Genomic DNA, 72,089 nt, shown 5'->3' with positions numbered 1-72,089 from the left:
AATGGGTGATCGGGCAGATTTTTGAGTTTGAGACGGATAGTCGGGGGGTTATGACCTACCGTGGGTAGATATGGGTGCCATATACGGGTGGAGCTCGACGTATTTTGATGGAGGAGGCGCATAGGTCGAGATTTTTGATCCATCCGGGGGCCACCAAGATGTATTTGGAATTCAAAAGGGATTATTGGTGGCCCTGCATGAAGAAATATGTTTTACCTGTCGTCAGGTCAAGGCGGAGCACCTATGTCCTCACGGTTGCAACCTTTGGAGATTCCCCTGTGTGTGAGTCTTTAATGTTATGTGTGTGAGTCAATATACCGAGGGTAATCCAATCCAATGGATGTGGACCCGAGGGTATGCCAATCCGATGACTAATTGGGCCCGTTACATATTGGCATTCCAATCCAATGACTGATTGGGCCGGGGGTAATCCAACCCGATGGTTTGTAGACCTAGCATGCAATGATTGTATGTGTTATGGTTGTGTGTGGTAGTTATGGGGGGGGGGGGAACTCATTAAGCTCTGGCTTATGGTTTTTAGTTTTATGTTTCATGTACTTCAGATGATCTGGGGAAAGCTAAGGCGTGATCGTGCGCATGTTTTCGGTTTTATGATTTTGGATTTTGGTATACTCTGATTCGTGATTATTACTTGTGAGAACAATGTTTTGTAAACAATTACAATTTTTGTTTGGAATTTATAAATGATATTTTTACCTTGATTTTTGGGATGTTACAGATTCAGTATGTGAATATTTGACTAGCATGTTATATTAGTGCTAAGGATCTGCTCAAAATTATATATTATGAGAGATGCCTTTATATGCCCAATGTGTGAGCTTCTAGAATTGTATGTTAGTATGGATTTCAAATGATAGGATAGGATGACCTGATTAGGCTGTGCACTAGTTAGAACTTTGTGATCAAATGTTGATTGCTTTATGCTTTTAGGAATCACTGTTAATACTAATTAAATATCAAACAGATATCTTAGGTTACATGTTACAAAAATTAAATGATTTTAGAAGGTTAGGTTGAACCCTATTGTGCAACTCTTGTTTCACTACAACCATTGTAGTGCGAGACCTTGCAGTCAAATAATTATCTAATGTATGTTGCATGTAATTATATTCGTAAGGTAGTTAACGGGTGTTAGTGGGAGTTCCTTTTAAAGGTAATGGCAGAGAGTGGCGGGAAGGGAATCCTAGGAGAACCTAGGAAGTATGTTAGCATTAGCAAATGCGTTATTTAGTGGGAATGTAGAATGTTACGAATCAAGGGAGTTACTTAGGGGAATCAGGATGGCTCTTGAGGAAAGTACAAATAAGTGTGGAAGGTAGTATTGGATCCGCGCTACTGAAAGCACATGATTTGTACTCGAATCGAGGGAAGTCATGATGACACTAAGGAACTTGCTAAGTGTGGAAATTCTTCAAGTTTTATTTGATGGTTGTTTTGTTTATTTCAGTATGATGGTCACTCGAGGTGGTTTAGATCCTAGTGAGGGATCAGGTTCGGGCTCTGGAGTTGGACCTTTGGACGAGCAGATGCGAGAGTTCATTTTGTTAGAGATCACCCGCGGTATTCTGGATCATACTCCTGTGATCTTTGGTTCAGTAAAGGAGGACATTATGGAGTTATTGGATGAGCGTCTGGGTGCATTCCATACTGAGATGGTGGCTATGGTAGGTACATACTCTATGACTTTTTTGAGAGTTTCGTGCATGTGGGGATTCTGAGTTCCTCGGAATGAAGGACCTATTGATAGTAGACCGTGATTGGTGGACATTGGGGAACGCCTTATGGACTAGCTTCTGCCCCAAGGGGTCGAATGTCAGATTTGCATCATGTCTTTTAAAAAATAGAGCCCGTGATTGGTTGGAGGAGGTGGACTATGCTTTGGGAGGCGATGTTATTGAGACGATGTCTTGGAATGACTTTGTTATGAGATTCAAGGTCGAGTTTATGCCCGTGATTGAGGTTCAACTGCTGGCGAGAGAGTTTCAGGACCTTTGCCGGACTACTGAGACTGTGATAGAGATCACCTCTATGTTTCGTGATAGGGCCTTGTTGATTTCGTAGTATGTGGTCAACAAGGAGATTAAGAAGGCCATGTACCATGACATGTTGAAGGATGAGATACGAGAGTTTGTGAGCATGTCCAACTACAAGACATTGGAGGACATGATAGCTCGGGCTTGCGAACGGGAGATTGATCTGGAGGCAGCGAGGAAGAGGAAGTCGGTTCAGGCACATGTATTAGAGGGCTCACATAAGAAGCCCAAGGTTGTAAATTCGAGATCGAGGGGGTAGCACGATCGAGGCCAATGAGGTCGGACGCACGAGGGATCTTGTATGACGGGTGGTTCTGACTGCTACAAGTGTGCCAAGACTAGTCGCTTCATCAGGGGTTGTACTGTCACCACCACACCCCATGAATCGAGTCAAATTTGCTTCCATTGCAATCAAAAGTGACCGCAAGAAGTTCGAATGTCTGAGTTTAGCAGTAGGAGGAACGGTTGCAACACCCGCTCCGGCTACATTGAGGATTACCGACGGCCTCCATGGCAAGGCGGAGACGTCAGTCGTGAGGAGTCAAGCTTTTCAACTGACAGTCGAGGATGTTCTTTCTCTCTCTCTCTCTCTCTCTCTCTCTATATATATATATATATATATATATATATATATATATATATATATATATATATATATATATATATATATATATATATATATATATATAATGCATTTAAATATTTAATAGTAGAATACGAATAAAATCGCCTAAAATAAAATTCATTTGAATGAGAATCATTTAAACACGTGAGCTTAAAGAAAAATAAAATAAGCTCTAGAGACAAAGGCGTCCCTTTCTAAGAAAATAATTGGTGATTAGTGGACATTAAATATATGCGGTTATCAATTATTGTCATTATCTTGCCTTTTAATATGTTTTCTTTTTGTTGTTTTATAAAAGTTGTGGTTGTGAGATTTTATTGGCAAAATGAAGTTAATACTTTATTTCGGCTGTTGGTAGAGAATGATAGAAGATGTAAGACAAAATAGAGACCACAATTTGCAAAACAACTCGTGTTTTTAAAAGATAGGTTTTTATGTTATTATTTTCTAAGTCGAGAATCATTGCATTAAGACTATATTTAAGTTACTTTTTTTTTTAAAATTAGGTTATTATATTTTGCAAATTAAAAACATTATAAGCTAAGAAAATAAAAACATACTTACACTAACGTGAAATATAGAGTTATTTTTCATTATTTTTCAAATATAGTTTTTATTATTATATAAAAAATAATCAATCTTTTGCTCATTTTACATATTTTAATTAGCTTATCAAATGTCATATTTTATCTGCTGCAAAAAATAATATTGAAGATTCGATTTCAAGCAGCTCATTTTATTTATTGTTTTTCTTTGATAAAAATGCAAAAATGGTCTTGTGGTATGTTGAAAATTGCCATTTTTGGTCAAATATGGTTGGACTAGAACAATTGGTCAAAAAGTTTTTATATTGTTGCGGTTTTAGTCCAAAACAACTTAATAAATCTAAACATGACGGATTCGCCCATTTCCATTTGTTTTTTCCGTTTATTTGTTTTTCTTTTGTTATTTAATTATTTTCTAACTAAAAAAATAAAAGAATCTCTCTCTCTCTCTCTCTATATATATATATATATATATATATATATATATATATATATATATATATATATATATATATATATCACCCCTTTTCCATCTCTCTATCTACAATTAAAAGAGCGCCACCACCTTTACTCCCTTCCCCAACCCTCACTCTCGCGGGAAAGCTTGAACACCACCATCACCACTAGAGAAGACGGACCCTTTGTTGGCAATGATAACCCACCATCGAAGCCCTTCATTGGAACATAAAACCAACTGCCGAAGTTGGCTGTTATAGCAAACCCTAGCGTCGCTGCTTCATCTTGGTCCTTCTCCAACGATGCTGACGACCCGCCGTCCTCCCTCCCAAATGACTTTGTAACAGGTTAGGGTTTGTAATGGTGGCGAGCTGAAACCCTAGTAGTGGCGGCGTTGAAACACCTGCTTCGATCGTTGCTACCCTCCCTTTAAACCTCGACAACCGACAACGAGAGTGTAACGACCCAACTTTCACGTCCAAAAATTTCGTTTAAAACATTACTTTAGGAGACATTAATAATTAAAACATTGTTTGATCAAACCATGATACAACGTAAACCGTGTCTAAAAGTCAAATCATACAACCAATCAAAATATCAGAGTATAAATCCCAGAGAATCTCGTAAATGCGGAAACCAGAGAGTGTGTGTGTGGCATGCTACTACCGCGCCGACTCCTTTCCCCTAGCTGAGGAGGTACCTGAAACCAAAACTAAAAATTGTAAGCACAAAGCTTAGTGAGTTCCCCCACCGTACCACATACCAAATAATCTCATAACATACATATATCGTCAGACATATCTGGGTGCCCGACCTTCCCCTTCGGCCCTCTCGACCGGACATTGCCTAGCATATCTGGGTGCTGGCCTCCCCTTCGGTCCTTTCGACCGGATACTGCCTAGCATATCTGGGTGCTGGCCTCCCCTTCGGTCCTACTGACCGGATACTGCCTAGCATATCTGGGTGCTGGCCTCCCCTTCGGTCCTACCGACCGGATACTTCGGGGACTATCTCCCCTCTACTGTCACTAGCACATAACATCATAACATACTAGCACATAACATAACGCAGGCAATACCTAGATGAATATCACAGAGACAAACATCTACGAATAACTCCTACTGGTGGGCCGGCATTGTGGCCGTAGACCCACCGCTACTGGAAGGTAACTCACCTCGAAGTAGCTGCTGATCTGATCGGGAACTGACTGCCTACTGCTGCTGTTGCTGCTCCGGAAATCCTCCGGCTGCAATTCCCACAACATACTCAATCAAACACTGCTCACTGACCTTTGGGTAAAATGACCATTTTACCCCTGACCACGCCCTAAGTCAAAGTCATAGTCAACTTTCAGTTGACCCGACTCGCCGAGTTGGCTTTCCAACTTGCCGAGTCCCTACCCAAACGACTTCCCTGAATCCCGATCCTACCCGTCGAGTTAGGCGACGACTCGATGAGTTCACCTTCTTAACCAATATTCAAGTCCTTCATCCTACTCGCCGAGTTGTATGAACAACTCGTCGAGTTCATCTTCATCCGACGGACACTCATGCTAAGACTCGCCGAGTTGTATGAACAACTCGCCGAGTCCATCTTCATCCGAAGAACACTTATGCTGAGACTCGCCGAGTTGTATGAACAACTCGCCGAGTCTGTTCTTGATCTAAGGAGATTGCCTTGAACTCGCCGAGTCAGGGCATTGACTCGCCGAGTACCTCCATAGATGAGTTTAGCTTCCGACTCACTGAGTCACACCCCGTGACTCACTGCTCACTCGACACTACGAAAATGGGACAAACTCGGAGACTCGCGAACAGACTCGCCGAGTCATATGAACGACTCGCCGAGTCGTTGCCATGCACCCACTAAATACACATATTTGCTCGATTCCAGTCCATGCCATTCACAGATCTGGACTTCTAGGACACGAATCACACGTAAAGTTTCCAACTTTACGTGTGGATATTCACCAATATGGATTTTAGGGCTCAAAATGTCTCAAAAGGGTAGATCTAGGGTGAACAAGCAATATGGGGCTATAAAGCTAACAGATCTGAGCTCCTGGAGCTCAATCTTGCCTAGATCCAGAGGCCAAACATCTTATTACGACATATAATGCACATACAAGCTTGGGGATTTGTCCAAGAAAGACCTAAATGAAGTACTAAGCAAAGAATCATGGGGAAAACGGGTTATACCTCAAAGGAACTGCAACAAAATGAGAGAGAGGGGGAGGGAGGGAGGGAGAGAGAGTGAGAGAGAGAGAGAGAGATTCTCTTATTGTATTTTATTTTATTTTTTAGTTAGGAAAACAATTAAATAAAAAAAAGCAAAAAACAAATAGGAAGGGGTAAAACCGTCATTCTATAAAAAAAAACAAACCAAAATGGACCAAACTCGCAACAAAATGAAACGTTCTGGACCATTAGTGCTAGTCCAACCTGTTTGGCCCAAAGTGGCAATTTTCGATATACCACAGGGACCATTCTTGCAATTTGTCTTTTATTTATTTTTTCTATTTAATTTAAATGAAAATAAATAATTAATTAATTTGGGCCTCTCTCTCTCTCTCTCTCTCTTTCTCTTTCTCTCTCTCCAACCCATCTACAAATCCTCTTATTCCTTCTAACTAAACCTTCTTTCAAATACACACACATCACTCATACATACACACATTGAAATGGATTATACATAAATTGGTAAGAGCAAAACACCTCGATGAATTATAGTACATATATGGGAAAAAATGATTTTCTTGAAGAAATACAAATTTGAGTTTGTGCGTTTGTTTGTTTGTTTGTCTAAATTCATACACACACATACACAGAAAATAACTTTGTGTTTCTAGATTTTTTACACAAACTCATCGAGTTTCTAGACAAATATCAGGGCAAGTCATTTTCGATTTCGTGTATGGGCACACACAATTTCAATTTCAATTTTGGACACACACTAACACCAATAGGTGATCTTTCCCACAACCTGAAACGTCTCAAAAACTAAGACCAAAAAATTCATTTAATTATAATAAAACTATCAACCCCAAAACATGTTTATAAAACCATACAAGAAAATCAGAGTATGTCAATCAACTAATCCAATACATCAAAGTTTATAAAACAGAAATCATGGTATGTGTGCGATGCAATCACCCCGAGCTCTTTCATTTTGATCCGAAAGTGTCTGAAACATAAACTGAAAACCGTAAGCACGAAGGTTAGTGGGTTCCCCAAAACACCACATACCATACATATCAAACATACAATGGGCCATGTCTGTCACACCCCCGAACCAGACGACGGAAACGTCAGAGGGCTGTTGTGACTCAATTGAATACCATCACAGTGAATATACATGAAACATAACACCATTCATCACCATGCATTGAAATAGTACAACTGGTAGTGTTTACATTTAGTACATTGTTTCATAACATTACATTCCCAAAAAGTAGATTGTTCGATACTAGTTAAACAAACAACAAGACATTACTGAGTACATTTTCCCTTCGATTTACCTGTTACCTAAGAATACAAGTATTTTGAAAAACGTCAACATATGAAATGTTGGTGAGTTCATAAGTAATGTTTGAAATATAATGTTTTGTATTGTTTTGAAAACCACCAGAAAATCCGATATTTTCTGAAAAGAGTATCGTGTAAAAAGTGTGAAGATCCGTAAGTATGCTTGTTTGTATCTATAAAAAAATTGCTAGACTTGGTATGCATCTTGTAGGTGTATGAATTGGAAACCCTAGGAAAACCCGATGTTTTCCTAATACTTTGAAATACACGTTTTATATTTTGTTATACCGTTGTGACGTGTGTATTCGATAATTCCAAGTGACATTGGATTAATTATGGATTGTGAATTGTTATAAACACGCATTACTGAAAACGACTAGTTTACAACTATACAAACAATCCCTTAGGCCTCGTCCGTACTATTCACTTAATCCAACCACCCAAACTTCTCATAACCTCACAACCGAGGAGAAAAGAGGGTGCGAAGCCCCCGCTATTTCCATAAGTCGTTCAAGGCTATCGTGAATGCGAAAGGCCCTTGGCCCGACTCGCATTGGTGAATTCTCGACTTTGCTAGCAGTACCAAAGGACCCTTGGGGCCCAACAACACAAAAGCCATTGAAAGTCCTTTTACATGGAGCTAGGTCATGTAAGACCCAACAACATGTAAGCGAGTTTTCTTCGGGCCTAAAGATCATGTCATTGGGCTAGCTAGGCCCGACAAGCACGATTTGAAACTTTTGGGCCCAAAGATGGTGTATCGACGTCTGGTGAATTCCCGCGTGTGTATTGACTTCCCATAATTTCGGCGTGTGTATTGTAGTATCGTCGTGTATATATTTTTGATTCATTATTGATTCGAGACCGAATCAATTCGTTTGGTAACGATTTTTGGTGTTGAAGGTGTATTATGTTTCGTCGGTAGTCGTGGTACTAGTATTTCATCATGACGGATTTATTGTTTAAAACATTTGAATTTTACTTTTTGCAGCCCCTTTCTTTTGGATAAATTTACACTTTTGACCCTTTGTATAAAAGAATTTCCATTTTAGTCCTTAAACCATTTTTCTTGATACTTTAGTATCAAAACTTGTTGAAAAGGTATTTTTCAGCTCAAATTTATTTGAAAAACAGTTTTAGTCCCTCAAAATGAAGTTTTTTCGGCTGAAACCTCTATTTTCGCAATTTTTACACTTTTGGCCCAAAATAGAAATTTTTTGCATCTTTGGTCCCTTTTAAATATGAAAAGTATTTTTAACCCTTGAAATGGACTTGGAGCACTAATAGTCCCCTGTTTTACAGAAAAGTACAGTTCAGCCCCTCTAATTTGAAAATCTCGCAATTTGGGCTTTATTGGGCCGAAAAGTTCATTTTTGGCCCATTATGCTTAAAAATTCACATTTTAATCCTTCAAAATAGTAAATTTCCAGAAAATACATTTTTGAAACTGTTTTGACTCATCTCATCCCTCAGAATTTGTATTTTGACATTTTGGGCCCTTTAGTTTCATGTTTTTAGCATTTTGAGTCCAAAAATGGGTTTTAAGCCCAAAGAGGTTCATATTAACCAACTTGGTTATTTTTCTAGAAATGATTTGTGTGAAATAACATAATTTATACTTATTTCATACAACTTAATGTAGATCTCGGTTTTAAGGTCTTTTTGACTAGATCCAACACCACAATCACATAAGAACATATATACAAGCATAGAAATCACACAAAGCATACATATACTCATAGATCTACACATTTGCTTGTATCCCCCCCCCACCACAAAACTTATAAAAACCAAAAAATAGGGGGTATGAATCTCACCTTGAGTTGTGGTTTCGATTTGAAGAAGAAAAGAGAAAAGTTTGTTGCTATTTCGGCCCTAACAACCTTTCCTTGGAAGATCTCAAATTTAAGGGGTTCTAAGATACAAGATCATGATTTCATATGAGTTAAGAAGAGATTTTTGGATAGATCAGGGAGTCTAAAGTGTGGATCCAAACATCAACTTACCTAGATGATGATTTTTGTGAAGAACCCTGCTTGCAAAGCCCTTGAATCTCGAAATTTTTGAAGAAGGAGTGAGGAGATATTCTTCAAGACTTAGAGAGAATGGAGTGAATTTTTGTGAGTGTGTGTGTGTTGTGTTTGGCCGAGAGTAAGAGAGAGAGAGAGAAAGAAATAGATCTTGAGGTGATATGTGCATGGAAGTATGAGATAAGATGCATGGAAATCCAATATGTAAAAATGAGGTGGCTATGAAAGTCAACTCTCTCTTTTTTACATGGGCTTGGGCTGAAAAATTAGAGAGGGAGAGAAAAGAATTTGGGCCTTGCATGCTTAAGCCTTCTTCATGTTTATGTTAAGTGGTGCTTAGTCCAAATAACCATAATTATGATTTTTATGACCTATTAGGGCTACATTAGGTTAAATATGGCCCAAAATGGTTCATATAATTGATTTATTTCATTCTAGGCCCAATATGGCCCAAAATATTGAATTAAATGGAAATGGGTCCAATTAGAGCCCATTTAAGAGTTCTAAACCCAAGATGGTCAAATTGGAAGCTTATTGGTCCATTGGGCCCAATAAGGAAGTCCTAGTCCAAAATGGACCTAAACAAGAACTTTTAGGGTTTCCAATTGCTTGTTGACCATTTGTAATGCTTGTATGGTGTATTTGATTGCAAATTTTGATGTCATAAAGTAAGCATCATACATGCTCTTAAGTTTTTGATTAAAAATTTTACTTATGTGTTGTAGTTACAAGGCACAAAATTTCTAGTTGTGACAATGTCCCACACCCATCGGGCCTCGCCCATCATCGAGCCCCACTTGGAACAGAAATGTCAGTAGCATGAGATGGGCCCCGCCTTATCACATTTATTAGGCCCTGCTTGGCATCGGGCCCCGCATGACATTCATACAAACACATAACACATGCAATAATCATAAAGATAAATAACATACAATAGACCCATCAGGCCCCGCCCGATATACATGTCACATAACATACATGCAAGAGTCACGCAGATAACTAACATCCCAATGATAAAAAAATGGGCCGACATTGGTGTCTTCGCCCATCAAACATAGTGAGGAAACTCACCTAAAGCTGCTGAATATCTCATATAAAAGCTCGGACTGTTGATCCGGAAAATCCCTACGCTTACCAATCAAATAAAACCCAATTAATAAGTTGGGCCATAAACCAAAGCTATGAATCTCATTCGTTTGTCTAACTCATAAGATAAAAGACCATTTTACCGACTTCCTCACTTAACCCAACAACCAAAGCCCAACACAATAGCTTCAAGAGCCCCAATATGGCCCGAAATCCTAAATGGCACCTAAAACCCCTTATGGGTCCAATCCAAGGAGGCCTAATGCCAAACAATAGCCCAAAGTCCATAAATGTTCTAATGTCATAGAAGTTTTAAGTTCCAAGCCTAATCAATACAAAACCTAAATAATCGACGCACACCACTTCATCGACCCACTGGTTAGCGTACGCTTTGCGTACTTGGCTCGTACGCCATGTGTACGCGATTGATACGGAAATAGGACACATACCCAATACGCCAATCGTACTGGTCTGACTCCAAGTTCTTGCACATAATTCTTAACTACTTAAGAACTTAACATCCAATCCTCAAATTAACATCATATTAAGGACTTAAACCATAAAGTCGAAGACTTTGTGCTTTTGCATGGCTAAAAACACCCCAAACTCCATTTCTAGCATTTAAACCCCTTCAAGAATAACATCAACCATGCATGGTTGAGCTAAATCAATCAAGTTATCATTTTTATATACAAGGGACATCAGAAAAGCCTAAATCTATCATCCCAAGTTGTTGGAGTAACCCATACTCCCAAATAAGGCTTAAAGGACCCAAAAAAAATGCACAAATAAAGACTCAAACCAGATCTATCATAAGGAACCATCAAGTTATGAGCTTTATACCTCAAATAGCTTGCAAAGTTGATGAAGATCTTGGATCTTAAATTCTAAGTCCACCAAAGCTTCACCACCAATCTTCACTTCCTTCGAGGGGCCCAAAAACCATAACAAAATCACACAATGGCCCACAAACACTCAAATGAGGCTAGGGTTTCGTTCTTAGGGTTTGGAGAAGTGAAGTCTGACCATACGATGCTCCTAAGGCAACAAAAGTTGATTAAATAGGGCACAAACCCTAAAAATTAGGGTTTGCTCTTACTTAAAGTACACCCAACGTACGTGGGTGCCACCGCATCCAACCATCGAGCCAGTACGCCCAACGTACTCATAGAGTACACCCAACGTACCCAACTATGACCAAAGTAAAAATGATTTACAACTAAGGGTTAAAAAGGGACATACCTAAAAATTGCAAATGTTACACAACCCGAAAAGCAACTGGACCTTATGATTTATGGTGCATTACTACATTCAAACTACAAACAAACTCATTAGGTTTAACCAAAGTTCAATCAAGAAACAATAATGGTATCGGAGGTGCCAAAATTGAAATTAGGTTCACAGGGTCTAGTTGTTTCAACACAAAGATTGGATTGTACGGGTATGACTGTGAGTCATGGATAGGAGTGTTCATTTGGATGGATCGGTTTAATCCGATCCGATCAAGTGAATCCAAATTAATTTCGGTTTTCAAAACGTAGATCCAAATAGTCCAAACTAAATTCAAATCCGATCCGATCCAACCAAATTATAATTCGGTTGGATCGTTTTTTTACAATTCGGTTTTCAAGAATCAAGACATTTAAACAAATATATAACTTTAGTATTAACTTACTCTATAATATACACTAAAAAATATTGTTTAATTAGTTGTGAACTAAAACTTATAAATAACTATCAAGAAAAATATACTATAGTTTACTACTTTATAGACAATTTTTTTGTTATAAGAAGTACATATTAAAGTATTATAATTGATGAAAAATTTTGATATATTAAAAGAATAATTTAGTAAATTTATAATTTTTAAAGATGTATATTAAAAAGAACAAAATAATAAATTGTAATTCGGTTTTTTTGGACTATTCGGTTTTTATTTTATAAACCAAAACCAATCCGAAATCCAAAATAATAATTCGGTTTTGCTAAAAACCAATCCAAAAATTTGAATATCCGAACCAAATAGTCCGATCCAAATTGTCCAATTGGACAATTCGGTTTTATCCAAATAGTGAACAGTCCTAGTCATGGATACCCGAAAGAGGAATCTGATATTGATCAAGCTCCTCCATCACGCCATTGACTCGGTGTAACCGTAACAATATAATTTCCAGCTATTATACTTTTGTCCTTTGTGTTAATTTTATTTGCAAAATGGTCCCATGTGCATGTTGCGATAAACGCGTGTCTGACTCTGTACGCCCAACGTAGTATGGGGTACGCCCATCGTAATGGGTTAATGAACGCGGGTGACTAAGGCACTACACACAGAGTATGTCAAACTACGCCCAACGTAGTGCGTTCGACATAAACCCTAATTTGGAGGGTTTTGACATTATATAATCACACCTATGGCTCATGTTGCCCTCGTTTCTCAGCCTTCATTGATCTTATAGACTCATCTTGAAACCCTAGACCTTTCCATTGTGTGCATCTTGGTGTTTTGGTTTATTATCAAGAATAAGGAGCTTGGTGCAAGGTTGTAGATTAAGGAAGAGCTTGTGGATCCTAATTCTTTACTCCATTTCCAACTTGTTTGAGGTAAAAAGCTATGATCTTGTTCATTAGAAGCCTGACTCTAGTTTATATGGGGTTTGGACATTTTTTGACCCCACGAATGAGATCTAGTGGTTTGGCACCACTCTAGGAGCTATGAGTTGTCACTCTTGGTGTTTTTGAGGTTCAAACCCCATGCATGAGATCTAGTGGTTTGGCACCTTTAGGGTTTAGAATCACCCATGCATGAGATTATGTCCGTTTGGTGAAAGTAGAGTACTATATTTTCAAGCACAAACCCATGCAATACATTTTATCATGTTTTTATGACTTTTTTGACTACAAAAGATAAGCAAATTATTATATATCTGAAAGAATAAAATAAATTCCTTAGGAGATTTAAGAAAACATGAGTTTTTATTTTATAATACCATCGATCGATTACTATTTGAGTTAGATAAGATAATCAATCATCATAAAACATATCGACCGTGAGCTAAAACAATCAATTGCCCAACAAAATAACAAAATTCATTAAAAACCAAGAAAACATATGATTTCTTGGGTTTAGGACTTTAGGCATATACAAGCTATTATTGAAGGGCTAAGTTGTAACTTTCTTCAAAATTCATCCACGGGCCATGTCATCAATCCACCAGTTTACTGGAAACAGTTCTAGACCGTCGATTAACTAGATGGACGTCACAGATTCGTTTAAGTGTCATCACGGGGATCATCAATATCGGCCGTCGATCTTGCTTCATTGACCGCTCAAAATTTAAAATCCCCAACTCTCCTTTATAAATCTTACTCCACAATTACCATAGAATCAACATCTCTATCTCTCCCTTCATCAAGTCATTTGAGATTCAAGAACTTTCAGTCAATCAAAACCCTAATTTGAAAATGTCAGGCCGTGGAAAGGGCGGAAAAGGGCTAGGAAAGGGAGGAGCAAAGCGTCATCGGAAAGTTCTCAGGGATAACATCCAGGGAATCACAAAGCCGGCGATCAGGAGACTGGCGAGGAGAGGAGGAGTGAAGAGGATCAGTGGTTTGATCTACGAAGAGACGCGAGGTGTTCTCAAGATCTTTTTGGAGAATGTCATTCGTGATGCTGTTACCTACACTGAACACGCTCGTAGGAAGACTGTGACAGCCATGGATGTTGTGTATGCTTTGAAGAGGCAAGGAAGAACTTTGTATGGTTTCGGAGGTTAATAGATGTATGAGGTGGATAGTGAATATTATGCTTCAGTTATTGTAATGAATCATGTAGAACTTGGAATGAATTGGTTCTGAAATTTCGAAGTTTGTAATTTGGATATGTAACTGAATGAAATTCTTTCCTGTTTCGAGAACCAAGTGAATTGTTTACATGATTAATTTCTTCTGAAACTATGTCGACTAAATTTCTTCTCCTCCCAAGAAGCATTTTTCCATTAACTAATGTGCTATTCGAATAGTCGATTCTTACATATTTCTTCTTGTTTATTGCTTTTGTTGTTGCGATTCGATACTCTTAACACTTCTATTGTGTAATTCTTCTGATAAGTGAAAGACAATAATCAAACGCCTAAAAGACAATAATCAAACGCCTAAAAGACAATAATCAAACGCCTAAAAGACAATAATCAAACGCCTATTTATTATTTGCTTTTTGAAAATTTACATGTTGATGCTAATTCAGTAATTTTTGTCTATATATTTACCTCTAGCCCTTCCTCTATGGAGATTATCACTTATTACTTCTATCTTCCATTTCATATCGTTTCCTTCGTACCAAATTGATGTAATGGTATTTATTTTTTTAGAATTTCTTCATAATTTGTAAAAGTAGTAATCCTGCAGATGATATGGGGAGATCGCTGTTTATCGTGTTGTTCATTCTTTCCTTGTGGCCAATGTCGTTTTTGGGTTTCGTTTGCACTTATGATGTATGTTTATCCGGAAATAAGGCTAAAGTCATAAAACTATTATGTAGTGTAGTACTAGATTTTTTTTTTGTGCTTTTGTTCAAGAGGTGTTTAGGTCGCTCGGGTTGAGCATCGGTTGTTAAAGGATTTGTTAGTTCGATGTATAAATTACTACCTATAGTCTAATATAAGCAGTGGTTGATCTGTCAATCAACTTCAAGGTTGGGTTTAGGTAATTTTGCATGGGTTTAGTTCAGTAGAAAACATTGGATTATCGGGTTGTTGTCAGTGCATTCTCGATCGTTGGTTGTTCTCGTTTATTGTCTATAGTTGGGATGCTTTGAAGGTATCGAGCCACATAAGTTGGAGGTTAGTGGACGTGACAGCCAATCAACATGTTATGTTTATGGTATATCATGGCTTCTGGGTAAGTTTGCCCTGAATTACTGGATTGTGGAATTATAGTCTATAACATACTCGGGTTTGATTCGATAGTAAACAAAGCATTGAACCGATTATCTTTCTGCCCCAATTGTGGGTCTACAGATTCTTTGTCATCAATTGAGATTGCACAAAGATGTGGAATTGTATCCAGGGATGTTCTTTCGTCAAGAATAGTAAAGTGTTTCATCTGGATTGGAGTGTGGGCACCCGATATTGACTGCTCATGGGATCTTAGTTCAACAAGCTCGGTATGGCAGTGATTGGATATGGAGAGTATGGGATGAATCGGTAATCAAATGATTATGAGATTATTAGAATGTAGATGAATCCAAGTGAGGATGTCACTTGGGACCGTCGGGGATAGTTCCAAGTGCGAGTTATTTAAGAATTTGTACCCATGTCAGGGATTTGGATCGATATATATGGAGGGAGCGCCCGAGTTCATTGAGGTCGGGAAGAATCCAAGATAGGTCAGGTTGTGAGTAAGGGGTAAGCTACCGTTTCGCCGACGATGCCTTGAATGGCTAATCAGGTGGTGCGGATAAGATATTGTTTGATTAATGATTAATTAGACATACCAGTCAACATGGTAACATCCTAAGTCAACTAGAGAGTCAGTTTTGGTTGCGAGAGGGTTCATGGATAAGCAAGGAATAATGTTATTTGGTCGGTGATGAGAATTAGAGCAAATGATATGGATTCATGGCTAGGTTCAGGTCGAGGGTTACGTTAAGAACTCTCTATCTGTTCTTGTCTGATGAAGGCTTTGGGGTTTGAAGCACGACCCGAACACCCGATAGAGTCCGGTAGGACAGGGTTTCGACTCGTAGTTTTTTGGTTAGTGTGTAGTTGTGGGCGTGATGTAAGACTGAAAGGTAGCCATAGCATTCCTCAAGTTAGTGTGCGGTTATGGGAATGATTTAAGACTCCGGAGCAGCCGTAACATTCACTATGTCAGTATGCGGTTGCAGGAGTGATGTAAGACTATGGAGCAACCGTAGCATTTACTAGGTTAGTATGCGGTTGTGGGAGTGATGTAAGACTGTAGAGCATCCATAGCACTCACTAGGTTAGTATACGGATTGTGGAAGTGTTGTAGGAATGCGGAGCAACCGTAACATTCACTAGGTGGGTAGGCAGTTGTGACGGTGATGGAATTCTATGACTTGGCTCGTGGCATTCTCTAGGATGATTTAGATCATCGTAGGTTTAGGTGAAGGGTTGTGAGAGGGCCTCAACATTAGTAATGCTTGGGTAAATCATAGGCTGGGTTGAGGCCGAATGTGATGTGAGAATTTGGTTCGGTTTGTAGCCATCACTGGGGTAAAGCGAACTTGGTGATCGTTTTTGCATTGGTTGGTTGAGTTGTCCTTCATCAGGAGAAAATGATTGATGACGTCGTGTTGGCAGATAAACCGGGACTGCTCGTACCTGTTCAGTTTTAAGTCTGAAGTTGATATTGCTTTCGATCAAGATTTTTCGATACTGGTAGGTGGTTGGGGTGTATATGTTTTCGGGTATCTGTAAATTTTTTCAGGATGGATGGGTTTGTTCGGTTCGATTAGTGAAGTTGAGTCTTTGTGGGAACAATTTTGATTGGTTTCTATCTGTCTGGGAGTCAGACATCGTTCAGGGTTTTAAATTTTAGGTATAACGGTTGGATACTCGTTGGCTTAGGGCAAAAGTTGAGGTTCATTCTTCGTTAGGGCTTGAGATATTTGCTAATTTGGGTTCGAAAACGGTAAGGGTGGGCGGTCATCAGAGCGAGGTGACTTCCCCAATCATTTTTTGGATTCAGGGAGTTCAGTCAGGATCATTTAGTTCGATAAAGGAGATAGTAAGGAATTATTTTGAGGTCGAAATCTAATTTAAGTGGGGGGAGAGTTGTAACACCCTGTTTCGGGATTATTCTATGATTCAGGGCCGTGGGCTGAAAGTCGATTGTGTAAAGGCTTTGGGCCTTAAGGAGGCGATGTTTAGATCTTTTGGAAAGAGGCAATGATGCTTATGAGATCTAAATATTTGAATTGTGTTTTGGGCCAAAGGGTAGAAAGGGGAAAGTCACAGGCCGGGTTCTTGCATGAAATATGGATTTTTGTTCGAAAAGTTTTTAGTGTTGGGTTTTTATTCAAAACTAGTTACAAAAACATAATATTTAGCAACAGAAGACTTTATCATCTTTTAAATAACATAAACAAGTTAAACCCGTCAAAGATCTTCTTGCAGAGTTTGGAAATAAAACAAACACACCTAAAGAAGAAGAAGAAGAAATAACAACCTTTGTAGTTCTTTGGATCTTCTTAGGAGGCTTGGAAGTTGATGAAGAATGACGAACTTTAGAGAAACTAACAAAAAGCCAACTTAACGTAGATTCTAGTCTAAAACTGTTAACTCTTAATCTTATAATCAAATACCCGAGTATTTGATCTAAGAGATCAGAAAATCAAGTAATATCTTCATAAGATGATCAAAAGTGAGAGAGAAACCCATACATCATGAATGCTACGGTTTTAGGGGGAGGAGAGAGAAACAACCATAAGTGAAAGCCTTTCTCACATATATATATATATATATATATATATATATATATATAGCATGCATAATACTCATGGGTCTATAACTATTAAGAACCCATGTTTTTACCAGCTAGAATGTCTCCCATGAATCGGATTACTTTTGATTAAATAAGTCAAAAACCCATTCCTTTGTCTCCTTGTCAATTTTCGACCATACCTCAACAAAGGAAGAAGAATTTTTTAAATTTTATAAACTCTAAGTTTATAAAATATAAACTTTGTCTTTAGGAAAAAGACAAAGTTTCAACTATTCCAAAAACGTGTACATGACTTATTGCTTCATATAATATGAAATAATATGTTACTTGCTATTGAAAATTATTATTTTCTGGAAATAAATAATTTCTAATTAATTATAAGAGTCCGTTGAATATTTATTAAAATCACCTTATAACAAATAATCAATTATATCAAGTTGTTGTTAGTGTGACCCTTTAGTATCATATGTTAATTAGCAATATCACTTTAATATGATTCTTCAGCATACCAAATCTTTCATTGTGTACAATATATTTAAATAATATTGTAAAGCTCTTCAATATCTTTCCATAGATATAAAGTCTAGTACGCTGGGCGTAAAATGAGTATGTTGGGCGTAAATTGAGTGTGATGGGCGTACGTGATCAGTGGCCAAACCCTAGTTTCTTGGTTTGAGCCCTATTCAAGCTATTTAACTTCCACAAACCCATTCTATTCTTAGCCTCCACCTCTCCAACATCCTCCTATGAAAATCCTAACCCAAGTTTTTGCCTTTTGAGCAAAAAAATATGGTCTTGAGCGATTTAGAGTGTTCTTAGTGCATCTTGGAGAAGAAGGAGCTCCTTGGATAAGTGTTGGTTGCATTGGAGCTTGTAGATCCATACTTTGTTCACCTTGATCTTTATTCTAGAGGTATAAAGTTTGAATCTTGATGGTCCATTTGATAGATCTAGCTAGTCTTGGGTGTTATGAGTTTTTGGTCACTTTAATGCATAAAGTTTAGATCTAGAAAGTTTGTGACCTTCTTATGGATAAAATTGGAAACTTTATCCATCTAAAAATCATATTGATTTGTAAAGCCTAGTTCCCGGTATGAATTATCTGTGCAATTGTTATATTTTTCTTGGAGAACTTGGTGAGTTGGAAGCCTTAACTCGTCGAGTAGAAGTTGTCTTGACCGCAGGGTTTTATAAGGTAACTCAACGAGTTGAGGTGTCTCAAATCGGCGAGTTGACCGCTTAGGAGGAAACCTTAATTTTAGGGTTCTGCACCCTATTTAAACAACGTAAGTCTCAGGTGTTGGCCTCATTTCCAGCTTCCATAGTCCCTAACCCTAATCTTGAAACCCTAAAGCCCTTTTGAATGTTGTCAGCTCTTTGTGAGTGCATTTTCGTGTGTTTGAACCCCTTGGAAGAAAGAGAAGCTTGGTGCAAGGTGATGATTCAAGTAGGAGCCTTCAAGATCTTGATTATTTGCACCATTTCCAACATATTTCGGGTATAAAGTTATAACCTTGATCAATATTTGATTATATCTCTTTTTGGGTTAGTTTTGATGCTTTTAGCCATGTTTGGGTGATTGGTGAGGTTGAAGGACGTCCCAAGTGCTATTCTTCCAGATCTATGGTCCTCTTGAGCTCTTTTGGCATAAAGGTGCCAACTTTATGGTCTTAAGGGCTCCATGCATTCATTGAGTCCATTTCATAGTTTCTTTTGAGCATTTGAGCTTCTTTTATGTATACTTGAAGGTAAAGTTGGAAACTTTACGTGGTATTTCAGCTCTTAGAGACAGATCTACAGTTTGAGGTTATGTCTTTGGTGATTTAGTGCTTGATGATTAAGCCCTTTTAAGCATATGGTTTGGGTTTTGAATCCATTTTGGTGGTTCTTAGGGGTAAAATTGAAAACTTTACCCTTCTAGAGGCTATCTCAAGTAAGATATAAGTTATGAAGCTTTTAGTTTCGTTAAGGTCGGCTTAATGGATTAAGATGTTGAATTTCTGGCGAACTCCACGAGTTTATGGAAGAACTCAGCGAGTTGGATCAATTTCTACCGACTTTGCAGACTGATAGATGAACTCGGCAAGTTGAGTCAACTCAGATTATTGACTTTAACTTTAGTATTTGACAAAGTTTGACCCTAATGGGGATTTTGGGCATTTTATGTTGAACTTAAGGAAATCTTTTTATGTTTAGGGGTTGAGTTGAGTCGATATTCGGAGTCGGGATCTGTTTAGCTACCTTTATGTATTCGAGCTGAGTTTCCTTACTGGGTTTAGCGGGTCGAAGGCACCAATGTCGGCCCATGATTATGTTATGACGATAGAATGCTAGATGTCTTAGTGACTTATGTGTGTACCTATGTTTATATGCTTTTGGACTAAGGTCCGATGCTGGTCGGAGCCCGATGACTGTGTGTATGTTGTGTATATTACAATGTGTATGTGTTTATATGCTTTCCGAGCTCAGCTCGATGACTGGGCATGGTCCACTATATGTTATTGTATGTATGGTATGTGGTATTTTGTGGGAAGTCACTAAGATTTGTGCTTGTGGTTTCTCGTTTATGTTTCAGGTACTTCCGATTCTAAAGGGAAGAGCTCGGGATGACTGCAGCGCAAGCACAATTGAGATTCCGCTTAGGATGTTTACTCTGATTTTATGACAAAATGATACATTGAGTTTTATTAAATGTCTGGATGTTATTGGATAATTTTCATTTATCTATTATTAAAAACAAAATTTTTGGGACCATATTCTTGGGTGTTACATGATTCATAACTAAAGGTTGGAGACTTAGACTTGATGGATTAAGTCGAAAGAGATGCACTTTTGGTCCATTTGAGACTTAAAAACTAGATCTTGGTGATTTGGACCATTCTAATGGATAAAGTTGGAAACTTTATCCATTATGGAGCTTTAAGGTACCATAAAAATGTGATTTTAGTCCTTTTATTCCTTCCATGCAAGTGTCATGATGTCTTAATGGATTAATAAGTTAATGTTTTGGATTTTGGACCTTTTTTCTAGACATCTGAAGTCATGAATGTCGAAACTTTATGTCTTAGAATGATGTTGTGGGACTATATCTGATTGTTGGATGAAAGGAATTAAGAGAATGAGCACTTAATGGAAAAGTGTCATATGACCGAGTACGTTCGGTGTACCTTTGAGTACACTACGCGTACTCGTATGGGGTCCCGATTTTGGAGTACGCCGTGCGAATGAGCTGAGTACGTTGGGTGTACTCGACATGAAGTTGGACTAGTTGACTTTGACTTCCGTTGACCGTTAGCTTTTTGACCAAGTTTGACTGTGGGTCAAACTTGAGGATTTTAGGTTATTAATTAAGATTTTATCTGGTTCTGGTGTTAGTGGATTCGCGGGTACATATAGTGCATAAAATGAATCATATTGTAGTGTTTCAGAGTTCTTCGTTTCAGGTGAGTCTACTCATTGTGCTCGTGGGTCAAAGTCACCAATATCGACCCACTAAATTGTGTATGTACGATGCTTGTTGTCCTTATGACTCTTATATGATTGCATGTCTGGTAGTATGGACATGTTAACCATCTAGGTCTTATTATTGTTGCTGTGATATGTAATATTGTGTGTGTTGAGACTTTGAGTAGTATCCAGTGTTGCTGATAACCCACCGGGTATGCTGTTTGCCCACTGTGTGACAACCATAAATTTTGGTCAAGCAAAGTCGACCAAAGTCAACTAGGTCAACTCAACTCGTGTTAGAGTTTTAGGAGAAATGTGATATTACCTAATGTTACTAATGTACTATTGGCAAGTTATAAGTCAACGTACCTCTCTTTTTACCAATTATTGAATATAAACCCTAATGAGGATTAATAACGTAAAAATTCGATAATTTAATTATATATTATTTATGTATAAATAATATTCATAACACAGTGTAGTTGAGTTCATAAACCTTATACTACATGACACTTTCATAAAAAAAGTTATATATTCAGATTTTTGGTGAATCCGTCACCAAATGTGACATATTCTATACCCGAGTTAAACACTCAAACTTCAACGAAAAGAATTAGGAACCATCCTAACTTTCGTGTAATGTGTTATTATTTTTTATGATATTGATTTTTATAATAATTTGAATTTAGATGATTCAAACTGAGTAACTATACATCATTTTTACGATACTTTTTATAAAAATCACCAACTCTTATAAAAATTATCCATTATTTTTTATAAAAATAAACTAAGGAGACCACTTTTGTTTTAAATGATTATTACACTTTTATAAAGTATTATTATAAAATTTAAAGAGACATACTTGAATATTTAATTCAAGAAACCATACCCTGCTATCCCCCCCCCTCATACCCACCCTACCCCCCACCCTCCCTCCCTCTCTTCCCTTTGTTTTCGGTTGAAACCCTTCCCCTCCCTCATCCCATTTTATTCATTTATTCATCTCCTTCATCAAGAACAAGATCACTCTCTCAATGTTAATTTCCATAAGTTGGTTCTTGACCTTTTGGTAAGTTTTTCCTTATGAATCTAGTGATTCTATACATATGTATATACTATTTTTGTTACAATTACACACATTAATATGTGTTAATATCCATAGGATCTTTCAATCTTCAAGTGTTCTTTAAGTGTTATTGGCTTGAAATATTTCATCTTCACATATTTATCCACCAAGAAACACACTCAAGGTGAGTTCGTACCCCTCATTTTCATCTTTATCCAAGTTTTAGAGGGAGAATACAAGTAAACTTGTATAATTGTATAATTTGTTATAAATGCTTACTTTCAAGTTGTGTTAAAATGTTATCTACATGAAATAATGTTATTACCTAGTATTATGAACATTTGTGTGATATGTTGTTTAAAATACAAATCTATGAGAAATGAGTATAAACATGCTATATGTTCTTAAGAAAAAGTCATAAAAACAACACTATAAAAACTAGGGTTTTTATAAACATAAGATGACTTTTCTAGCAACAATGGTTATAACCAAATTAATATACCATTTTTGTGGGATATAAATCAAAATATGTTATTTTGGACATATGTTATGAAACTAGTTATAGATATCAAGGATCTGATTTTACAAAAAGAAAACCTAAAAATCTATCATATTATGTAAAAAATTGGAGTTTTCTAACAAAAATGGTCATAACCAGGTTATGGTACCGTTTTTGTGAGATTTGACCTAAAATATGTTGTTTTAGACATTTAAGGTTAGCTTGACTTAAACTTCACAAAAAGGTAAAAATAAATTTTACAAAGCTTATAATTCAATATTTACCGTTTGAAGTGTATAAAGGTCAAAAACTAGAAAACTGACTTTATCTTACTAATAGTTCATATACTTGTGTTAGATGTATGATATATGTTATTTATGAACATCTAAACATGTTAACTTATATATGTGTGTATATATAGGTACAACAAAATATTTATAATGAACTATAATAGGTGTAGTTTATGAGTCATTAATACTATTATAACATTATGGGACAAGATGAATAGTTATATAAAAGCATATAATTATTATACACTATATTAATACAATGGAAAAGTGATATGCACACATACAAGGGTTTTCATTACACAAAACGTAAACTTGTTGAAACAATTATGTGAGAAAAAGTCTTCACCGTACATACCAGAGTACCGTACATACCGTACACACTAAAAATTCTGAATTATAACCAAAATATCGGCAAGAGAGCGTGATACTTGTGTATAGATCTATACGGGACTGACAATACCGCACCTAAGTTGTTATCTACAGCTAGACCGGCAGGTATGGGGTGACAAATGTCTAACATTCTGACGTCTGATGAACGTCGCAACAGGCCAACTTCGGTTTTAGTACGGTTGTAATAACTCACATGGGAAATCAACGATACATTTAATTTATGGGGTGGCATGCGTTCAGATGGTTTTATATAAGAATAAATTTACGTAATACTATTTTAAGTATAGAAATACTTATACATTTTTGGTCTTAGGGTTTTTAAGACTACAACTCATTTTTAAGGATATATTGGATTTTCAGGAAACAAACACTATCATTTTACAAGGAAAGAATTACAGATTTTTCCCATAAAAACTATTATGAACTCACCAACTTAATTGTTGACAATTTTCAAAACTACTTGTATTCTCAAAAAACTGTTAAACAAGTAGTCACAAGGTTTTTGGGGATGGGACGTTACGACGACATACTATTTATTTTGTCATCTTAATGTACTTGTTTTTGAAACATACAATACTTGTGTAACACCCCAATCCCAAGGTATAATATTTAATTAAATTATATTCATTTTTTAAAGTCAACTCGACGAGTTGGAGGCCCCAACTCGCCGAGTAGAGATTGAGATGGCCGCGTAATTTTTAGAGTATACTCGACGAGAAGGAGTTGAGTGTGAAAACCCTAATTTTAAGGGTTTGCACCTTATTTAAAGGACCTTAAGTCCTTTACCCTGCCTCCCTCATCACATTAACACGTTGAGAGAAACCCTGATCGAGCTATTACCATATATGTGTGTGTGTGTGTGAGAGAGAGAGAGAGAGAGAGAGAGAGAAAGAGGCTAAGAGTGTGTGTTTTGGTTCAATATTTGAAGGCGCTTGAAGAGTAGAGGGCCTGGAACGAGAAGGAGGCTTTGGATCCAATATTCTTTCAGTTTTAGCTGCCATTTGGAGGTAAGAAGCTATTACCTTAACCACTTGTGTGTTAGATCTCTCCGTTAAGTAGTTTATGGCCATTTATATATTCTCTTTGAGTCCCTTAGTTGTTTGAGCATGCATTGAAGATGAGACTTCAAATATTGACAGTATGAGGTCCCTTAGGCCAAAAGATTCAAGCTTTATCAAGCTTTGGCCAACTTTCATGCCTTAAACCCTCTATTGAGCTTTGGGTTGGCATACTTAGCCCTAAATGTCATGCATGAACGTAAAGCTTGCAGCTTTACATGGTATCCCAGTATTAGAATGTTAGATCTAGAGTATGAGGCCTTAGTTCTGCTTAAAAACGTCTGAATGAGAGAATGGACTAAAGAGACTCGACGAGTTGGTGAGCCAACTCAATTAGTTAGTCAGGGTTTTCCCCGATAGTCTGGAAGTGCTACGAACTCGGCGAGTTGAGTTGGATTTTCCCGGTTTTTCAGAAGAAACAAAGGAACTCGACGAGTCGTATAGATGCACTCGATGAGTTGGGTCAACATGAAGACTATCGGTCAAGTTATGGATTATGGAGACCATGAAGGGGTAAAATGGTCTTCCACCTTGCCAATCTTGATCCTTCTAATGAATTTTGCATCAATTGCATCTAGCACAACAACATGTCAGGGCTCCATAACAATTATGAATAAGAAAGGAGATAATGGATCTCGTTGCCGAAGGCTACCATTAAACAACACTGAAGCTTTTGAAGAAACCAAAGCACCACAAATCCACGACACCCATTTAGGCCCAAAACCGAGAATGATCATCATTTGTTATAAAAATGTCCAACTAACTGAGTCCTAAGCTTTCTTAAAGTCTATTTTAAAAATCATTAGTTTTTTTCTTTCTCTTCTTACACCAATCAACAATCTCATTAACCATCAAAGGTCCATCAAGAATTTGACGACCTTTTACAAAAGCTAACTACTCCCCAATAACCCCATAGCCAATAACCTTTGAAAGACGGAACGCCAAGACCTTAACAACAATCTTATATTGAGCACCTATAAGGCTAATATGCATAAAATTCGTAACAACCATAGGATTGTCGACTTTAGGAATTAGAGTAATAAACACAGAGTTACACCAATTTGGAATCTCCCATGTAGCAAAAAATTCATTCACAAACTTCATAACATCCACTTTAATCAGGTCCCAATATTTTTTGTAAAAAGCAAACGTGAATCCATCAGGACATGGAGATTTGTCAGAACCACAAGCCCACACAACCTCTTTGACCTCCTCAGTTAAAACCGTAACCTCCAAAGACAATGATTGATTGTGAGTCAATTCTTTAAAACTATTGATTCTTTTACTTATAGAAACCACATCAATATATGTAAATTTTTCCTTATAAAATTGGAAAAAAAATATTTTTAAAATTATTTATTGTCTGTATTTATAAATATTTTTATAAATTAGGATAATAAAAGGAAAAAAATATTTTTAATATTATTTTATTGTCTCTATTTATAAATATTTTTATAAATTAGGCTAATAAAAGAAATGACAATTAATTGCCCAACAAAATAACAAAATTCATTGAAAACCAAGAAAACATATGATTACTTGGGTTTACGACTTTAGACATATACAATCTATTATTGAAGGGCTAAGTTGTAACTTTCTTCAAAATTCATCCACGGGCCATGTCATCAATCCACCAGTTTACTGGAAACAGTTCTAGACCGTCGATTAACTAGATGGACGTCACAGATTCGTTTAAGTGTCATCACGGGGATCATCAATATCGGCCGTCGATCTTGCTTCATTGACCGCTCAAAATTTAAAATCCCCAACTCTCCTTTATAAATCTTACTCCACAATTACCATAGAATCAACATCTCTATCTCTCCCTTCATCAAGTCATTTGAGATTCAAGAACTTTCAGTCAATCAAAACCCTAATTTGAAAATGTCAGGCCGTGGAAAGGGCGGAAAAGGGCTAGGAAAGGGAGGAGCAAAGCGTCATCGGAAAGTTCTCAGGGATAACATCCAGGGAATCACAAAGCCGGCGATCAGGAGACTGGCGAGGAGAGGAGGAGTGAAGAGGATCAGTGGTTTGATCTACGAAGAGACGCGAGGTGTTCTCAAGATCTTTTTGGAGAATGTCATTCGTGATGCTGTTACCTACACTGAACACGCTCGTAGGAAGACTGTGACAGCCATGGATGTTGTGTATGCTTTGAAGAGGCAAGGAAGAACTTTGTATGGATTCGGAGGTTAATAGATGTATGAGGTGGATAGTGAATATTATGCTTCAATTATTGTAATGAATCATGTAGAACTTGGAACGAATTGGTTCTTACATTTCAAACTTTGTAATCTGGATCTGTAACTGAATGAAATTCTTACCTGTTTCGAGAACAAAGTGAAATGTTTACATGTTTTGCGTAGTCTTTTCCTGGTTGTATATACTCTTAAGCTGTGTGTGTAGATTTTATCTGCAAAACTCTTTGTGTCTTTGAAAACTTTGGATTTGAGCAACAACTTCAAAGCTGTGTGTAGATTAATCTTTCCGGTCTGTATGGTTTTGTTGTGTATGTTTTTTTTTTTTTTTTTGTTTTTTTTAATAATCTAATGTTCTTCTGAATCTATGCCGACCAAATTTCTTGTCCACCCGAGACGCATTTTTCATTGATCAATGTGATATTCGAATAATCGATTCTTACATTTTTCTTCTTGCTTATTTACATATTGATGCTACTTCAGTGATTCTTGTCTATTTACCTCTAGCCATTCAACTATGGAAATTATCACTTATTACTTCTATCTGCCATTTCATATCGTTCCCTTTGGACCAAATCGATGTAATGCTATTTATTTTTTACAATTTCGTCATAATTTGTATGTCGATTTGGATTTTCGTTTGCACTTTTGATGTATGTTTATTTGGAAACTAGGTTATAACAAACACGGTTGTTGAAATTCTAAAATAACAAAAATAAAATAATAAAAAATAACAATTAATCAGAAAAGTTTAAGAACTATTGTTTAGATAACACATTGAAACATAATATTACAACCATTAAGTATTTTATGTTTACAACCATTAACTAAAAAATAACTTAAGGTAACATGCATATGTACCTTGATGCACTCCACAAAATCAAAATGCAAGCCTTGCCCCTCTAAACCATCAGTTAGTCAATGTTTATCGCCAAAAGAAATCAATAACTCAACCTAGGATAATCAATATATTTTATATAGTAATTAAGCAATTGGAAATTTGAGTGAAGTCAATATGATAGTTAAAAAAAAAATCCACAATATTTTAAAATGTATCATGCATATTGATTACAAATACAATAGCACGTTTCCATTCAAATTATATGTAGTCAATTAGGTAATAGAGTAACAAACTTGCATTTTTTTCTTATAAGCCATGTAATCATGTTTCCCTTTCATGTTTCTACATTTTCTGAGTTGTATTTACATTCCCCTATTATGTTATCAAACGTAAAAAAGAAGTTATATGATCAAATAGATAAGAATGAATCACCTTATCATTATTTTTATGTCTGACCTTACCAAATTTCTTGTAGTCCAAACCTTTAAAAATACATACCTATCAGTGAAGCTTGTAATATTGTTAGCGATATTGTGAATCAAATCAAAAGGACTTTCTATCCTACCTGGCATCATAAAAAAATGGTGAAACGAATAAGCAAAAAAATCTATAATTATGCATCTATGTTACATTCTTTAGTGGATATATTTTGCAACCAATTATAGATTTGGATATGACTCACAGATTCATGGCCTTTAGTGGTACGATTAATACTAATAACAATGAATAAAACATGAAATTTTAACATAAACTATACATTAATCACATTTTAACATGTGAAGGCATGAGAAGGAGAAGTGGGAAGAGGGAAGAAGCGCATATAATGACGACCACAATAATACATCTAAAAGTGATACTTGAATCTCAAAAAATTCAAACCTTATACTTAAATCGACATACCATTTGGGTTTTGTGTTGATGTAGATGTTCTCTGACTTTTGATTTATCGATATGCTGTTGTAATAGACATTGAAACATGAAAAAAAAAAACAATTTGAAGCTGTGAATATGAAATCCTATTTGAAAGAGAAAACTAATTGATATAAATTATATAATACTTTTCAATTTCAAAGCCTTCAAAATTTAAAGTTTCAAACATTAAAATCTACTAAAAAAACTCTACATAACCAAGAAAAAAATCACTCTCACCGCCTGATTTACTTGGTTTTCTGATTATAGAATTTGGTTCAGTCATTTTATCAAACAAGTGGTGTGCAAAAATAGTTACCGATTCAAGAGACAAAAAACATACGGATAAGCATATACAAAACATACTCTTTCCATCAGATGACTCCATTTGATCTTCATACCCTTCATATATCTGATTTTTTAATATGAAATTGAAATAAACTTCACCGGTAGGAATCTGAAACATGTATTAGGAAAAGAAAAAAGAAAAAACACATGACTGAACATAAACATGCATAACAAGAAAGCAGAGAGGGACATTAAGGAGGGGCAATATGGTTCGAGGGTAAGGTCGAGTAGTAACCTTAACTAAGTAACGGGGACCATAAATTCCAGTTGATTTGGTGAGTTGCGGATGATGGGAATGAGAAGTGATGAAAATTATAAGCATAAAATAGGAGCTTCGGTTGAGATCCAAACATAGATCCAATTTAAATTTGGAGAAGATTTTTTTGATTTCTTGCTGCATCGATTGGTATGCATTCTAAAAATATAAGGGAGAATATGGTAACCGAATACAATATGTAATACAAGCAGGGCAATTTGGGAAATTCACTTAGATGATAGGCGCGGGAAAAATCGATTTGGAGGGTTAATAGAATGCCACCTGGAAAAATTAGTTTTATTTATTAGATTAGGGGATATGGATAAAGTCATAAAACTGTTAGTTTTTGTACTACCAGACAAAATAGAACAATACAATATTTTTTAGGACGGATGGAATAAGCCTAAGGCCATCTTCAATGGTAGTTTAATGGGGAGTTTAATCTCATTAAACTCAAAATCCCCATTGTAGGTTAATGACATGGCACTCAATAGAATGGGGAGTTCAATCCCCATTGAACTCCACACTCTCTCTCCTCTCACACACATATAAATGATGTGGCAATCCATTAAATTGTATTGGGTTTAATGGAGTGTAGAGTTTAATAGGTAAAATTGTATTGTAAGTGGAATGTATATGTGGCAATCCATTGAACTCATTTGAGTTCAATGCGTTGAAGATGGCCTAAGGTAGAACTATGACGGCAAGTGGGACTAAAACCAAAAAAAACGGAACAAGGTTTGACAAGTAAGCTTAGAGTAAAATACCTCAAATCTAAACTCATTCATTTTATTAACAAACTCGTTGATCTAAAAATTATGTTCATCATCATAACTTTTTTTTTAGATCAACGCCAATAACATAATTCGTACAACCTAGTTATAGAAGGCAAGTCTCCGGTACAGGAAAGAATAACTCAGTAAGGATTTGGGATAACTTCCTGCATATGTTTTTAACACATGAATGCTTAGATTTTATAAGAGAAAGAAAAACTAAAAATAAGGAAGTGCATGCATGCTGAAGTAGATGTGGTCCTACATTATAACAACAAATTTATTGGAAATTAACTAAAAAGATACTTGGTCAACCAGAACTAGTCAATGGTGGTTATGATGCTTCAGTCCTTGTAGTGTTCAAGGAACCTTGTCATTCTCTTGGGTCTTGTGGTCTTTTTGTGCGTTGGTTCTACTCTTGGTGGTTAGGCACGTGATGGTTTGTGGGTTGTATCAACTGCCTCTCCCTTTGCAACAAGCATGTCCTTGATTTTTTAGACGTAAGTGTTGTTGGTTCAAAACTCAGGAAAACGTACTTTAAAGTATGTGTATTGCTCCCGGGTAGCCTCGACTGTCTTTGTCGTCCCATCCCACTAAAATATGATATTGATGTTGATGTATCCAGTGGTTCACCACTTGCTTGGGTTCTTCGTTGGTGGTGCAGGTGAATTTCATAAGTGGTGTAGGTGTTGGATTTCCTTTCTTTAAAGTTAGTCATCTTCTAGTTAATTTCTTTAAAGTAACACTCTCAAACATCACCTATACAACATGGACATAAGTCAATAAATGACCAAAATATCCCTACAAGGGTTCTAACCTTTTCCTAATATTTAATTCGATAAATATATATGTTTAAAAGGTTTTTGGACTGTTTCGGAACATAAAGGTGAAAAACAATAATTTTTTAGACAATTTTCACCGTACTAACAATAGGGTTTACCGTAATGGTGGGAGCTTTTACTGTAACCCTACGTTGAACCTTACTATTCTCCAAAATGAACATATTTTTCTCGTCAAGGCTATCTAACATTCGAATTTTATTTGTTCAAATTTTAAACTTTTTAAATAACCACAAAACCATCATTCATTACAATTTGTTTTCAAAATAAGTTTCACATTTAGAGATTTCCCATAAATCATAACACGAAACACGAGGATGTGCATGATTAAGCCTTCGTTCTCCCGCAATCATTCGAGGTACCCAAAACATAATGAAAAATTATAAGCCCAAAGTCTTCCCTAAAGTACCGCCACAACACATAATCATAACTTTCACACAACATCACGCAAACAGAACCTTCAACATGTCTGGACCGCCACACCGGGCCTTCAGCCTGTCTAGACCGTTCTCTGGGCCTTTGGCCTGACTGGCCCGCCTCACAGGCCTTCAGTCTATCCGGGCCGCCCTGGGTCTGTTGGCCTTTAGCACAAAGCAGGACCGCCTCAACCCAACCACACACATGTCGACATATACATGACTCATAAACACATAATCAATCAACAGACAGGCACATATCATATAGATAAATAAGCATATCATCATCCTATCCACCAGGATTCATATCTAACAGATCATTACTGTACTCAATCATACGATAATCTGGATAACAATCCAAAGGGCTTGCCTTGGTGTCTTCCACCCGTAAGTACACCGAGGAAAACTCACATCACAAGTAGTGCAAAACTGATAAGGTCTGACTCCAAATCCCAGCTTCGGAGTCAATGCCTACAACCATTATGACCCAACCCATCAAAAACCCGAAATACCCACAATGCCTTGAAAAGTCAAACTTGGTCAACCATTGTCAAATTCAAAGTCAACGGTCAAGGTCAACAGTCCATGTTGACCCAACTCGTCAAGTGCACCTCTTGAGGTCGTCGAGTTCTACAATACTAAAAAAGTTAGGGAAACCCTAGCCAACTCGCCAAGTTTTCCCCAACTTAACACATACATTTGATTCTTCGATTACAGGGACTCTAAGGCTCAGATATAGACTCCAAATGTGTCTAAAAGGATAAAGTTTCCAACTTTATCCTTTGGGTCTACTCCAAATGCTCAAAAACCCCTCCACAAGACTTGAAAGCTCAAAGGCTTAACCGTTAAGCACAAAATCATTGAGATGTGGAATCCAACCTTTCCAGAAGAGATTCTAGCCTAAAAAAAGTCCCAAAGGTTGGTGCTTTATATATATGTATGTCCAATGCATGTCTTGAACCCAAAATGGGTCAAAAAGGGAATATATGACCTAAAGTCCATGCATGGCACCAAGGCTTGGCTAAAGACCATATCTAATTGTCATATTGAACTGTTGGATTAGGTGTTTAAGCTCATAACTATAATTGGTATGTACTTGACCCGATAATAGCATGGCCCATTAGGGTTGTAAGACTCTGGAACAATTGGATAGGATGGATACTTGAAGAAGAAATTATTATGGTTTATTAATATACTATAAGTATAATATATTAATTGAGGAATCACATTATTTAATTAGTATTGATCAATAATTAATTTGTTATTAATTTAGTGATAAAAAAACTAATTAAAGCTATAGGGATTGATTAAGTAAATCGGTAAGACTTCTTATTTGGGCTCATGAGTCATGTTGATTAGAGTTGGACTAAACCTATATGAAAGTCCATAAAGGTTTAGCCCAAAATACTAAGAAATATGAAGAGTCATTAGGGGTTGCATGGTTGTAATCCTAAGCTATATAAGAAGACCCTAACACCTAAAATCTGAACAAAATATTTCAAGTTGTAAAATTTAGTAAAATTATACACTTGATAAATATTTCAAGTTGTTGATTAACAACAACAAAATGTATAATTAAACAGTTAAAACTATTGTTGATCAAAAGCAACAAAGTAAATCACATAAATGTTATCTTTACTTATGAGTGTGTGTTATAATGTTTATGTGGAGACTTGCTTAACATCTTTTTAGTCTAGTACAAAGATTTGTCACATAAAGGAACTAGAATTGTACATAAACACTAATATAATTCAAGTTTTAGAGATAAGTAAAAAACAACTATTTGTTATAACAAGCATGAATGTTAATATAATTTAAAAAAACAAAACAAATTTATATTTGTGGTTTAAGTTAACAATATTGTTTCTATTTCAATCAATATCATTCAAGTTACTAAACTTAAGCCTTAAGTTGGTTTAGTTAACTAAACAAATCATAAAATGTTGACCTAAATTAGTTAAAATTAGTAAATCTTTCATAACTTTGAAAACATATAATTACTTTGGGGCGTTTCTCTCAATTTTTTGAATTTGGCAGGGGGTTAGGTAATATATGTCTTTTCTACAGGGGTCGATTGGAATTTCCTTAAAAAGATGCCTCCAGCATTACATTCCACGTCATCGATCCACCACTTCAGAATTATACGACCATCGATTCAACTCAATCGACGTCTCAGATCCGTTTAAACATCTATCGGCCGTCGAACTTTTTGACAAACCGCGAAAACACATGTTCCGCTCAAAATTCAAAATCCCCCAATTCCATCATCAAGTCCTTTATAAACCCTACCACACAACTCTGCTTAAATCATCATTCACCCTCCTTTCTCTTCCTCAAGAAACTTGAAATTCAAGAACTTTTTTACTCTTGACAATGTCTGGCCGTGGAAAGGGTGGAAAAGGGTTGGGAAAGGGAGGAGCAAAGCGTCATCGGAAAGTTCTCAGGGATAACATCCAGGGAATCACGAAGCCAGCGATCAGGAGACTGGCCAGGAGAGGAGGAGTGAAGAGGATCAGCGGTCTGATCTATGAAGAGACAAGAGGTGTTTTGAAGATCTTTTTGGAGAATGTTATTCGTGATGCTGTCACCTACACTGAGCACGCTCGTAGGAAGACTGTGACAGCCATGGATGTTGTGTATGCTTTGAAGAGGCAGGGAAGAACTTTGTATGGATTCGGAGGTTAATAGATCTAAGAAGTGGGTAGTGAATATTTTGCTTAAATTGTTGTAATGAATCATATCGATTTTTGGCACAATTTGGTTACATGTTATCAATGTTTTGTTGTTTGGGAAAGTGTAATTGAATGGAAATCTTTTCTGATTTGACGAATCGATTTGGAATGTTTAAGTATTGATTTACAAATTGGATTCGTGTTCATTGTCTCTTTGAATGAAACTCTTTTCTAATCCGTTAAAGCCAATCTGTTTTCTAAACGATTAAAGTCAATATATCTTATTATGGTTAGCAACGTAACTATTCAGTAGAATCTGTGATGGTCCATCTCTAAAACTTATAATTTATTTGATACATTTCATGGAAAGTCGTAACTCGATAACATTGGTGGTCCATCTCTAAAACTTATAATTATTATTTTTATCTCATTAGGATTGAACCTAGGCTTTCCTACTTAGTTGTTAGTTCATAGCTTCCATTTCCATGTTAACCAAATGGACTAACTACAACTTAGGGGTCTGGCTTAGCTTTTGAATGACGAAAAGTTCTTTTAAAAAAAGATCATAGGCAAAAGATATTTCGCAAAAGACTTTTAAAATCCTTTTTTGCAAAATCCAAAAGTAGCTTTTAAAAGTGTTTTGTCAAACATCTTTTGCTTATAATTTTTTTTTAAAAGGACTTTTGGCCATTCAAAAGCTAAACAAAACACCCCTAAGTTGTAGCTAGTCCATTTGGTTAACATGGAAATGTAAATTACGAACTAACTACTAAGTAGGAAGCCTTGGGTTCAATCCTAATGAGAAAAAAATAATAATTATTTGTGGTTCTAAAAAATAAAAACTAAACATACAATAGCCAATAAAAATGTTATATTTTAATTAGTAATCTTAAGAAATTAAGTTGTGTTTTTTTGTGTATATATAAAAATATTATATAACTAAGATTTGGTAACTTTGGATTTACTAGTATCACATCAATGAACGATAACGTTTGTAATATTTATATACACGTATCGACAAAAAATGAATAAAATTTAAGCATTGTCTTAGCAATAGTTATGTTCTTTGTTGATTCCCATTATGCAATAAGAGGGTTCGAAATATGGGTGAGAATGAGTTCGTTTTATAGGTTCTTCAGTTTTTCTCGGTTTGAATTTTTTTTTGGTCCATTTCGAAACCGAACCAAACCGAAAATCAAATTCTAATTCGGTTTGGTTCGCTTTGAAAACCAAGGAAACCGAATATTTACTTAAAAAAATTAGTGTTGTAATTTTCCAACCATAAATTACAATGTTTTTAAAGTGAAAATTTAAAGTTGCGGACAAAAAGATCCAAATAATAAATGGTTAAATGATTTTTATTCTATAATTATTATTTTTATTAATAGCATATAAAATATAAAATACATTTTTTAGTTAATTAATTTATGAAATTCAATTTTTTGGTTCTTCGGTTTAAATTTCATGAAACCGAAACTCAAACCAAAAATCAAATTCACAATTCGGTTTGATTTTGGACCAAACCAAAAAACAAATTTGAATATGTTTTGGTTTCAAATCAATTTGGGTTCGATTTAATTTTTAAAATATTCGGTTTCCAACGCCCTAGTTTGAAACCTTCTATTAACTTTTTCATGATATCAGTATTCGACCAAGGTTTGAGTCCCCTGCTTTCAATTATTATTATTATTATTTTTCCCTAACAAGTATGCGTTTATTTATGCCGCTTTCCCCTCAAACTTTCATTTTTACAAATTTCATGCAAATTTCATTTTTTTTAAACTAGTTTGGTAGAAAACATTTAATTTATATTATCTATATAACATCAATATTTTAAAAACAATTTAATACAAAGAAAATAATATAAATTTGAAATACTTTAAAACATAGACATACAAATTAATAAGAAAACAAATATGTCATCTCGACATACCTTGATTCATTTCAACTAACTACTCAGGTACACAATTAATCATCGTTCGTTTGAGAGCATATTATAGAATATTTAATTGTTATAAATTATTAATTTTAATAATTTACGGAATAAAAAATAATTATAAATAATTAGGACATTTAATGTATAAAATAGTTGATGATATGTTTATGGAGAGAGTATTGATATGGTATAGTTGATGAAAACTGTGAAAGCTGAAATAAGCTAAAGAGCCACCGATTTCCCTCCCAAAAGAGAAACGTGTTATATGAAAAAAAAAAAAAAAAATTACACCACACATACAAACAAGATATATCGCACAAACGTCTCTTATAAAATCAGAAATTAACATGATACACGTAACACGTATAATCTGTCTCATTCATTTCTCAGGATTCCAAGCCTCTTCCTAAAATCTTCCTCCATACGTGGAAGTCCCTCACGCAATGTAATCGTTGGCTCCCAACCCAACACCTCTTTTGCCTTACTAATCACCGGCTTCCTTTGTCGTGGATCATCAGGCGTGTTTTCCACATGTATAATCTTCACTTCCGGGTTTATAAGCTACATTTCACAATTTTTATTCATTACAAATTAATAATGACTAGAGTATATACATTTTAGCAATTTTGGCCCCAAAAAGTTCTCTCGCAATTTTAGTCCTTATATGAGGCTATTGTGACATTTTTGGTCACCATCCAAGTAAAATGACTGTTTTTGGTCCCCTGAGTATAATTGATTTTTTTTTTTCAATTTTTGTCCCAAAAATATAGCCATTTACTTGGAACATTGAAAAAAAAACGTTACAAAATTTTCAAATAAGGATCAACATTTAAGAATTAAATCAGCTATATTAAGGGACTAAAAATGTAATTTACAGCTATATTAAGGGACGAAAAATGTAATTTATTCTTGCATTCTACTTGGAACAAAAACCAAAAACGTTATTAAAACCTCAGATGAAGGTTAAAATTGCAAGAGAAAACTTTTTGGAAGGAAAAAAACAGCTAATATACTCAGGGACCAAAAATGGAAATTTTCTTAGTTATCATGGTTTCACATTGTTTTTCTTGTGTAAAATTACCAAACTAACCTCTTTCACATTTTCTGCAAGCTCAAGCATGGTGAATTCACCGGGATTTCCAAGGTTGATTGGGCCCGTATTGTTTCCTTCCATGAGCCGAATAAGACCATCAACCTAATTTTAAAAGGAAACAAAGGAAGAAAATTAAATAAAATAAAAGGGCCAAATGTAAATGTTTATAAAAAACTGTGGGTTTCCACTTACCATGTCAGAGACATAACAAAAGCTTCGTGTTTGAGTTCCTGGCGCTTGAACAGTTAAGGGTTCATTGCTGCATTACACCACAATAAATAATTCCTAAGACTTAGGGTAAAATGGTCATTTACTCAGATACAGGCCGTCAATTTAGTATCATAAAAACAAGTTACCGGATTGCTTGAGCTATGAAATTGCTGACAACACGTCCATCATCAATGTTCATTCTAGGTCCATATGTGTTGAAGATCCTAGCAATTCTTATTTCTGTTACACGAAATATAAAATATGAATCAGATAACTTTTATTTTACAAAAACGTATCAAATGTGTTCAAGTATAAGAAACAAGTGAGACATTATATTCACCTATTCCATGTTGCCTATGATAGTCAAACATCAATGTCTCAGCTACCCGCTTTCCTTCATCATAACAACTCCTAACCCCTTTAATACAAACCACACAACATCCATGTCATCATTTCATGACCTTTTGAATCCAATTAAGAAAAGGGGAAATGCTGTAAATTTACCGATAGGGTTGACGTTTCCCCAATAGCTTTCATCTTGAGGGTGGACTAAAGGGTCTCCATAAACCTCTGAAGTTGAAGTCAACAAAATTCTGTAGGTAAAAGAAGAACAATCAATTAAGTATTGAATATATTGGGAAGTCACAACATCAAGAGAATGAGAATTTCAAACCTTGCTCCAACTCGCTTGGCAAGTCCCAACATGTTCAAAGTTCCAATCACATTTGTCTTGATTGTCTGTTTGAGAACACGATTAAGCAAAGATGAAAAATCATTATTCATTCAGTAATATGAATTGGGTCTTGACTGAAAAAAAGATACCTTGACAGGATTATGTTTGTAGAAAATTGGGGAAGCGGGACAAGCAAGATGATATATTTGATCGACCTCAATCAACAATGGCTCCGTGACATCTGCAACCCGAAAGATATATAAGTAAGGCAAAGACAAATACCCTAACAACATCCAACAAAATGATATACCACTAATCAATGAATTCAAAGACAGCTTACCATGACGAATAAGCTCAAATCTTGGGTGACCAAACCATTGTTTAAGGTTGTCCTTTGAACCTGTGAAGTAATTATCTACAACCACCACCTAAGAAAAATAAAAAAGAAGCTTTAAAACAAAGGTATGGTGTTACAATGTAGATCCTCTCAGACCTCAAATTCATCTCTTAAGTGACAAAGCAACATTGAATTCCATTTAAATACTTTTAAAAACTGTGTACCTCGTTCTTTTCGTTTTGCATCAATCTGTCCACAAGATGAGAGCCAATGAAACCAGCTCCTCCAGTGACCAATATCCTCATGTTGGCCTATCAATGTCAGACAAGATTAATCTTATAATCGAATTATATGTGTATCACAAAAAAAACAGCAGCAAATAACATATATAGATCCAACTTAAAACCAGTTGAACAGATAAAGATGAAGGAAATTAGCGAGAGATCATTCAAAAAAATTCAAGCTACATCAACACTATACCTGGAAAAACTTTGCAGTACGGAGAGGAGATGGATTTGGAGGCGGTCGGCTAGTAACATTGTTTGCTCCAGTAGTACCCTGTGTAGCCATCTTCTTCGGATCACTTCTTCACAGTATCTAACAAAAACAGAAACCATTAGCACACGTCTCATATCAAACCCTTCCAAATTATGAAAATCTCAACAGAGTATCATCCTAACTAAATAACGATCTATGGAAGATCCAATCTCCAATTCAGATTACCTAAATGCTCTTAAAATTTGAACTAAAACCCTAACTCTTGCTTCAACCGTGAGCTCAATTTCAAAATGCTACAACTTCCAATTAAATAGCCGATCAAAGAGTTCAAATCAACATTATTAAATTATGCTACCAACTAGACGATGAATCTTCAAAATTACGCAAAACAGATCAATGAAAGCTAAGTTGTAACGAACTGTTGAAGCATCAAGCATCATCATTCTCACCTAACAGTTTACAGATCTGAATCTGATCAATAATAACTAATAAACAAAATTGAAGTTAAAATTCGTTTACGAGTTTAAAAATTGTGAAGTTACCTTGACAATTATACAAAGAAATGCCGGGATTTTTTACTAAATCGTGAGATGTTCGTCGACCTTTATATACACATGCATTTGCAATATCCTTATGCAGATCCGAGTTCGACTGAGATTTTTTGGCTACGTGCTGATCCACTGAAGGGGTGTAAGGAGAGACGTTGATTAAAGATAGAAAGTGGGGCCAGTGGTAATAAACGACGAGATGAGTTGGTGATAGGGTTAATTGGTGGTATGTCGACACATGTGATTGGCTCTAATTTTGTAAATGTAAATTATGGATTTACCTGCCACGTCAAGGAGTCATCATACATTTCTCAACGAGCACGCAATCGTGAAATCGTGATCAAGTCCACGTTTGTTGCACTTCCGCCTAATTTCCAAGTTTTTTCTTATACGATGTTATATTTTCTTATAAACTAAATTTTGTTATAAATCTTTCTATTTGTATATTTTAATTCTAGTGAAAATTTCAAATTTTCTACATAGATATACGTTTTTTTTTCATTCAATTAAGTATTTTACAAATAAAGTGACTAAACAAATAATATATATGGATAAAATGTTTTGTTTAATTTTAAAACTGAATAAATCGTTTGAATAAACTAAATGAACATTTTACTTTTACAATCTAACAAACAGTTTCATATTATTTATCAATTTTAACAATATTCTCTCCTTTGCGAGCTTGTAACCTGTCCCCATAAAAATCTAAGTCAAATCTTTCTAATCATTGATTTAGAAAGACACCATTGTTAAAATTGTTTTTAGGGTTAGGAATTTCTGTGGAAGGTTTTCAAAGGTAGGAGATGAAGAATATATGAATGGAGGTGAAAGAAGTGGATTATGTCTAAAACAGGTTAATAATGTATTGGTTACAATCTAAAACATCAATGTGGCTGTAGTTTAGTGGTAAGAATTCCACGTTGTGGCCGTGGAGACCTGGGCTCGAATCCCAGCAGCCACACACACATTGTTTTTAATTGTTTCTCTTAAAATTTCAATTACATGCATCTAGTATCCACACATTGTTTTTAATTGTTTCTCTTAAAATTTCAATTACATGCAGCTAGTATCCATTATAATCTTACAAGTCAACCTACACTAATTAAAACATAAATCTTTTTTATAATCTTACAAGTCAACCTACACTAATTAAAACATAAATCTTTTTTGGCCTAAACTTAAAACCTCAATGCTACGTTCTTTTAAGCATGATTTTTCAATATAACTCGTATGTTCGAATTCTCTTTTCCATTAACCATTTACTCCTTTCAATTTTAACATCGCAGACAACAACATCAGTTTTACAAAATTCACCATGTATGGTATCAAAAAACATCAACTTCATATGTGAATTAACAAAATTTATGAAAGTATTGTATATTCTCACAACTTCTAGAAAACCAATTACAATAGTTTATATATATATATATATATATATATATATATATATATATATATATATATATATATATATATATATATATATATATATATATATATATATATATATATATATATATTATCGATCATAGTAATTATTTAAAGATAACGATTAATTTGAAAAAAAGATAAACATATATCTAAACAATAAGAATGTGAAGATAGCGACTCCAACTGAGAAGATAACGACTCCAACACTCCCTCTCAAGTTGGACTGTGCAGATTGCAAACACCCAACTTGCCACGTAAGTAATGAAATTGTTTTGCTCCAAGAGCTTTGGTAAAGATATCAGCTGGTTGTTCTTCCGTCTTTATCGCAACGATCTTGATTTCTCCACTCATAACTCGTTCCCGAACAAAATAGCAGTCCATTTCAACATGCTTCGTACGTTCATGATAGAGTGGGTTGGCTGCAATATGTCGAGCAGCATTATTGTCGCACATCAACACAGTTGCATCACTCTGCTTGGCACCCAGATCACACAAGAGCCAACGTAGCCATATAATCTCACAAACAGTGCTCGCCATGGCTCTGTACTCAGCTTCAGCGGACGACCTAGCTACCACACTTTGCTTTTTCGTTCTCCATGAGACAGGAGAACCCCCAATATCAACGAAATAACCCGTACACGACCTTCTAGTGGAATGACAACTAAGCCAACTGGCATCACAATAGGCAGTAAGAGTCATGTCTCTCTCTGACGAAAGAAATAACCCTTGTCCTGCAGTGGTCTTCAAATACCGAAGAATTCTAAAAGCAACATCCATGTGGGACTGTCTAGGTTTGCTTATATACTGACTCAGTTGATTAACACTGAAAGCAATATCAGGCCTAGTAATCGTAAGATAGAGTAAACGACCAACCAACCTTCTATACTTTGATTCGTCAACCTCTGGAGTTTCATCCTCTTTCATCAGTCTAAGATTTTGTTCCATGGGAAAATCACTAGGTCGACAATCTTGAATGTGACAATCCTCAAGAATGTCTAAAGTGTATTTTCTTTGGCTGATCACAAAACCCTTTGAACACCTAGCAACCTCAATTCCCAAGAAATACTTGAGTGGGCCCAAATCTTTTATACTGAACTGACTTTGCAAGTTAATTTTCACTTGATTAATCTTATGAGCATCATTCCCCATAAGAAGGACATCATCAACATATATGAGAGCAATGACACGTAACATTCCATATCTGAAAACAAACATGGAATGATCAGCCTTTGATTGTTGAAAACCATCACTGATAAGTGTAACATCCCGAAAATTCAGAAGTATAGTTGGAGGGCTAAAGTTTAAATAAGAAGGTCGAATCGGCGAGTCAATAGGGGGACTCGGCGAATCGAGTCGCGTTTTGGGTCGCATGTTAAGTCACCAACTCGGCGAGTCGCATAGGTGGACTCGGCAAGTTGGTGCTGTATGGAGAAAACCTTAATCTCGGGAGTTGTGCCCTATATAAAGAACATAACACCTCTTCCCCAGCCTCTTTACCTTCCCTTTGAGTTCCAGAAACCCTAGATTCTTGTGAGCTTTCCTTGGTGAGAGATTAGAGCCTTGGAGGAGGGAATCTTGGAAGGAAATTGAAGAGCAAGAAGATTGGAGCAAGGGGCTTTGTAGAGCTTTGGTTCATTCTTCAGTTGGAGCTTTCTTTTGAGGTAATAATCTATTGCTTAAGCTCCTTGATCCTTTGTTGCTTGAATTTTTGGGGCATTTCTAGAGTTATTTCGGGTTTGGAGGTTGGATCTGAGGTTGCTACCTCAGATCTGGACTTGAGATGGTCCAGAAGATCATAAAGTCCATGTTCTTGAGTTGTGGGTGAAGCTTTCTTGTCCCAAACCCTAGCCTAAGAGTGTGTATGACTTAGATCTCTTTGGATTCACGTAAAGTTTGCCACTTTACGTGATGGGTGGCTTGTAGGAGAGTAGATCTATGGATTGGAGCCCCTGCATGGCTTGGAAAGCCACTGTATGGATTAAGAACTAGAGGCACTCGGCGAGTCACATGGGTGAACTCGGCGAGTTGGATGAAGATGGGAAGGAACTCGACGAGTTGGAAGAACAACTCGGCGAGTAGGTTGAATGTGTTCTTGGACTCGGCGAGTCTGTTCTTGGACTCAGCGAGTTTGGTCGTGGAGTCCTAACCTTTTTGGGTTGAGCTGTAAATCGGTGAGTCGAGGGACGACTCGGTGAGTTGAGTGGGAAAGGACTCAGAGTTTGTTGGACTCGGCGAGTCTTGGGGCCACTCGGCGAGTTAAGTCGCGGATTGGGAGTTCTGAGTATAGGGACTCGACGAGTCAGCGGGTTGACTCGGCGAGTAGAGTCAGTCAGGAAGGTTGACTTTGACCAAGGGTTGACCGGTTGACTTCCAGGGGTATTTTGATAATTATTGGTATTTATTGAGTTCAGTCTTTTGGTATTGATCAATGGTGGAGTTCGTGTCGGAAGTTGGAGCAGCGTGATCTTATCTGTTTAGTCAGCAGTTGCGAGGTGAGTTATCCTCACTATATCGACAGGGTCTACGGCACCAAGGCCGGCCCTTTATCAGATTGTAATCCGGGTATCGTTGTTATGTTATTGCTTTGCTATGTTTGCATCCTAGTAGTTAGGATGGTATATGTTAGAGACCCGGTTAAGGTCGGTGTCCTAATATATAGGATGATGCTATGCTAGTGACCGGTTAGGTCGGTATCCTGGTTAGGATGATGTTATGTTATGTGATCTGCTAGATCAGTTTGAGTGGATGTGAAATGTTATATGATTGTATGTTTATGTGCACATGGATGTTGGACTGGGGTTAGGTTGAGGCGGGTCCTGCTTTGTGCTGTAGGCCAACATACCCAGGGCAGACCGGTTATCCCGAAGGCCCAGCGAGCGGTCCGGATAGGCTGTAGGCCCCAAGAGGGTGGACCAGACGTGTCGAGGCTCGGAGAGTGGACCAGGCCGACTGAAGGCCCGGTGCGGGCGGACCAGTCATACTGTAGACTCAGAGAGTGGACCAGGTAGATTGAAGGCCCGGTGCGGGCGGACCAATCACACTGTAGACTCGATGTATATGGCTAGACTCGGAGGGTGGACCAGGTGGACTGAAGGCCCGGTACGGCGGACCAGTCACACAGTAGACCCGAAGTGCATGACTGTTATGTGTTCTGTTATGATATGACATGTTATGTGTATGGTATATGTGGTTGGTATTTTGGGGGTATCTCACTAAGCTTTCGGGCTTACAGTTGTGGTTTAAATGTTTCAGGTACTTTAGGAGACCGTGGCAAGGCAAAGGCGTGATCATACCGCTCCTCATGATTATGTTTTATGATATGGTTATGGGGAGACTCTGATAAATAATTGTATTGAAAACCTTTTTGTATTAACTTTATGAAATTGGGTTGTTTTTGAAAAGTTTAGATTTTTTGGAATTTTTAGAGTGTTACAATAAGAGCCTTGGTAAATTTTTGATACCAATTCCTTGAGGCTTGTTTCAAACCATAAATGGATTTTTGTAACTTACAAACATGATCTTCTTCCTTTTTGGAAAATCCCTGTGGCAACTTTATGTAGATTTCTTCTTCTAAGTCATCATGCAAAAAGGCATTTTTGACATCAAGTTGGTGAACTTTCCATTGTTTCTTTGTTGCAATGGCTAAGGCACATCTTACGATAACAAGTTTTTCCACTGGAGCGAAAGTCTCGTGAAAATCAATACTTTCAATCTGGGTATACCCTTTTGCCACAAGGAGAGCTTTAAATCTTTCTATCTCTCCATTGGGTTTATATTTAATTTTATAAACCCATTTTGAATCAATAGCTTTCTTCCCTTTGGAAGATGTGTTAAGACCCAAGTGTTGTTTGCTTCCAAGGCCTCAATTTCCTTCTTCATCGCTTCTCTCCATCTAGGATCCTTCGTTGCCTCTGAAAAATACTTTGGTTCGTTGTTCATTGATATGGAAGTTAGAAAAGCATGGTGTGGTTTGGAGAACTTCTCATAGCTCACGTATTGTGAGATAGGAAAGGGCTTTCTAGAAACCACCTGTATCTTCGTTGTAGGATTGAGAGAAAGAGGTAAATTAGTAACAAACCCATCAAACTGCTTTGACATCGTTCTGTGACGAGTACTTTGTCGTAATCCCTCGTTAAGATCAGCTGGTGGTTCATTTATTGGTGGAGTATTGTTAGCTTCGCCCCTATCATCTTGTGTTAATTCTGATTGAGAGCGATTGTTGTTGGTCTCATTGTTATTCTCCCTTGGTTCTTCACGAGTTTGAAACTGTGGAACAAAATTTTCAACAAAAACTTCTGCACCATTCATGGCATCAACAAAAGTTTTATCGTTAGTACTTGCATTATTATTGTAATTTTCTCTAAAAGGGAAAATCTTTTCAACGAAGGTTACATCTCGTGTGTTATATATCCTATGACTCTTCAAATCATATAGCTTGTACCCATTTTTTCCATTAGGATATCCAAGAAATATACATGCTCTCCCTCTTTCTTGGAACTTATCTGCTTTACCAACACTGTCATGGGCATAAGCTAAGCACCCAAAAACTCGACATTAACTGTAAGTAGGTTCTTTTCCTAACAATATTTCATGAGGAGTTTTGTTAATTAAAACTGGTGTTGGTAGTTTATTTATGACTTATGCTGCCATGGAAACACACTCACCCCAAAACTCGATTGGAAGAGAAGCTTGAAACCGGAGAGCTCTAGCCATTTCAAGAAGATGCCGATGTTTTCTCTCGACAACTCCGTTCTAATGTGGTGTATATGGGCATGATGTTTCAAGCAAGATTCCATGTTTCATGTAGAAGTACAACATGTGTTGAGATCTAAACTCAGATCCATTATCTGTTCGGATCCGTTTGACCCGTTTTCCAAATTGGGTTTCCACCATATTATAAAACATGACTAAAAAATATGCTGCTTCAGTTTTAGTTTTCATAAGATATACCCAAACACCACGACTGAAGTCATCGACAATAGACAAGAAATAATGTGCACCATCAATAGAAGCATGTCTATAACGACCCCAAATATCAACAAGAATTAAGTCAAAACAACTAGAGGTTTTAGCAAAGCTTATAGGAAAATGTAATCTACTTTGTTTTGCACGAATACACGAATCACAAAAATGACTATTAGTGTTTATATTTTCTAAATGTTGGATCTTCTTAAGAACTGCATCAGAAGCATGTCCTAATCTCTTATGTCATATTTCACTTTTAGTCCATACTGCCATGACCACTTCGTTTTGTTTGAATGGTTCAAGGTAGTATAGGCCATCCTTTTGTTTACCCATCCCAATCAGGTTCTTCGAAGGTAAGTCCTGTACAACACATTTGTCTGGAAGGAAGGTTAAAGAGCAATTTAGATATCGTGTGATCTTGCTGACCGACAATAAATTGCAGTTAAAATCTGGCACACTTAAAACATCCTTAAGACTAAAACCTTTAGACAAGTGTATATCACCCACCCTTTTAACCTCCAATGTCTCACCATTAGGGATAGTCACGGATGTATAATTACTTTTGGTTTTAACATTTTCTAACCAATTTTCCCAATGTGTAACATGATCACTAGCCCCAGAATCTATAATCCAAGAATTATTAGCCTTAGTGATTTTACCTGTCATGTTGGCGGTAGGAGAAGTCTTTTTGCTGTTTTCTGCAACTTGATTGGTCCGCAATAGTTTTAGAAGGACTTCATATTCAGCCTTTGTTATCCCTGGTACAACACTGTTATCGGATATGGTAGTGGTAGCCTTTGATGGTGTCTTTTGTTTGTTGTCTTGAGATTTCGTCTGTTTTGGGTTCCACCACTGTGGATAGCCGATAATTTCAAAACAACCATCCATAGTGTGACCAGATTTTTGACAGTTTGTACACCAACAATCTTCATTCCTTTTCTTGGTAGAGTTTTGCGAGATGTCCTTTCTTTTCGGACCAATTTTTCCATAGGTTTGGAAGGCTGTTGCATCACCACCAGCATGACGATTCATCCCAACAATTCTTTGTTGTTCATCATGGCTGACCAGATGGTAGGCAATACTAAGAGCTGGTAACGGAGTGGAACTCAAAATTTGTGTCTTGACAGCATTATACTCATCATTTAGTCCCATTAGGAAGTCGTATAATCTTTCTTTCTCTCGAAGCTTCACGAACTCTTTGTTGACGTCGCATTTGCAACCTTTACAAACATAGGAGGGTGTGGGACTTATAGATTGTATTTCATCCCATACACTCCTAAGCTTCGTGTAGTATGCATATATAGACATATCTCCTTGACGTATGGTGGTGACGGTTTCTCAGCTCATATGCTCTGGGGGCATTTTCTTTTCCAAAGCGTTCTTCAAGATCCACCTAAATATCGCGTGCAGTGGCTGCATACTTGACACTTCTCTTAATCTCTTTTTCCATTGAGCTTACCAACCATCCTCGAACCTTTGCTTTGCATCTCCTCCAATTCATCAGCTCCTCAGAATCTTCTTTTGGCATTAGCATTGTGCCATCAACAAAACCCATCTTGTTTTTGGCAGACAATGCATTTATCATCTCGTTTTGCCAATCACTGTAACTTCCATCATGGAGTAAATTTTCTCCAACGAAATTTTGGCCTGGATGATCAGCAGGAGTGAGGAAGAATGGAGACGTGATATCAATGGGCGTCTTGGACGAAGACGCATCAGCAGGGCCTGTCATGGCTTAGGGTTTCCAGACCTGCTTTAATACCATGTGAATTAACAAAATTTATGAAAGTATCGTATATTCTCACAACTTCCAGAAAACCAATTACAATAGTTTATATAATGATTTATAGATAACGATTAATTTGAAAAAAAGATAAAATATATCTAAACAATAAGAATGTGAAGATAGCGACTCCAACTGAGAAGATAACAATTCCAACATCATAAAGCTAAGATGGTTGTTTACCAAGTGCCTCTCTAGTATAACAAAAAATTGGCACTTATCTTGAAACATACTTCTAAGTTCTAACAAACCAACATGACAAACATAAATGATGATCATGGACGTTAATTTGGATATGATTTTTACATTCGTAGACGCACGTTGATATTGAAGCAACTCTCTTAACATCTTTACTTCAACATTAACAACAACCCAATTGTCAATTACTATTCCCACTTTCTTTAGCATCGGTGACTTGCCTAAGATAAGCTTCATAAAATCCATTTTTGACTTCACGTTGACCATGTTTCTTATCTCTAATTCACACAAATGATCCAATGTAACATTACAGTAGTCCACCAAGTCAATAAGGTTAATGGCACTTTGCGACACAACTTCTGATGTATAACACGTCTATTAAAAACAATTTACTTTCGTAATTAATTAATCATTTACTCATATAACATATTATCTTATTTAGCATTCATGGTTTCATACAATTTACCTCCATTTTAATTTTCTCTATATTCAAGGAGCTTGTTACCAAAAGAAGAGCACAATGTAAGTCAACTTCTTTTGCAAAGCATAGTCCGGATACATTAAGAACTATGAGGTGGACATGTGCAATAAGGAGCTTATATGGAAAGACACCTGAAGCAAAACACTTTAACCAAAATCAAGAAACAAGAATTAGCAAAACCTAATTGTCCTTTAAGTTGTCATGTATGAGATATATAGATTTGGTTCAACACGGGTTACCTTAAGCGGAGAAGAATTCATATACAGATGTTCAATCATTGGTAAACACGTAAATAACTCAACAAAATCAGAATTCCAACACCCAGTAAGATGTTTTTCATCTCCAATATACATCACAATACAATATATGTATGTATATATTAATATAGCAAAGTTTTTCTAAAATGGTAAATTTTGTTGGGTTTTAGTGATTTTACCAATGTGAAGCTCTTAAATAGAGGAAAATTGAAGATAAAACATAGAAGAACATTGGAACTTATGCTGACATTGTGAAAGTATAAGCTCTTCAGCCTACTAAATCCATAAAACGAGGATGGAGGTTGAAACATAGAGTTTTGGAGTTTTAGGTGCTTTAAGTGTTGTAACATGAAGAATGACGATAGTAGCTTATGGTCATTACCTAACCCAATGCAAAGAGAAAAGGTCTTGAGGGTAGACATTTTGGATAAGCGAAGTATGATTTGGTCAATCTCACAACAACTAGTCAGTTGAGAACTACTAAAAGAGAATGATACTGAAACATCCAAAAAATCATGACCAAAAATTTCATTTTTATTTATTAAAGAACCATAATTATCAAAATCGTTTCATCCAAAAACATAAGTCGTAGTACCAAAACAGAGTATCACATCAAAACTCATATCAAAATATTAGAGTAAAAACATCCCAGGCTAAACAAATGGTGTGTGCACTGCATTCATCCCGAGCTCTTCCCCTTGCTACTAGAAGTACTTGAAATCAAAACTAAAAACTATAAGCCCGAAGCTTAGTGAGTCTCCCCAAACTACCACATACCATACAAATAATCATGCTACTAGGAGATACGAGCCCCTCCCACACTCAGGGAGATATGGGCCCCGCCCACACTCGGCTAACTAGAAGATATGGGCCCCACACACATTCTGCTGTCTAGGAGATAAGGGCCCCACCCACACTCGGAAAACTATGAGATACATGCCCCGCCCACACTCAGCTAATGATGAGATATGGGCCTCGCCCACACTCGACGAACTATGAGATACGGGCCCCGCCCACACTTAACTAATGATGAGATACGAGCCTCACCTACGCTCTATGAAATACGGGCCTCACCCACACTCTATGAGATACAGGCCTCGTCCACACTCAACTAATGATGAGATATGGGCCTCGCCCACACTTATATTCCTAACAACACATACATGTATCACACATACAACAAGTATAGCAATCCAACAATCTGACTTATATCTATACTTAAGTAATAATGAGATACGGGCCCCGCCCACACTCTTTGTTCCTATCAAGAACATACAAACTACATGGGCCATCATTGGTGCCTTCGACCCGTTCAAACCAGGAGGAAACTCACCTCGCACTGCTGAAGTCCCGCGGATAATTCTCTGGCTGCTGGCTGACAAATCCCCGAACTGTCAATCCTCAAAACAAAACCCAATTAACCATTTGGGTTTCAATTCATAACCATAAATTCACACTTGGGTTAAAAGGACCATTTTACCCCTAACCTAGCTTGGTCCAAGACCAAGGCCCAAACTCATACTCTGAAGGCCCTAAGGTCAAATAATCAACCAGGGCCCAATTATGGCCCAATTTTCCAAGTTGGGCCCAAACCCCTTACATGGGCCTTACCCTAAAGCCCATCCAAATAATTTAGTCCATACGCTTGTTTTCAGATGGCCCAACAAGAATCCAAACACTTAAGCCCAAAAGAAAGGCCCAACTTGAAGCCCAATCATAATTAGGGTTTTCACATGAAATGACAATAAGGGTTAAGAGTTCTTACTTAACCCATAGGACTTAATCCATTAAGTCCATCACTGTACTAGGCCATTCATACAATGTAGTCGGACATAATTCAAAATTCCAATCTAACAGTCCGAACGCGGGTCCCGACAAATCCTAAACTAACATTTCCAAAAGTAGGGTATTCTAAACCCTAAATAGGGTTTCCAACCCAATCACAAGCCAACTAAGTCCAAGATTAATCTATTGGGTCGATTAGGGTTTCACTATGTTGAACACCACTCATTGCCACCACGGGCAATGGTGGTCAACGATGGCTCACGGCGACAACCACCACCTCACGGTGGTGGTGGGGGTTTTCCATGGTTTTCTCTGGCCCAAAACACCCAATCAACATCTCAACAAGGAGGAAACACACTTACACGCACCTATTGACACACATACAACCACCCACACGGTGGCAGGCGGCAGAAAACGGTGGCAGCCACCACCTCACAGTGGTGTTGGCGGGCCTTCCTTTTGGTTTTCCGGCTATATATGGGTCATACAACAACACCAACACAGAAAACAACATATATCCGGGAACATACATCTACCTAGCCACCTCCCATGCGGTTGACGTAGCCGGAAAAATACGAAAACTGTGGCTAAGGCCACCGGCGGCAGCAACGACACATCTAACGTCAAACACTCAGAGAGGGACGAATGAGAGGAGAGAAGTTAATCTTACTGAGAGTTTTCGGTGGCTCACGACCCACATATGAAGAACACAACGTGTTTCCCCGGTCCTCGGCGGTTCTCCGGTTGCCCACGACGTCTCCGACAGTAAGGGTCACGATGGCGACGTTCGACGACAATGTAGCGGCGGCGATCGAATTTTGTGATGCAAGCGGCGGCTGAGGGGCTCCAAGAACGGTGGCGGCGGCGGCTGAATCTCATTTAGGTTTAGGGTTGAAGTGTATCTCGTGACTAGAGGGTGTGAAGGGGAGCGGGTTTAATTCCCGTATCCTACTCCCAAACTCAGTATAAAAATTGACATTTTTTGTCCCTCCTTCTCTAAATCTTTTCAACTTAAATCCCAATAATTACCATGTAGCCCCTGCCCTAAAAAATCTTTACAAACTGAATCTGGATTTTACCCTTTAGCCCTTGGTTCCCAAAATCTATTCAACACAAGTCCAAATGATACCATTTAATCAATAAATTCCCGAATTTATTATATTTTACTCCCAAGGTTGACACTAATAAACTATTATAGATTTAGGGTTTCAATAAAATAATATGAAATATACTTCTCATCCTGGGGTTTATTTATTTATTTATTTTATTTAATCTTATTTATTTAAACTGCAAAATAGAATGTTACATAAACTATGTGGCGATGGTGTAACAACAAGATTGGGTAGATAATATGTAAGAGTTTGCATTTGATGGGCAAGTAATTATGTCGTGATATTTGAAAGATTCCATCATCGAACTTGAGTTTTGGAATGTTCACACAATGATACCTCTAGTTTCTTGATAAAATACTTGTTTAAAACGCATCTCAAATTGGCATAAGAGTTAGCATTGTTCTTGCTACATCTGCTATGGATGAAATCGTTTTGCTCAAGAAACCGTTTATGGGGTTTTATTCTTCAAACAACCAGAGTTTCTGGGGTCTTATTCTTCAAAAAACTGAGTTTTGCTCAAGAAATGGTTTAAGAGTTTCTTAAGAACACTATGAATGGAGGTTGAAGTTGATTAATAGCGATGTGATGTTTATGTATGTATGTGTTCATCACATATTTGATGTATGTTTTGGAGTTCTTGAGTTCGTGAGAAAGGAGAAGAAAGTGACAAAATGAGAAAATATACCAAAAATCTTGAGTTAACCGGAAAAATCGTAAACGGCTGAGACTCGACGGAGAAGATGACTGGAGCCTCGGCTAAACCTCCGATAGTAGGTCATAAGGATGTTTTTTGAACAGTTCAACAAGTTCAATCGAAAAATGTAGACAAAAAAATCCAGTGACTAAATATGTACAAATAAAAAATATGCTACCCATTTAAGTCATTATCCCTAGAAAACAATAAAAAATAAGTATAATTGAAATATTCTTCATAATTTCCTCTATTACCCTCAATATCGTTGCGAGTTCGTCTCTCGAAAGATGGTCGATGTGTGATATTAAAAATTTCATATCATGTTTTTTTGTTTTTTTTTCTTGGGCTTTTTGTTTGTACTCTCGTGTTTTTCCTTTTAACGACCAATTTCTCTTTTTAGAGTTGCAAACGACATTCAAAATTCAAATTATATATTTCGAAGGTACTTGCCATCTTGCGTATGTCATCATTTTTATCGGCTCCTGATGTGTTAGACAAAACCCTTTTTTGTCTTATCTCTACCAATCGGACAAAATATCTTTTCGAGTTCAAGCTCATTATCTTGATTCAAATCAAACTCGCAACGAGTATCCAGAGAAGTTGTGTAACTCGTTTCGGATATTTTGGTTCTATCTGAACTACCTTGTTCTTCATTTCCATAAACTTCATTTCATTTTGTGGAAGCGGATAAAAACTTACAAACTTCAACAAATTTGAATCGCCAGTGGTTATTGTCTATTTTAAATATTTCAAGTGTCATCTTTAAAATGTTTGTATCACTTTCCCTGCTTTTTGTTGACTCATTAAGTTGTTGTACGTGCCGTTAAACTTTGTTACCGTCTTGTTCATTTCACAAAACTTGGTAGTACAGTGGTACTTTGTATGATACTCCCCACGACCCAAATCCTTGTGAAACCGCTGAGTAATGAGTCGCTAAAAATGACCAGTCGGCTCACATTTTGGATCTTGGGAGCCTCGAAAACGTCGACCCATGATTCCGCTAATATTTACTCTTCTTCTGGTATGCATTGTTTTGGGGTTGCCTTTTCTCTTATAGCAAGTGCTTTCTTTTTCCTATTCTCTTTGGGGTTGGATGTTATGCGAACGGGTTCGAGTTCGGGTTCAAGTTGCGTTTCTTGAATAACTTCGAAGTTTGGCTCCGTCGTGGATTAGCTTCCCGAAACGTTTTAAGAAAGAGGAGAAAAAATAGAATAAAGTTGAGCTAAGGGGTGACATAGAGTAATATTGTGTTATTTGTTGATAATGACTGTTGGGGTACTAAAATATAGGGGTATCAAGTTGTGGTTGGTAATTAGACGGAACGGAAACGAGAACATTTTCACTCGGTGTTTATTGAACCACTTGCACACGACTTGTTTTGGTCAGGGGTGAGATTGCTAGGAGGTCTATTTTGATTCATTATGGCAGTAGAAAGTGTGGTTTTTATATGAAATGAGTAGTAGAAAGTGTAGTATTTGTGTGAAATCAGTATTAGATAATATGATATTTATAGTGGTTAATTTATATAAAATAAAATAATTTTCAAAAAATAGTCATTTATAGCGTTTGGAATGAAGAAGGAAAAGAGTTACAGGGAAATTAGTTGGTGTTGCATGGACGCCACACCACTGCACAATGGTTGGTGTTGGTGTTCACTGCATAACCACATTGTCATTGTATCACAACACCTTGTAGTGTATATGATACCCACTCTAGTCAACTTAAGAGACTTTCAACTAATATGAAATAGACAACTTATACAAATAAAATTAAATGATAAAGTTAATAGTTACATAAATAAACAATTTTAAAAAACTCTTATATTATAAAAATAAAATAAACTTTTTTATTTTAAGTTTTTACATTATAAACTTCAAAACAAAAAAAACTCTCAATCATTATGAATGTTCTTGTTAAGATAGACTGATAGACTACAGAAAAAACAATATAGTATTTTTAGGGATGTGTTTAGCTAATAATCTAAACAAAATCGTGTACCATGTTGAGATTAGCAAAATCATTATATAAAAAGGATAAGATTGTCTTATGCAAGGTTGTCAAGCGATGACCATGGTATTAGTGTTCACCACATAACCACAATGTCAACACAATACCATATAGTGTACGGGGTATCCACTCCGATAAACGTAAGAGAATTTTAGCTAATATGAAATAGACAACTTATACAAATAAAAATAAAATGATAAAATTTTTAATAGGTTACATAAATAAACAATTTAAAAAAACTCATGTATTATAAAAATATAAATAAAATATATTTATGAGAAATTTTATCAAATGACCAAAGGGAAGGGGTATTTGAACATTTTAACCATGAAATTTTGAGTTTTGTAGAATGACGAAGAGATCCGCAGATGGGGCTCTGCGGAAGCCTTTTACATTCTGAGGAATGTGAATAGTAACGAGGAATTGAGGTGACAGGAAAAAAACGGTTTGTTGCACACTTCCGCAGAGGGGGCTCTGCGGAAAGGTTGTTGACGCTCTGTGGATCTGTCCTTCATCAACAAACCCATGAGGAACTGTTCTTCGGCTAACCATGGAAAAAATTGGGATCGCCTCACCGTCCTCGTGTTCTGCCCTTTGTCAACATCTCTTCTTCGTCTTTTTCCTTCTGTTCTGCATCAAATCCCCAACCCCCCTTCTAAAAATTCGTCACTTATGCAACTAACAAAGTGAGAACCAACTTTTTGGTGTGATTTTACAATTTTACCCCACCTCATTTCCGCACAACTATTCACTTTCCTCATAAGGATTAAGCCTTCCGCAGAGCACCCTCTGCGGAAGTGATGCTCATTTACCAAAATTGATTTTTTATGGTTAAAAGCTTCAAACCCTCCATTCCCTTTGGTTATTTACCAAAATGCTTCTTTTATTGTAACATCCCAAAAATACGAGCCAAAAATTTCATTTTTTAAAACATGTATTTAGCAAAACATTAGGAATAAAACGTTCAACGATCATATCATTTCACAAAAGATATTGCATGTCTAAAAAACATATTTATAAAACATAAAAGTGTCAGAGTACAAATCCCCAGGAAGATCTCATAATGCGGAATACAAAGCACGTGTGTGATGTACCGCTACCGCGCCAACTCCTTCCCCTTCGAAGAAGAGGTACCTGAAACCAAAACTGAAAACTGTAAGCACGAAGCTTAGTGAGTTCCCTCACTGTACCACATACCATATAATCACATAACATACATATACTGTCGGGCATATCTGGGTGCCCGACCTACCCCTTCGGTCCTCTCGACCGGATACTGAACAACATATCTGGGTGCTGATCTCCCCTTCGGTCCTTACGACCGGATACTGCCAGGCATATCTGGGTGCCCGACCTACCCCTTCGGTCCTTACGACCGGATACTGCCAGGCATATTTGGGTGCCCGACCTACCCCTTCGGTCCTCTCGACCGGATACTGGGGACTATTTCACCCCCTACTACTACCACATAACACATAACACATAATCTATCTAGCATGGTTGGGCACGACCACCCATTCAGCCCTATCGACCGGTAACCTAGGGACTATCTTCCCATACTGTCACTAGCACATAGCATCATATCATACTAGCACATAAACATATTACAGGTAGTAGCAACCTTAGATGAGTATCACAGAGACAATCATCTATCATACAACTCCTACTGGTGGGCCGACATTGTGGCCGTAGACCCACCGCTACTGGAAGGCAACTCACCTCAAAGTAGCTACTGGTCTGCGTGGGAACTGACTGTCTGTTGTTGCTGCTGCCCCAGAAATCCTCCGGCTATAATCCCCACAAAACACTCAGTCAAATACTGCTAATAGACCTTAGGGTAAAATGACCATTTACCCCTAATCAAGCCAAGAGTCAAAGTCAAAGTCAAAGTCAACTGCCAGTTGACCCGACTCGCCGAGTTGGCTTGCCAACTCGCCGAGTTCCTATCCCTTTGTTTGACCATAAACCCGTCTCTACTCGTCGAGTTAGCATTGACTCGACGAGTTTTCCTTCTAAACCAAAGGCCAAAAGTCCTTCATCCTACTCGCTGAGTTGTATGAACAACTCGCCGAGTTCATCTTCATCCGAAGAACATGCTACGCTGAGACTCGCCGAGTTGTATGAACAACTCGCCGAGTCTGTTCTTGAGGCAAGAAGATTGCCTTGAACTCGTCGAGTCAGGGCATTGACTCGCCAAGTTCCTTCATGGGTGAGTCTGGCTTCCGACTCACTGAGTCACACCCCATGATTCACTACTCCACCCTGCAAACACGAAAAAGGGGAAAACTCGGGGACTCGCGACTCGACTCGCTGAGTCCGATGAACGACTCGCCGAGTCTGTCACATGCAAATACTATATACTCGATTTTGGTTGAATCCAACTCATTCCATTCATAGATCTGGGTTTCTAGGGCATGAATAACATGTAAAGTTTCCAACTTTACGTGTAATTAATCACCAAAGAAGGTATTAGGGCTCAAAATGCACTAAAAGGGTAGATCTAGGGCTTTCATGCAATATGGCTCCATAAAGGCAGTAGATCCAAGCTCCTGGAGCTCAATCATGCCTAGATCTAGATGCTAAGCAACTTATTACAAACCCTAATACACATTCAAGCTTGGGGAAAGGCTCAAGAAGGACTTTCATGGAGCTATAAGGGACTATAAGCATGACAACATAGGGAAACCGAGTTATACCTCAAGGAAATCACTGAGATAGCACAAGGATGCCTGGCCTCCTTCTTCTCTTCTTGATTTACTCTTCTTTCTTCTCAAAATCTTCAAGAAACACACCAAAGTACTTCAATCTCATAAGGAGTAAGGTTTGGACGATGTTGGGAGCTCTGAGGGTGAAGGGGGCGAGGTTGGGGCGCATAAGGTTGGTTTAAATATGGTTCAAACCCTTGAAATTTAGTGTTTCATCATACAGCGGGGACTCGCCGAGTCGCCAACTTAAACGTGCCCCCAAACCTGTCTCTACTCGGCGAGTCGGGCCTACAAATCGCCGAGTCCAAGGCTAAAATGTAAAATACTTAGATAAATTTTACGTACCAGGAACCAGGTGCTACAAATCTCCCCCACTTATTTTAGACTTCGTCCTCGAAGTCTGCTAGTCGATCCTGAAACAGCTCAGGGTAATGCTCCATCATTTCTTCCACCAGCTCCCAAGTCCATTCCGAACCCTTTCGGTGCTGCCATTGCACCTTTACTAATTCCACCCTCTTGTTCCTCAGATCCTTCGACTTCCGGTCGAGGATTACGACTGGGCGCTCAATATAATTCAGGCTGTCATCAACCTGTATATCCTCTAGCGGCACCACCGCTGAATCATCCACTAGGCACTTCTGCAGCTGGGAGACATGGAAGGTGATGTGGATCTGACTGAGCTCGGCTGGCAGATCCAACCTATATGCCACCTTGCCCACCCGGGCTACCACCCTGAACGGACCAATGTATCTCGGGCCCAACTTGCCCCGCTTCTTGAATCGAATGACGCCTTTCCAAGGCGACACTTTCAGGAGAACCATATCCCCGACCTGTAACTCCAGGTCTGATCGACGCTTGTCGGCATAACTTTTATGCCGACTCTGCGCAGTCTGAAAGGAACTTAAAAAAGTCATGAGAGTTTCAAATGAATGTGGTGAAAGGAACTTAAAAAAGAGGGTTTCAAATGCATGAGATTCAAGAAAAAATGCTAGTTTTATAAGTATGTATGATGTTTTTTTTTTTTTTTAAACTTTTTACATATTATACTTAATTTATTAGTTTTAATATATTGTTGGATATAAACCATTATTATTTTAAAGCTACAACTTTTGAACAATTTGTATAAAATATTCAAATTATAAACTTAAATATAACATTACAAGACCAACTTAAATATAAATTTTAGTTTAACTTAAACAACCCAAATAATATTTTATAAATAGTTAAAAGTGATAGATTGTAGTGTCTTTCTAATAATGATTATAATTTGGTTAATAAAGTTAAATCAATATGAAACATAAAGTGTAATCATAAATAACTAAATTTCAGTATTAAAATAATATATTTACTTTTACTTATAAAGTTATCTCTTTAACTTTTCACATATTATACTACACGTATTAGATTTAATATGTTGTTGTATGTAAACAATTATCAATTTAAAGCTACAACTTTGGAACAGTTTGGATAAAATACTTAAACTGTTAATTTAAATATAACATTACAGTGTCAACTTAAATATAAATTTCAGTTCCACTTAAAAACCCCAATCAGTATTTTGTGAATAGTTAAAAGTGATAAGTTGTAGTGCTAAATGCAAAAACTAAACTATAATATCATTTTAACTAAAATATTTCCTAAAGATATTTGTATAATCGTTAAAAGTTTTCAAATAAGTAGCTTAAAATAAATTACAATAACAATAGTTAAAAATATCTCTATATAAATGATTATATTGTTACCTTTAAAATCAAAAAACAATGTCTGATGTTTTAAATAATTATAATGATAGAAATTAAAACATTAAGAAAATAAATTTAAATTTTTTTATTAATAATAACAAAAACTATAAATAACATTAAGCCATATATTATATTTAATTTTATTCATGAGTAACTCGCGGGTAGAAGTCATTCAAACGGTTGAGATTATACAGTTATAATAGATGTGTATATTATATATATATATATATATATATATATATATATATATATATATATATACACACACACACACACACACACATTAGGCGAATGTTCGTGCGTTGTGTGGGATATAAAAAAATATTTTATATTAAAAATAACTAAATCATTGTTATTAACAATTAAATAATAATTTCATAAAAAATATATAAAATGATTTTTAGTATTGTTATTATGTTGAACTATATTATAAGAGATAAGGTTGAAACTTGAAGTTGTTTTGCATATACAAAGTTATATGATTAAAATAGAAAAAAAATAATTTTAAAATATAAATAAATCGTTATTGTTATCTATTAAATAATAATTTCATATTAAATTAAAACGTTTATATTAAATATTATCATTATGTAGAAAATACGATAATATAGACATCTTTTTATCTATTTTAAATTTTATCATTCTGTACAACATATGATAATAGAGACAACTTTTTATCTTAAATAGTAAAAAAAGTGTTTTGTATCATAAATATTAACATAATTATGTAGAACATATGATAATAGTGACGTCTTTTATAAGGTTCAAACTTTAAATTGTATTACATATAGGGTTGTAAAACTTGGCTAACACAACCAAATACTCGACATGTTACTTAAACTCGGCCTCCAATAGAAGCGAGTTTGGCTAACTCAGCCAGAAGACACTCAGATCCATATTAAACTCGATCCAAATCTAAATAATACAGTCCAAAATCATTTTCGAAATTCTAAAATTTAATTGGTTACTGGTCGACAAAGACAATCTCACCAAAGAATACACTCAACGTCCTACAAAGTTAGATGTAAGAAAGATCTCATGGCTTAGTCCCTTTAAAATATTTCATAACCTTTCTTATTTATAGAGGAGAATACATTCTCTTGTTTACTCTCACGATCGATGTGAGATGAAGACATTTTAATTAAACTCATTTCTTTATTTGCCAATAATTTCATTTTGTTAAATAAAATATTAAATTATAAAAATAAAACGTTATCCAGAAATTTATTGTTCAATAGTTCAATTTTTCAGTAATCTCGTAAGTTGCTATAAAAAATTAAGTTTTTATTGAATAACCTTTTGTTAAATCCTAAAATCATAAATTCAGTTAGGTAGTTAATATAGAAAGTTTGTTTATATGTATTTTCATGATTCAAAATGCCATTATAAAATGAATTCATTTATAAAATATAATCGAGTATATATTTCGTGCTTTTAAATCAAAGTGATTTTTCAAACAATTATAATTTTATGTTTAGGTAGATTTTTTATATTTATATAACATTATGTAACTTATAATATTATTATAAACAATTTGAATAATCATGGGAGTTTCAAATATATGTGGTGAAAGAAAAATGCTTCATTTATCAGTCCAAATTGATCAAACTCGAACCGATTCAGCTTAATATACCAAACTACATAACGTTTTTTCTATTGAAACTCGGCTTGTATATATTTTGTGTTTTTAAATCAAATTGATTTTTCAAACAATTATAATTTTATGTTTAGGTAACTTATTTATAATATTATTAGAAACAATTTGAAAAATCATGGGAGTTTCAAATATATGTGCTGAAAGGAAAATGCTTCCTTTATCGGTCCAAATTGATCAAACTCAATATACCAAACTACATAACGATTTTTCAACTGAAACTCTATTTGAACCTAAAAAAATCTTGTTTAAAACTATTTTCGGGATTCTAAAACTTAAATGGACAGTTGTCAATAAAGACAATCTCACCAAAGAATATCCTCAACATCCTAAAAAGGTAGGCATAAGGAAGTTCTCATGGTTTGGTCCCTTTGAAATATTTCACAACCTTTCCTATTTATAGAAGAGGAAACGTTCTCTTGTTTACTCTCACCATCGATGTGGGATGAAGACATTGTAATATAACACACTTTCTTGTTAATATAACATTATTCAACTTATTTAGTGAAACACTCTTTCTCTTGTTTACCTTTTCTTTATTGTTCAATAGTTTCATTTTTCTATAATGTTGTAAGTTGCTATCCAAAAAGGTAAGTTTTTATTGAATAACTTTTTGTTCAATTCTAAAATCATAAATTCAGTTAGGTACTTAATATATAAAGTTTGTTTATATGTATTTTCAAGATTCAAAAGTTCATTATAAAAAGAATTCATTTATAAAATATAATCTGCATATATATTTCGTGCTTTTGATCAAATCGAATTTTCAAACAATTATAATTTTATGTTTAGGTAGATGTTTTTATTTATTTATATAACATTATGTAACTTTTTTAAAATATCATTAGAAACAATTTGAAAAATCATGTGAGTTTCAAATGTATGTAGTGAAAGGAAAATGCTTCTTTTATGGTCCAAATAGATCAAACTCGGACCGATTCAACTAAATATACCAAACTACATATTTTTTCTAGTGAAACCCGGTTTGTATATATTTCATGCTTTTGAATCAAAGTGATTTTTCAAACAGTTATAATTTTAAGTTTAGGTGGATGCTTTTTTATATTTATATAAAATTATGTAACTTATTTATAATATTATTAGAAATAATTTGAAAAATCATGGGAGTTTCAAATGTTTGTTGTGAAAGAAAAATGATTCCTTTATCGGTCCAAATTGATCCAGCTCCGGTTCAACTCAATATACCCAACTACATAATTTTTTTCTAACTGAAACACTATTTAAACCTGAAAAAATTCGGTTCAAAACCATTTTTGGAATTCTAAAAGTTAACTGGACACTTGCCAATATAGACAATCTCACAAATAATACCTTCAAAATCCTACAAATGTAGGCATGAGGAAGTTCTCATGGTTTGGTCCCTTTGAAACATTTCACAACCTTTCCTATTTATAGAAGATAAAACATTCTCTTATTTACTCTCACCATCGATGTGGGATGAAGACATTGTAATAAAACACCATTTCTTGTTTATAGAACATTATTTAACTTATTTATAATATTATTGTAAAGAAATTGAAAAGTCATGGAAGTTTCAAATGAATGTGGTGAAAGGAAGTTAAAAAAGGGGGTTTCAAATGCATGAGATTCAAGAAAAAATGCTAGCTTTATAAGTATGTATGATATATATATATATATATATATATATATATATATATATATATATATATATATATCAATTTAGTATACGAATTATTATATCAAATTTAACAAAAACGTTATTGTTATATTAAAAAAAACAGATATTTGTCAAGATTTCAACTATATAGGTTGTTCTACGCAACGCGCGGGCGTTCGCCTAGTATACTCATAAAAGAGACATTTTTACTTACACAAGTGCATTTGAAACCTCCATGACTTTTTAATTTCTTTTTAATAGTTATTATAAATTGGTTAATAATGTTAAATTAACGCGAAAACTAAATTCCAATAATAAATTAACTAAACTACAATATTAAAATATCATATTTTACTTCTATTTATAAAATTATGACTTTAACTTTTTAAAATATTATAGTTAACTTATTCGTTTAGATATGTTGTCATATGTGAACAATTGTCATTTTAAAGTCACAACTTTTGTATAATTTTTGATTTTATGCAAAATAGTTAAATTATTAATTTCAATATAATGTTAAACTGTTAACTTAAATCAAAATTTTAGTTAAATTTGAAAAAAAATCTAGAGAATAATTTATAAATAGTTAAAATTTATAAATTATAGTGTTAAACCTAAACTGTAATCGTAAATTAACAAAAAAAAAAAACCATGAAACTATTTTTATAATCATTAAAAATTTTTAAATACGTATTTTAAAACTTACTTACAATAAGAATAGTTAAAAGTAATATTATATAAAAAATGATAATTTTATCTTTAAAAACAAATAATGTTTTTTGTTTTACATAATTACAATAAAAGAAACTAATAGCATTCATCATATAAATTTTAAAAAAGTTGAATTTCTGAAACCAAATTAAAATAATTTAGAGTTTTAAATACATTAGTTTAAATAAATTACAACAATAATAGTTAAAAGTAACATCATGTACATAAATTATATTGTTACATTTAAAAAAAACAATGTTTGATTTTTTAAATAATTACAATGATAAAAAATAAATTCTTTAGCAAATAAACCTTTTAAAATTAAATAATCATAACAACAATTATACATATCATTAAACCCTATATTATATTTAATTTTATTAATGAGTAACTCACAGACAGAGGACATTGAGGCTATAAAATTTTTAAAGATGTTTTTATTATCATATAATTCAAAACAAACAATGTTTATATTAGTTTATTATAAGATTTATTATATAAGATATAACAACAACGTCATTGATATATTTAAAATATATATATTTGTAAATATTTCAAATATATTGTTGTATTATGCGCAACATGCATGTATTCGCCTAGTTAAAATAAAAAGTGTGTTAAATGTTGATTTGAAACATGATAGTCAATTCAATATGAGATTTGTTCATCTAAGTGTTTTGAGTATGATATTATTGGGCCGTTTCAACAGGATCACATAAAATATAGTGTATGTTATACTTAGATTATCTATGTTGTGTTTGATTTTTATTTTATTTGAGTTTGCATACCGAAAACCCCTACGTTGAGCAAATGAGTGATTAGAAGAGTTGATGTTTCGTGGAAATAGGAACAATGATGATTATGCAATTTATAAATTCACGATAGTTTTTATAAAGACAAGAAACTCTCATATTGATTATGATAAAACATCAACTCTTATAAACTAAAAGATAACGTATTATTAAATATTTCAAATAGGTGTGAATGAACATTTAAATTAGAAACAACCCTTATACACAAAGAAAAATGTTAAAAAGATAATTATTTGTTGATTTAACAAAATAAATAAAGTTTTAAAGACTTTTAATTATTTTGGATGCTATTGTAAAAGACTTTATCTAGAGAAGTACAAATAATGAAACCTTAGGGACTTATTTAGAAACTTTTACAGTCCAACATGCTTCTTCCCTCTTAAAACCCTAACCCCCTTACAGTCTTACCATTCCCGTAACCTGTGACTGTGATACCCTAACCGATCTACAAAAATGTCGATGTCTAAAGGTTCCAAGATGCTCCAGTTCATCAATTACCGTATGCGTGTCACGATCCAAGACGGCCGCCAGCTAGTCGGCAAGTTCATGGCCTTCGACCGCCACATGAACCTTGTAATCGGAGACTGTGAAGAGTTTCGTAAGCTTCCACCGGCGAAAGGTGCGAAGAAGAATGAAGAACGCGAGGACCGCCGCACTCTTGGTCTCGTTCTCCTGAGGGGCGAAGAGGTAATCTCCATGACCGTCGAAGGCCCTCCTCCGCCTGATGAAAATCGCGCTAAAGCCGTTGGAGCTGCAGCGTTGGCCGGCCCTGGTCTCGGCCGTGCTGCTGGCCGTGGAATTCCTACTGCTCCTTTGATTCAAGCTCAACCGGGTTTAGCTGGACCGGTTCGGGGGATTGGTGGCCCGGCTCCCGGTATGATGCAGCCGCAGATTTCTCGACCGCCGGTTCCGAATATGTCTGCTCCGCCTATGAATTACCCGCAGGCTCCGGTGATTCGACCTGGACAAATGCCATACCCTGGCCAGGGTCCTCCTCCTCAGATGCCACGTGGACCGCCTCCGCAGATGCCGCCTCAGTTTGCTCAACGGCCGCCTGGCCAGTATCCAGTGCCTCCGCCAGGGCAGTATGGGCAAAGGCCTATGGCTCCGCCGCCTCAGATGATGAGAGGTCCGCCACCGCCAGGGGGAGCGCCACGACCTGGTATGCCTGGTCCGCCTCCTCCTGCTCGACCTGGAATGCCTCCGCCTGGTGGACAGATGCCAGGTTTTGGACCTCCTCGTCCTGGGATGCCGCCGCCACCAAACAACCAGCAACAACAACAGCAGTAGCAGCTGTAATCGGTACGTTTAGGCCTGTATTTTTTGCAAATGTCTTTTATATGCTCATATTATCATATACATTGTGCACCCAATCCCAATTATGTCAACTCCCATAGAACAATACTTTGTAAGCTACTTTCTGAATGAAGAATGTCGCTGATGGTGTTTCAGTGCTTCCGTGAACATAATAATTGAAAAAGTAGTAGCATCTTGTGTTCTTGCTGACTTCTAAGTCTTAATCTGGATTAATTAGTTGCTTATGGAATCCTTCACAGTAAGTGTTGCTAGTGGTTGGAGTTATGTGTAATCTTTAAGCTGATGATCTGCTCTTTCCTATCCACCAGCTTTAACTCAAGTCAACCCCATCCCATGGTTAACAGACTCACACCTGAATTGATCCTCAACCCTATGAATACTATTCAGTTCTTTTTGTCTGCTCGTTGCAATCATTAGTCAATTGATTATAGGAGCTTTGTGTTCATTATTGTTGTTAAAAGTTTAATTATAGGAGGCATGAGTTTACAGTCATCTGATTTTGTTTATGCGAAAATTGTTTTTGCAGGGTGATTTTCCATTTTGGTTTTAGCAGCCAGGCATGTGATTCACATGTGAAGATGTTGGGAAGAGGTTTCATGCTTATAAACTGCAGCAACTGTGATGGTGATGGAGATAGCCTTGAATTTGGTAATGGTTATTGGTTTTTATGAGTAAAGTGGTTATAACATTCATTGGCATTGCTAGATTTTATAACGTTATGTTTATGTTGGATTGACACATATTATTAATATGACCCTTAAATATCACTTTGCACAAGAAAGAGTTCATCATATCCATTAAATGTCATTTTGCACTTGTATTTCACAATTTTGATCTTGGAAAATTTGGTATTTGATTGAGAGTAGATTTGAAAGTTGAAGGTCTAAGATAGATGAGAAATGTGGTGTGAATATTTAGTTCAAAGTTTACACTAAATCAACTAAACTTTAACAAAGTTTTCTATTGTGAGTGTGATTATTTTGAGTTTGAGAAATCAGTTTATACTATAGTAGGTCAAACTGGTCGACATAGAAAAAGTTATAAAATTTGGGTATGAAACTGAGATAAATATGTTAAAAAGTAATATTGTGGAGGTATAGCAATTAATATTCTGCCAACAGATTTGGTTTCACACACTTTGCAGGTGAGGTGAACATCATTGCAAGATCATGGCCTTCAACTCAGATTTAGAAGTGAAGGTGGGTTCTGAAAATTCTCTGAAACAAAATTATCAGCAGCAACTTGTACTGTGTTAGGATCAGAAAGAAATCAACCATGAAGAAGGTAGAGTAGAGAGGTATCATTATCATATACTTATATGATTTCTCAAACTCATAACTCAATCAATATTCACAATTAAAACTATTATACTTGATCCATCAGCATATCACCAAAAGTGAAAATAAACATCACACTCACACTCACACTCACACTCACACTCTTGGAAATGAAATGCATAAAAACTATCAAGTTTGGGTATTATTGGCTCCAAATCGCTCAGCTCATTCTACTGAGTTGTGTTGTTTTTGCAATTCAACAGTTTGAGAAAGAAAAACAAAGTGCCTCAAACTATCTTATATCCACTTGGCATCATTGCATTGCAATCTCATCTCCTACTACACATACGCATCACGAAAAATAATTGTAACAAAGGAATCTGAATCTTTTCCTCCTGGAAATTCAAAACAATACAAGACATGCATAAATAATTAAATAGTAACAACGCTGTTTTCTACCTATTAGAGTTTCAATGAATGCAATAATACTCCATGCCGCAATGACCTAATTATTTTGAAATGGAAAGAAAAAGTAACAAAATCTAATTACAACAAGTAACAGTGAGAGAAAGTAATCATCCTCCACGCCGCCATCACCAAATCCAAGAATTTCTTACAAGTAATGATCAGTTTAAGGAGAACATATAAAGACTTGGGAGATATATGTCAAACCATCGTACCATGTTGCAAATTTTGATTTTAGTTCATATAACTTTAAAAGTTTATCCCTAGATGTTACCAAAAAGATGGAATATTATTAGACCAAACCATATAATTTTCAAGCCTCTCACGCTAAACTACTTATGCATGGTTGAATTCAGCTAATCATATATCAATCACACACCAAAATGTTCTAGCTATTCAAATCTTACCAAACCCGACCCGAATGGTCCAGAAACTGGAAACCGATGGGATTTTGTAGATCTGGAAACCAGACCAATGTACGAGATTTCATAAAGTGGGTCTAGAAACCTGAAACTTAGAAAAACCATTTCTTTTTTGTATTTAGCTGGCTGGATCTACTTATTTCTGAAAAAATCAAAATGCATCTAGATGCAAAAGAGAAAGGTTCTGATTTTTTTTGTCATTCTCTTGAGTTTTTGTTTTTGTTAAATAATACTATTAAGATTTGCAATTTTTTAGGGTTGGAAATATTGGTTATTGTAACATGTTCGAATGTTACCGCTATTGTTTGATATATTTGATATTTATTAAATTTTATTTATCAAAACCATTTTATAGATCACTAATGTTAGTAAATATAACAGTGTGATTTTTGAATGTGTAGACTCAAATTTCATTTCTTTATTGTCGTGTAACACAACACAAACAATCATATATTTGTCTGACCATAAAAGTCTAAACCATCATCTTGTACTTGTATGCAAGGAGTACCATCTTTTTCTTAACAGAGAAAGGGGTTTTAAAATTCGGGCCTGGGTCCAAAACCCAGTTAATCTAATACACAATTTCAAAAACCGCTTGCAATTCCTAAAATCATGTTGCCCAAACCTAAATGACCCAAACCCAGAAAACCAGATAAATCCATTTATCAAACCCGATACCCAGACCAGTTTTACGTACAGTTTTCGGTTATAAATCTCATCCCTACTCTCGTTACAAGTTCTTGCTTCAAATAAATTTGGCCTATTATAAACCGCTAACAAAACAAAATGTCAAAGAACGTTTTAACGATCTTGAACCATTATGACAACTTTTTTGCATCTATATTGTCTTGTGTCTGTCACACATGAGGTATAAAGTTTAATCCTTACACATCAAAACATTTTAGAGCTCCGTTTGATAGGCCTCTCAAATGATAAAATTTACTATTTTTTTTACATTTGTCATAACTTTCTATCCAAGTCAATTACAATAATAATTATCTTAATATTTTTTATTAACAGAAAAATTTCGTACAAAAACAAATTATGTACTTACCACTCATAAAATGTTTGTTGAGAGACATCAAGTAACGATTAGATTCTTGCTCATAGCCTTTCCCGGCATAAAATATAAAAATTGTTGTGTATAGAGTATATGAAGCAAATTTATTTAAATCTAAGATGGAACCATATCTACTTAACTTAATAAAAGACTCATGCTACTTAGATCATTCTACAACCATATTTCACCCAATATTAAAAGTCCATTTTGCCCTTCATATCTTCCACTTTATCCCGAAGATTGTTCTCATACAAAAAAGAAAAGATATTATTTATAAATATGGTATAATTCATTACAAAAAAAAAAGAAATAATTTATTTTCTTTAGTACGTGCCATTATTATATGACCGTATATTGCTTCAGTACTATTTTTAATTATCAATTTCATTTTTCTTTGTTACCTGCGGTTTTTACGGATTTTAACATAGTTAAATAAATATAAAAGAGATGTATATCTTATAAAATAAGCAAGTGGATCTAAAATATGTGCGTAAACTACCTACGACGAAGAACGGTCACAACATGATTTGCGTAGTCGTGGATTGGTTCACAAAGAGTACACACTTCATAGCAGTCAATGAGAGATGGTATGAATAAGCTTGCAAATGCTTATGTGAATGAGATAGTAAGACTCGTTTCGCATCAAGGTTTTGGAAGAGTCTACAAGAGGAAATAGGTACAAAGTTTTGCATAAGTGCAGCCTACCATCCGCAGATTGATGGTCAGAGCGAAAGAACGATTGAAACATTGGAAGATATTTTAAGAGCATGTATCATAGATTACTAAAAAGTTAAAAGTAATTAGAGAAAAGCAGTTTATGGGTCCCGAAATAGTCCATCAGATTACTAAAAAGTTAAAAGTGATTAGAGAAATGATGTTAGCAGCTTAGGATCGCCAAAACAGCTATGCTGACAAGAAACAACGACCAATGACATTCAAAGTTGGAGATTTGGTGTTGCTTAAAGTCTCACCGTGGAAAGGACTTATAAGATTTGGAAATAGAGGAAAGTTGAGTCCAAGATTTATTGGACCATTCAAGGTCTTTCAGAGGATTGGGAACCAAGCTTGCAAGCTGGAATTATCGGAAGAACTGGATGATATTCATAACACTTTCCATGTGTGTTGTTTGAGGAAGTTCACCAGAGAAGTTCCCGATATAATTCCACTTTCGGAGTTAAGGATGGATAAAAATAAGAGGTTAATCGAAGAGCCTGAAGCAATTGTTGACCGTAAGACAAATAAATTACGACGCAAGATGGTCGAATTAGTGCTTGTGCCATGGAAACATTCGAATGGGGCGAGCCTCACCTGAGAAACAGAGAGTGACATGATGAGTCATTATCCACATCTGTTTGCTAATGCATGATTCCGAGACAGAATCATCCTTAGGAGGAGAGAATTGTAACGCCCGTCTTTCTAGCTAATCATTAGTATGATGATGTAATAGTTATGGTCAACAATTGTAACATATTTTGAAGTACTAAAGGGGAGTTATTTGAATATTATGGGGTTTATGTGCAATATACGTGCTTATAACAATAAAATAAAATAATAATAAAAATATGCGTCAAAAATAAAATAATATATAAACCTAATATCTATGATGAAAGTTGAAGTAGTCATAACAAGGATTTCGAGGATATAAGGAACACTAAAATCCGACTTATAACGAAGAAGTTATGACCCGTCGAAGTTTTGCGAAAAAACCGACACGACGCTGTATCGTAAATAGTGAGTTTGCGATAATATACTTTTTAGCCTAAGCGATCTACACTAAAGTCATAGTATATGTTAAATCGAGAACGTACATAAAAAAACATCCAAATATGACTTCATTTGAATAAGTTATGATTTTTCTAAGATTTGGTATAGCAGTATGCAACCCGAAAATCGAAGATCTCATTAATAGAACTCAACGGTATAAAGACAGATGAAAACGAACGTTGGATGACAAAGCTATGAATTTTTAACGGACTTTATCAGTCTAAGTCTGGTAAAATATAACTTTAAAAATAAAGTCAAAGTTAACTGACAGAGTCTAAATGAAAGTTGTAGATTACATCGCTACCTACATGTGGATATAAAGAATGTCAAAAACGAAGCTCGCATGCGAAAGTTATGGATTTTAGAAAATAATTAATTTTCTTAATAAACTTCGGATGTGACACCTGACTAAATCTCAACCGTACCTTCCTCCCCATGGCTGTGCACCGGATCTCCACATGTGCCGCTGGTACACCTAACGTACAACAAAATTACGCCACGTGTTCGACCCCGCCCAACCTATAAATAAAGGCGCAAATCTCTCATTTTCTTCACACCTTTTCTAAACAATCTCTCACAATACCCTAAACCCTCTCTTCCATTCCCTAACACTTCCTAAGTGTTAGAGGAGAGTCCCGGAGCCCCATGAGGCTTCGAGAAGAAGAGCTTTCAGCTCAGAAGTTTTGCCCAAGCAGAGCCCAGTTCCTCGCTAAACCCCCTTGTAAGTGAGTTATGCTTACCCTACTTTAAGTATAACTTATGTTTAAGTTCATTATAGTTATTATGAACCTATAAACAAGATTTATCAGTGATTCAAAGTTGTTATACTGATTGATCTACTTACAGGAGAGGTGTCTAGAATGGTCACGTTGGCTTGGTTAATGGATTTCAGAAAAACTATATGCCGAAATGGTCCTGCTTCCTAACTGTCCTGCCTGGATGATCCTTACTTGATAGATCATGAAAGTAGACCTTGAGTTAATGATAAATCTAGACTAATAGTTAGTCGCAATAAATACTAGACTAAAATCTAGTAATGATAATACAAGGTTTTGTTGAAGGAAGTGCTACCTGAATTTCGAGTAATCACTTTAACAAGTGAGTGCATATTTACTTTCATCTTACACATAGATATGAAGTATTTAATATAAATTACGTGCTATGTGTGCATATTATCTGTGTTCTTCATATCTATGTTGGATAAACAAAATATACATGGTTTATTCAATTTAAACTGTATATGTATTTTATACCTATAATTATGATGGGCAAAGATGGGTAGATAATATAGATGATGAAATAAATGATGAGAAGCCTCGATGTTTAAGCTGATTTAGTCATCTAGCGGAGTATAAATGATGACCACAATCTATTCTAGACAGTCCAGTGGAACGCTAGTAGACTCGCAGCCTGTAGGTGTTTATGAACTACGTGTTCACCAGGTGTACTCTATCCCCCTGTGTCACACCCCGAAACCGATGACGGAAACGTTCCGGGGCGGAGGACGTCATGTATAGCATCACAACCAATGAATAACAACAATCATAGCAACACAACCATTACAATGAATATTTGAATAAAATGTTTACATCTGTTTGAAACTCAGTTTGAAATACATCCAATAGTTTTACAAAATAAAAACTTAAAATTTTCTAAATGCTTCGGTTCCTCGAAAATCCAACAAGTACCTGTCTACTGATTTCCTGAGAATACAAGCAGTTTGAAAAATATCAGCATAAGGCTGATGAGTTCATAAGCAGTAATTTGTAATGAAAACATATTGATAAGCGAGCCGAAATGATTATGTAGTTTCAAGAAAATCCGATATTTTCTTTTGTGAAAAACGTAGTGTGATCGATTTCGTATACAACCATGAATGTTCGTTTCTGAAAATCGTATAGATATGTAAAATACTACTTCATGTGACTAGCTAAAGCTAATCATGAAGTATACGTATTTAAATGTAAAACCGTAGCATAAATGATTCGGTTTTTGAAAACCCTGCCTCGGCCAGTATGCATAGTGTGTTTAGTTCTATTTGGTATAAATAAAACTACTGAAGAAAACCAGGTTGGTAAACTATCGGTGATTTATACATAATGTGAGTCGTATAACCATGCTTGATATGACTAGAGACCTTTCCAACGTTCTTAAGGCGTTGACGTTAAATGACATTTGTACATCTTAGGCGTGCCCGCCAAACTGTAGCTAACAGTCCAGATGTGGGATTGTCAGTCCCAAATAGATCTATTCACAAATCTCACGCTCTCCCTCCAGGAGACTCTGGTTATACAGTGGTAGGATTTATCCCTGTACACCTAAGGGTACAGTAATGAAGCAAAGGCCAACCGAGAGGGGAGAACGAATGGCTCAGGAATCGACTGGTTCCGAGCAGTAGCACCTCACAGTATCGTACAATCTAGTTTACATGTAATGCAGTAGCGTTCTACCGTATTGAAAATCCGAAGGTATACCACGTATAGTGATAAGTTACAGTTATGAAAATCATGATAAAACAGTGATATAAACTGTAAACGGTTTCTGTTCCAGTGCATATGTTTAGTAGAGAAGTTCCTATGCTTGATAAATTTTTAGAGAAATCCCAAACTATACCGATTATAGTTTGCATGTATAACGTAACGATTAACGTGTCCGGAAAACTATGCAATTTTGTGAAAACGTCCCTTATGCTCAACATGATGCAGAAGGGAAATAAAGTATGAA

General features: G+C 35.8%; 5 protein-coding genes, 1 non-coding gene and 1 pseudogene across 8 annotated transcripts; 5 read left to right on the top strand and 2 right to left on the bottom strand.

Moving 5' to 3' along the window:
- The first annotated feature begins 13,700 nt into the window (after positions 1-13,700).
- On the top strand, positions 13,701-14,234 carry LOC111898108 (histone H4). Its single transcript, XM_023894033.3, has one exon. It carries the CDS (start codon positions 13,783-13,785, stop codon positions 14,092-14,094), a length of 312 nt encoding a protein of 103 aa, XP_023749801.1. The 5' UTR covers positions 13,701-13,782; the 3' UTR covers positions 14,095-14,234.
- A 12,109-nt stretch (positions 14,235-26,343) lies between these two features.
- LOC111898106 (histone H4) lies at positions 26,344-26,877 on the top strand. The gene has a single exon (XM_023894031.3). The coding sequence runs from the start codon at positions 26,422-26,424 to the stop codon at positions 26,731-26,733; it is 312 nt and encodes a 103-aa protein (XP_023749799.1). The 5' UTR covers positions 26,344-26,421; the 3' UTR covers positions 26,734-26,877.
- Positions 26,878-33,424: 6,547 nt separating this feature from the next.
- On the top strand, positions 33,425-33,947 carry LOC111898107 (histone H4). The gene has a single exon (XM_023894032.3). The coding sequence runs from the start codon at positions 33,491-33,493 to the stop codon at positions 33,800-33,802; it is 312 nt and encodes a 103-aa protein (XP_023749800.1). The 5' UTR covers positions 33,425-33,490; the 3' UTR covers positions 33,803-33,947.
- Positions 33,948-35,918: 1,971 nt separating this feature from the next.
- Positions 35,919-39,230, bottom strand: LOC111898105 (UDP-glucuronic acid decarboxylase 6). 2 transcript variants are annotated; one of them, XM_023894030.3, is made up of 13 exons: positions 39,079-39,096; positions 38,762-38,985; positions 38,519-38,635; positions 38,263-38,349; positions 38,042-38,129; positions 37,851-37,942; positions 37,702-37,766; positions 37,533-37,621; positions 37,369-37,446; positions 37,175-37,268; positions 37,011-37,077; positions 36,816-36,920; positions 35,919-36,286 (listed from the first exon to the last, which is right to left on the bottom strand). In XM_023894030.3, exons 3-13 carry the CDS (start codon positions 38,606-38,608, stop codon positions 36,101-36,103), a joined length of 1,041 nt encoding a protein of 346 aa, XP_023749798.1. In that variant the 5' UTR covers positions 38,609-38,635; positions 38,762-38,985; positions 39,079-39,096; the 3' UTR covers positions 35,919-36,100. The 2 variants fall into 2 exon arrangements, with proteins under 2 accessions (XP_023749798.1, XP_023749797.1); XM_023894029.3 differs by lacking the exon at positions 38,762-38,985 and having other exon boundaries at positions 39,079-39,230.
- Positions 39,231-39,973: 743 nt separating this feature from the next.
- TRNAH-GUG (transfer RNA histidin (anticodon GUG)) lies at positions 39,974-40,045 on the top strand. Its single transcript has one exon. It is a non-coding gene; the product is annotated as a tRNA-His (tRNA).
- A 7,397-nt stretch (positions 40,046-47,442) lies between these two features.
- Positions 47,443-52,550, bottom strand: LOC111898125 (uncharacterized; annotated as a pseudogene).
- Positions 52,551-63,448: 10,898 nt separating this feature from the next.
- Positions 63,449-65,747, top strand: LOC111898104 (uncharacterized). 2 transcript variants are annotated; one of them, XR_008225426.1, is made up of 3 exons: positions 63,449-64,362; positions 64,904-65,025; positions 65,522-65,747. XR_008225426.1 is itself a non-coding variant. In XM_052766094.1 (2 exons), exon 1 carries the CDS (start codon positions 63,514-63,516, stop codon positions 64,348-64,350), a length of 837 nt encoding a protein of 278 aa, XP_052622054.1. In that variant the 5' UTR covers positions 63,449-63,513; the 3' UTR covers positions 64,351-64,362; positions 64,904-65,158. The 2 variants fall into 2 exon arrangements, 1 of the variants encoding a protein (XP_052622054.1); XM_052766094.1 differs by lacking the exon at positions 65,522-65,747 and having other exon boundaries at positions 64,904-65,158.
- Positions 65,748-72,089: the final 6,342 nt, after the last annotated feature.

Source organism: Lactuca sativa, chromosome 8 (assembly GCF_002870075.4).
Source record: "Lactuca sativa cultivar Salinas chromosome 8, Lsat_Salinas_v11, whole genome shotgun sequence".
Classification (NCBI taxonomy): Eukaryota; Viridiplantae; Streptophyta; class Magnoliopsida; order Asterales; family Asteraceae; genus Lactuca; species Lactuca sativa.
Note: the sequence above shows the minus strand (reverse complement) of the source record. Positions and strands in the feature narration are given on the sequence as shown.

Bases quoted from the DNA above. Each gene is read 5' to 3' on its own strand.
- LOC111898108 (XM_023894033.3), top strand. From the start codon at position 13,783: ATGTCAGGCCGTGGAAAGGGCGGAAAAGGGCTAGGAAAGGGAGGAGCA.
- LOC111898106 (XM_023894031.3), top strand. From the start codon at position 26,422: ATGTCAGGCCGTGGAAAGGGCGGAAAAGGGCTAGGAAAGGGAGGAGCA.
- LOC111898107 (XM_023894032.3), top strand. From the start codon at position 33,491: ATGTCTGGCCGTGGAAAGGGTGGAAAAGGGTTGGGAAAGGGAGGAGCA.
- LOC111898105 (XM_023894029.3), bottom strand. From the start codon at position 38,608: ATGGCTACACAGGGTACTACTGGAGCAAACAATGTTACTAGCCGACCG. The intron at 37,622-37,701 runs GTTTGAAATTCT...TTTTACCTACAG, and splicing joins GCCAAGCGAGTTGGAGCAAG to AATTTTGTTGACTTCAACTT. The intron at 37,078-37,174 runs GTAACTTGTTTT...GGTGTAATGCAG, and splicing joins TTCATAGCTCAAGCAATCCG to CAATGAACCCTTAACTGTTC.
- LOC111898104 (XM_052766094.1), top strand. From the start codon at position 63,514: ATGTCGATGTCTAAAGGTTCCAAGATGCTCCAGTTCATCAATTACCGT.